This window comes from Carassius gibelio, chromosome A6 (assembly GCF_023724105.1).
Source record: "Carassius gibelio isolate Cgi1373 ecotype wild population from Czech Republic chromosome A6, carGib1.2-hapl.c, whole genome shotgun sequence".
NCBI lineage: Eukaryota > Metazoa > Chordata > Actinopteri > Cypriniformes > Cyprinidae > Carassius > Carassius gibelio.
Genome location: NC_068376.1, coordinates 20843289 through 20915377, shown reverse-complemented (window position 1 = coordinate 20915377; position 72089 = coordinate 20843289). Strand labels below are relative to the sequence as shown.

General features: G+C 36.6%; 4 protein-coding genes and 1 long non-coding RNA gene across 5 annotated transcripts in view; 3 read left to right on the top strand and 2 right to left on the bottom strand.

The window, feature by feature from the left end:
* The window catches only part of rgs8 (regulator of G protein signaling 8), a 21329-nt gene extending 6651 nt beyond the window's left edge, over positions 1-14678 (top strand). The window contains exons 5-6 of the mRNA XM_052599731.1: positions 12494-12660; positions 13808-14678. Of these exons, the coding sequence (XP_052455691.1) occupies positions 12494-12660; positions 13808-14002 (362 nt within the window). The 3' untranslated portion in view covers positions 14003-14678. The remainder of the gene's footprint in view (positions 1-12493; positions 12661-13807) is intronic.
* A 6596-nt stretch (positions 14679-21274) lies between these two features.
* On the bottom strand, positions 21275-31824 carry LOC128015683 (uncharacterized). Its single transcript, XR_008183986.1, has 3 exons — positions 31789-31824; positions 24347-24413; positions 21275-21689 (listed from the first exon to the last, which is right to left on the bottom strand). It is a non-coding gene; the product is annotated as an uncharacterized LOC128015683 (long non-coding RNA).
* On the top strand, positions 26070-28478 carry rgs16 (regulator of G protein signaling 16). Its single transcript, XM_052599730.1, has 5 exons — positions 26070-26349; positions 26546-26626; positions 26747-26808; positions 27321-27487; positions 27571-28478. Exons 1-5 carry the CDS (start codon positions 26276-26278, stop codon positions 27811-27813), a joined length of 627 nt encoding a protein of 208 aa, XP_052455690.1. The 5' UTR covers positions 26070-26275; the 3' UTR covers positions 27814-28478.
* Positions 31825-42103: 10279 nt separating the features above from the next.
* rgs5a (regulator of G protein signaling 5a) lies at positions 42104-51294 on the top strand. The gene is made up of 5 exons (XM_052599729.1): positions 42104-42267; positions 43534-43647; positions 46619-46680; positions 48020-48186; positions 49428-51294. Exons 1-5 carry the CDS (start codon positions 42224-42226, stop codon positions 49587-49589), a joined length of 549 nt encoding a protein of 182 aa, XP_052455689.1. The 5' UTR covers positions 42104-42223; the 3' UTR covers positions 49590-51294.
* A 5570-nt stretch (positions 51295-56864) lies between these two features.
* Positions 56865-60002, bottom strand: rgs4 (regulator of G protein signaling 4). Its single transcript, XM_052599728.1, has 5 exons — positions 59795-60002; positions 59431-59535; positions 59088-59149; positions 58022-58185; positions 56865-57937 (listed from the first exon to the last, which is right to left on the bottom strand). Exons 1-5 carry the CDS (start codon positions 59836-59838, stop codon positions 57689-57691), a joined length of 624 nt encoding a protein of 207 aa, XP_052455688.1. The 5' UTR covers positions 59839-60002; the 3' UTR covers positions 56865-57688.
* Between the last annotated feature and the right edge of the window lie 12087 nt (positions 60003-72089).

Here is a 72089-nt window from a genome sequence, read left to right as displayed (position 1 = left end):
TACTATATGCAGTGTTGGTCATCTTACTTTAAAAAAAGTAATTATTTACAGTTAGAAATTACTTCTCCCAAAATGTAATGAGTTAGTACCTCAATTACCACATTGTAAAAGTAATTAGTTACTTAGCAAAGTAACTGTAACGATATTTTTTATGTTCTATAACGTTATTTCACCCTATAACATCTTTAATGTATAAGATGTTTATATTAACTGATTGAAGAATAAAAACACTATAAGTATTTTAGAAAATGTTGTATTTATTTGAACTCAATAGATTGCAGCCTGCCATATGATATGCATAGAAATAAAAACATATAAACAATAAATATTGAAAATAAAATTCAAGCACAAAATTAAGACTAAAATTGGGTAAAAAGAAACAAAGGGAAGCCTGGCCATTAGTGCAAATCTCTGTAACTGTATATAAGGCCTAAAGTTACTGCACAATTAACAGAACACTATCCAACTCATGGTGCGTTCACAACAGACGTGAATAGAGCGTCTGGCATTAGTGATTTCAATGTTAAGTCCGAAAATTGGCGAAACATTTTTAAATTAACGCATATTTGAGTTTAAAACAACTACATTCTCACATGAAATATGTTTAAAACTACATTTTATGTCATGATAACAGTAATATTTAGAAAATTATCAGAATAAAAATGGTGGTTGAAAATGTTGCGTGAACTCAACTGGCAGTTCGAGAACGCCATTGTCGCTGACGCCGTCTGGTGTTTAGTATGGCAAGCCATTGTAGTCACAAATGCCTGCTCGGGTGTCTGATTTCACATTGACACGTCAAAAGCATGCGATTTTATAAATATAAAAATATAACCAAAAATAATAGGATAATAATAATATACAAATATCACGAGGAAAAGACGGTCAAAAAACGGAAAGATAGTCTGTACTGATTTTTCTCGGAAAAACACGACCGGCTGGAGGCGTGACGTGTGGGCGGAGCTAAAGAATCACGAGCGCCAGTAGGCTTTTGCGTTGAGAGCGTTTGAAAACTGTGACATTACCGTGAGGGAAAAACCATCATCCAAAACAAACAATGGCTTACAGTCAGATTCAGCCGTTTATTTATGATCCAGAATCAGATTCCGAGGCTGAAACTGAACGAGAGCAGCAGCAGCAACGACTCGCTCCGAGCGGGGCTCGAACATGGGTCTCCGGCATGGGAGGGGACGCACTAACAAGGAGGCAGAGATATTTTAAGCAGTTTTAGTCACCGCCTGCAGTTCCAACACACGATCGTGACCCTTTTCCGTTGGGATTGCATCATCCTTAAGAAATAAACGATACGCAAATCCGTCCTCAAACTGGGCCTTGTTTGTAAAACAAGCATCTTCGAAATGCAGGGAACAAACAAAAACACTTGCACAACTCCGTTGATGCTCTGTAAAAATAAACTCCATCCACTGGTCCCTTAATGCTGTTTTTTTGGTAATCTGTGCAGGGTTGTCTTTCCCTGGCAACCAAAAACCCACTTCTTTTGTGACATTTCGTGACGCTCTCGCTCTGATCAGTGAAATGTCTGTGCTGCTCAGCCTCACTGTACGGGAGCGCGCGCTCTTCCGGCAGAAGTGCCCTAGGACCCATATAAGGAAATCCCGCTCCATCTGACGTCTCACAGAGCCATACTCGAAAAAAACTTTCCGAAACTTGTGACAAACCGGAATGTACATTGTACAAGTTGTACAAATGTACAACTTAATTTTTGAAACTTTGTCCATGTTTACCCCCCCCCCCCCCTTTAAAGTGTAAAATGTTAACACCAGAATGGATGATGAGAACAACAAAGTTGGTGTTTAAAGTTAACACCCACGGATTAAATGGTCAGCACCAGTGTTGTGGGTAACGCGTTACTTTACTCTAATTACTTTTTTCCTGGAATGTGTAACTTAACGCGTTAGTTTCGTGCGTAAGTAATCAGTAACTTCGTTATTTTTTTTTAAGTAATCCGTTATTTTAAGGAAAGGAAAATCCCGACTGCAGCCTGCTTTTTGTCAGACAGTATGCCTAGGTCTACTGTGCCACCTGCGGATGTATCAGCGGAGCCGAAGCTCTGTGATCGTAAAGTCAATGGCTGTGATGCGTCTGTGCCCTGCGCCTGACCCTGTGTGTGTGGGTTTTTTTTTTTTTTTCGAACTCCCGGCTAGATGGCAGAGAGGACAGCGTTTGGTTTATGGAAGTACAAGTAGGCACATTATTTTCAATTTGTCAACGAAAGAGAAATCGACTGTCGGACAAACGTTTCGAAAATCTGTTTCTGCTACGTTTTAATCACTACTTTGAAGAGTAAATGTAAGAGGACTGTTTTACAGCGAATTTAGGCTTGTGACTGTGAGTGACACTTTAATAATAATTAGTTCGGCTATTAAGCGATTTGTCATTTGCCTGTGTGGCAGTGAAGGATTTATTTCGGTTTGTTATCATTTTTGTTTGACAGGCAGCTGTTAATTTCTGTTAGATCATTGGCTGGCTGGTTGTTCATCATTTCTAAATGGATTTAAATCTGCAAGCCCGTTTAAGGTTGTGTTTACAAGTAAGCATACTTGTACTTTGATAACTGCATTATTTAAAGTTAAAGAAAAATCAGGAGTTTTCTTGTGGTGCTCATAATATACAGTAGCCTAGGCTACCCGGGCTGGGTAAGTGCGAATTTTGATTAATAATATGTTCTGTGATAATAAATAAATAAAACGCCATGTGGAATAGCCTATTGCTGACTGTCTTTCCTGTTATTGTTATCCTGCAGTGTTAATTTAGTCGGATGACTGACGTTATTCATTGTCGTGAGTCACGACTTCTAGGTGCATTTAAAGGGGCCGGGGGCTGTGTCTGTCATGTGTGAGCCACTGCAAACGGCTTTTAATTTTTGGTAACACATGAGTACTCTAACGCGTTACTTTTATGAATAGGTAACGCTGTATCATAACTGATTACTTTTAATTGATGGTAACGTTGTAACTTAACTAACTACTTTCCAAAGTAACTATACCCAACACTGGTCAACACTGCACCAGTGTTCCGGTGAAAATATAAAAAAAAAATCTGTTTACATTTATTTATTTTATTGAAACGCTGTAAAAAAAAAAAAAAATTCCCTACACCAAAACGTCTTCACTTTCAATGTTTCAATTCAAATGTCAAAAATTTAAATAAAAAAAGAAATTAAAAATTTACATGCAAAGAACATGTTCTTATAAAACAATGAAACATCATAATGTCAAAGCGAATCTGTACAGACACACACAAAAAAACATTCTTATTTGGTTCATACGTACTCTTAACATCATAAGGCTCATAATGCTGACATTTATTGGGTTTAACAAACAGCATTTCATTCATTACCATAAATGCAGAATGCATGTTAATGCTCACTAATCAGAGTTTCCCAAAAATTTCGTAAGCCTAAGTTGTTCATAAAAACGATTGTATGACTGATCTTAATATTACGGTTTGTATCCCAAAAGCATCGTAACTAAAGTAGCACTTGAAAATCATTGTAGATCTATGGTTGCTCTGGAGTAATCGTTAAGCCCTAAGTGCATCGTAAGAATACAGAATTATGCAGTCACCTGCAGGACAATCAGCAGATTACACCTTTATCTTGATTCAAGTGCAATGTTATTAGAATATAAGGATTTGATTGTGCTTTATTGTACACTTTATATCTCTTTTTCTTTATTATTATTTTTTTATTATTAATTTATAAATTAATTAATTAAAAAGGGCAGAAAAAAATGTAAATACACATTAAAATTAAATGACTGAATAAAAAAGAATAAAAAGAATAAAATAAGTAATGTAGGAAATGCTTCAAAGACTGGGGGTGAAAATATGTCAATGACTTGCTTAAGTGCACAAAAACCAGCTACATTTACATTTAGCTGATGCTTTTATCCAAAGCGACTTACAATTGCTATATATGTCAGAGCTCGCACACCTCTGGAGCAACTAGGAGTTAAGTGTCTTGCTCAGGGACACATTGGTGTCTCACAGTGTATTCGAACCCGGGTCTCTCACACCAAAGGCATGGGTCTTATCCACTGCGCCAACACCACCCACACTATGTATTGGACCCGGAAATAACGTTTCACTCTCTCTCTCTATACTGTATGTAAATAAATACATTTAAATAAATGTATGCATTTATCAGACGCTTTTATCCAACATGACTTTTTTTACCGAACATAATATATAAGTATATTATTATCATGTATATACTTATATAAGTATAAGTATAGTATTGAACACTATAATATAATATTGTTTTGTTATTATATCCAAGTTGTCTGTCTGTAAAGCAGCATTAGGTTAACATCAATAAACGATAGTATACTACAATTAAGAGCCATCCTATAAGGTGACATTTCAGAACTTAATAAACATTACATTATTCATTTATCTGACGCTTTTATCCAAAGCGACTTACAATTGCCATACATGTCAGAGGTCAGAGGCTATCTGAGGGTTGGTGGGAGTGGGAGTCCAGGGGTGTAGCCTGACAGGGTAGAGCAGGCATGGTTTGATTATGGTTAAAGCCTCGCCGCAGAGAAGACGGGGCCATAGGGATACGGGTGGTGGCATAAGTAGAAGTACTGACTGGCTTGACAAGTGATGGCTTGAAAGTGGTAGGGGAAGTGGATATTTCTGGAGATTTAGAGGTTGGAGTATGGCAAGGTTCCCCCTCCTGAAGTTGGACTGGATCAGGAATGGGTGCTAGGACAGGCTCTGGGGGCTCTTGGATTGAATCTGTAGCAAACTTTGACAGACTCTGGGATGAAGCAGACTCGGGAGCTTGAGCCGACAATGGAGCGGGTTCAAGGGCAGACTCTTGATTTTCCACAGGACCTGCAGAACTGCCCTCTGGGGCCACTGGAATGGACTCTGGAATTGATTCGGGACTGCCCTCCGGGCATACTGGAACAGATTCTGGTTCTGGCTCTGGGACAAACTCAGAGACTGGCTTCAGGAATGACGTAGGCTCTGGAACAGACACTGGGACTGGTTTTGGAATGACCTTGGTCTGTTCCTGGACTTGCTCTGTGATAATCTTTGGTTGTTCCTGGACTGAGAATTGGTCTGAAGTAATTAGCACCAAATAAGAACTAAACGAGGGGGTGTGGTAATGTGAAACAAGGGGGCAGGAAGAAAGGAGCACATGGCCAACATAAACAAAGACAAAGCCATGTGGTCATACACAGAACAAACAGAGAAACACTAAACAAATACAAAATAGACACAGATGCCAGGGCAGAACCCTGACAATTAGCAGCAACACAAATCTGTCCCTGTAAAATTTAAAAACAATAATAATAATACACAATAATACATACTGAAAAGTGTTATTTTCAAATTAATTCAATGAAAACAGCACTCAAATCAAATATAAGGACACACAAGAAACAATTTACTTATATTGCCATTTCGATTTGAGCAGTTTTACTGTCGCTTGATTTGACAATATGACGTTGCAAAATACATACTGTATTATAAGTGAGGTAACGTAAACATTTTTTACAAATTTAATTTGTGAAAATGTTTTGGATTGTTTTGGCGCACACAGCATAAAACTATCGTCATAAGGTAATATTATAAAATACATATCGTAAATGAAAATAAAGTTTAGGGGTGTACAACAGATCAATATCACTATAAATAATAATTTTGATATAAAATACATATTTTAAATTATGTAACAATTAAAACGCTTCTAGTGTTACCCTGTTAAAAGTGACCTCCTCATCTGCACTGCATAGCAATTCAAATCTGTGAGAAACGGTTAACATTAGGCTTGTTTAGGCGTGCGCAGCAAATAAATATCGTCATATAGTAATATTATCTTATAAAATACATATCAGACATGTGGTAAAACACTTACTTTCTGTGTTTTCCTTGTTAAAACCAACTTCCCTCTATGCTTCGCATCGCAGATAAAAAGGAAATATCGCTCTGAGAAAAGTTGTAGGAGTGTACAGCACATAAGTTTCACTTTAAATCATGTTATAAAATACATATTTAAAATTAGATAAAAACACTTAACATACTTTCGGATTTTCTCATTTTGAAAAAAAAAAGTACTTTTCTGTTCTGCATTGAGAGTGAAAGGAAATGTCTTTGAGAAAGGTTTAGGTGCATACAGCAAATAAATACTGTTATAAAATGATATACTATTACAAAACACATTTTGTAAGTATGACTAAATATACTTTATATGCTTTTCGAACAAAGAAAATAGTGTCTGTAAGAGCTATTTCAGACGGGATAGGCTCACACATGAGCAAATGTCCCGGATGTGACTAATAAACTCTCAAGAGTGTTAATAAGGGTTTTACTCTCCGTTTTTACACCAGTAGGAGGTTGCCATCTACACCAGCTAGTGTTATTCATTTAAAATTCAATTCCACAACTTTAACTCTTTACTCTGAAAGTCCTTAACACTGGGATTTCAACACTGAAGATTTTACTGTGATGTATGGAGAGGGAAGGTGAATGAGGTAAATATAAATATCAGCAAACGTCAAATTTGACAAGTCACTAGACTTTAGTGGAGTCAGCAGTTCACTAAATAAGGTTTTAATCCTAATGTATCTCCTTTTTTTCAATACTGTTGTTTTTTCATCTGTGGTGAAGTGTGTTATTTTGATTTACGATCATACAAAGAGAGGCTACACAAAGGTCCTAAAGATGAGAAACAAACACACAACAAAAAAAGTCTTCCTGTGTCCAGTAAAGCAGGATACATGCTTTTTTTTTTTTTAAAGAAAAGATAAATAAATAAATAAAACAATGTCCACGCTAAAGGAGAACATTTTATTCCCTTGCCAGCAGGAGAACATTTTGCCTCTGTACTGCCTCTTGATTGTCCTTTCATTGAATTTCCTGAGAAACACTATTGTCTCATTAAGCTACCCTGCTGTTTATATGGACTTTAACTGTATCCAAGAAAAGTCTACCTTACACAAAAAGGATACAGCTGAGGCCCATTGGAAATACATGCCCGTGGCAACATTTCTGCAAAATGCATATATGCTGCATCTTGCTGTGAGTGGTGCTAAAAGCTTTTTCAGTTTTTATCTGGAATAGATTAATGTGAATCTGTCAATGTTTCATTACACTGGTTGTTGTACTATCACGTACTATCAAATAAAATGAGTGGCGCTAAAAGGCTAACGCTTCATTGTATTTGAAAATAATGTGCCATCTACTCTAGTGTTAACAAGAGCTAAAAACATGAGATAAAAATGCATTTGCTTAAAGTGTTAGTTCACCCAAAAATGAAAATTAGGCTGCATTTTACTCACATCTGAGGCTTCCTAGGTGTTTATGACGTTCTTATTTCAGATGAATCTAGTCTGAGTTATATAAAAAAAAAATAATATTTCATCTTTCAGTCTCTATCATTGCAGTCAACAGGTGTTGCATTGCTTCAGTCCAAAAGAAGTGAAGTAAAAAGCATTCCTTCCTTCCATAAAAAAAGTGGCCTCCTGTAGCGACTTGGTGCGTTTTTGTAAGAAAAATATCAGTATTCAAAATGTTATGGACTGCATTTATGTAGCGCTTTCAACAGACCACATGGCCATCCAAAGCGCTTTACAACTTGCCTCACATTCACCCATTCACACACTCATTCACACACCGACTGCGGTGTCAGCCATTCAAGGCACCATCCAGCTCGTCGGGAGCAGCTGGGGTAAGGTGTCTTGCTCAAGGACACCTCGACACTTGGTCAGGTGGAGCCGGGGATCGAACCACCAACCTTCCGGTTTGTAGACAACCTACATGAACCACTGCCGCCCCAGTTATAAATGTTATCAGGTATAAGGTATAAGGTCAGCGTTGCACATGCGCTGGTGAGTCTCATGAAAACGTCTCAAGGTTAGGTATGTAACCCTGGTTCCTTGAAGGAACGAGACGCTGTGTCAGGCGCTTTGGGGAACGTCCCTGACGAGACCGACTCTGAATATCCTGTGCAATCTGTCCAACGGAACGATTTGCCCAAGCTGCCCGACTTCCAAATCCCTGCCTAGTGTGTATCCGAAGAGCACAGCTAAGGCGAGAGAACAGAAGAGCCCGGAGTGGCTCGCATGTCAAGGTCATAAAATCTGACAAATGTAGAGGGCGTGGACCACCCCGCAGCGTTGCAGATGTCCAAGAGGGACACACCTGTTTAGTAGGCCTTAGAGGCCACCATACCCCGAGTAGAGTGAGCATTGGCTCCCAAAGGAAGGGGAAGACCAGAGAACTCATAGGAGATGTTGATAGCCTCGACTATCCAACGACTTAGTGTCTGCTTGTTGGCACTAGAACCCTTTTTAGGAGGGCCATAGCAAACAAGCAATTGGTCAGATTTTCTCCACAGGGCAGCTCTGCACTGGACACATACAATTTAGCTTCTCCTGGTCTGGCTCCCGAAAGGGAGGAGGACAGAAGGCCTGCTGTACGATAGGTTGTGGTGTAACAGAGGGAACCTTCCGAACATAACCCACTCGAGGGTATAAGAATGCTTTGGCCATACCAGGGGCAAAGTCTAGGTAAGTAGGGGCCACCAAAAGGGCCTGAAGATCTCCAACTCTCTTTAGTGAGGTGATTGCCAGTAACAGGGCAGTTTTAAGTGTCAGATGTCTATCTGAGATATCTTGTATTGGCTCGAATGGAGCTTTACAAAGAGCCTCTAACACCACAACCAAATCCCAGGGGGGAACACAGGATCGTACTGGAGGTCTCAGCCTCAGCGCACCGTGGAGGAAACGTGTAACTAGGGGGTGTCTACCCACTGACTGATCATTGAAAGGGACATGGTAAGCAGCTATGGCCGCCACGTACACCTTTAAGGTGGAGTGGGTTAACCCTGCAGAGAGCCTAGCTTGTAAAAACTCCAGAACTGTACCAACTGGGCAGTTAACAGGGTCAAGGTTGCGGTCTCTGCACCATGAATTGAAGAGTTTCCACTTCAAGGCGTACAGTTTCCTCATGGAGGGAGCTCTGGATTGGAGGAGGGTCTCAACAACCTCAGTTGAGAGACCCTCAGGGGCCACACCCTCAGGGGCCACACCCACAGTTTCCACAGCTCCAGGCGAGGGTGAATTATCATGCCCTGCGCCTGTGAGAGTAGGTCTGTCCTGATCGGTATCTCCCACGGAGAGCCGTTGAGGAGCGAGACTAGATCTGCGAACCATACTCAGCCCGGCCAGAACGGGGCTACTAATAACAGACGGACGCCATCCCGGCGTTCTCTCGCCAGAACTCCCGGGAGCAGAGCAATAGGGGGAAATGCGTACAGACGAAGCCTCGGCCAGGTCTGTACCAAAGCGTCCAGTCCCAGAGGAGCTGGATGAACTAGAGAGAACCAGAGGGGACATTGCGATGTCTCCTGAATTGCAAAGAGGTTCACCTGGGCTGTGCCAAACACTCTCCATATCTGCTTCACCACCTCGGGGTGAGGTTTCCATTCCCCGGGCCTCAGCCCCTGCCTCGACAGTATGTCTGCTCCTACATTCACTCTCCCAGGAATATACACTGCTCTCAGCGACAGGATTTTGCCCTGGGACCACAGAAGGATCTGGTGTGCAAGCTTGTACAAAGGGCGTGAACGCAGACCCCCTTGGTGATTGATATAAGAGAACACTGATGTGTTGTCGGTGCGCACCAACACATGGTGACCTCTCTCTGGGAGGAAATGTTTCAATGCTCGATAGGCTGCTAGCATCACTAGGCAATTGATGTGCCATGTCAGATGGCGACCACTCCACAGACCGCGGGCAGGGTGGCCACTCATGACCGCACCCCAACCGGCGAGGGTCTGTCGCTAGCGTTACACGGCAACAAAGAACTCCCAGCACCGGGCCCTGATTCAAGAACCAAGGTTTCTTTCACATGTCTAAGGCACGAAGGCATCACCGGATGACCTTGATAACTCGAAGTACTCTCGACCGATGTGAGGATCGACTCGATCCGAGCAGGAGACAGACGTGCCTGCATCGTGGTCGAATTCCACACTACGCCTAGATAGGTGGTTCTCTTAACTGAAGAAAGTACACTCTTCTTGGCGTTTAGTCTCAAACCCAGCTCCCCCATATGTGCGAGAACGTCATCTCGATGTTGAACCGCCATCTGCTCTGATTGAGCTAGAATCAACTAATCGTCATTATAATTTAGAATGCGGATGCCCTGCATACGGAGGGATAGCAGAGCCGTATCTACACATTTCATGAACGTGCGGGGTGAGAGTGCGAGGCCAAAGGGAAGTACTCGATATTGATAAGCTTTGCCCCCGAAAGCGAACCTCAGAAACTTCCTGTGTTGTGGAAGGATGGATATGTGGAAGTATATGTGGAAGTCTTTGAGATCTATTGTGACAAACCAGTCCTCGGATCTGATTTGAGCTACAACCTGCTTGACAGTGAGCATTTTGAACTTCAGTGGCATAACTGAGCGGTTCAGGTTACGTAAGTCTAAGATCAGACGCAACCCCCCATCCTTCTTTGTAACTATGAAATACCGGCTGCAAAACCTGGATTCCCTGTCACCTCGATGGCCTCTTTCCTTAATAGGGTATTACTTCTTGTTCCATAACCAGAGCCTGCCGGGGGCCGACTACTGTCGGTGTAACCCCATTGAACTTCGGCGGTGGATGACCGAACTGAATGCAGAAGCCTTTTTCTATTGTACGCAGGACCCAATGAGATACATTTGGCACTAGTTTCCATGCTGCTAAATAATCTACTGAGGGAATCAGTCTCTCGAGACTGACCTCTGGTGTAAGAGGCCCCCGAAGGGGCGGCGAGCATCCCAGCTCCGCTACACTCACGGGCGGAAATAACTGGGAGCAGCGCTCGCTCCCAATTGCGCGAGTGGCCTCTTTAGTGGCACGGAGGGAGAGATCAGCGGTCTTTCTAAGTTCTTCTACATCTTCAGACCTAATCCCCTCTCCCTCATCAATATCTCCCAGCAGGTCAGCTTGATAAGCTTGTAGGACTGCCATAGTATGAAGGCAAGCCCCAGCCTGACCTGCTGCCACATAACCTTTGCCCACAAGCGATGATGTAACTCGAAGAGGCTTAGTGGGCAATGTCAATTGCCATAATATAGTGAATCGGGGCCGAAGAGTCGGGTCGAATATGGGTGGTTCCACGATCTCGAAATTTCATCATGGAGATCGGGAAAATAAGGAAGGCTCCGACGTGGAGGTGGTTGCCTCAGCGCAGAAAGCGTTTATCTAGTTTGCTTCTCTGCGGCTTCGCTACAGATTGTTTTTTGGCAGGCCATTCAATTTTTAATTTATCTACTGTGCGCTTAACCACATCCAAAAGCTCCTCATACTGGGGCGACAGGGGTGGTGAATCCCCAGCAACCATCTCCACATCAACCTCCTCGGAGGAATAGAGGTGAAGAGTTGATCCCTCACCCTGGGGGTAAGAAACCGACGAGCGTGCTTCCGAACCCAGGGTTTGGGCGCCGGATCTGGCAGATGAGGAAGGAGATAAGGACTGGCCCGTCTCCATTACCTCTGACAGATCCACCTGCGAACCCCACGAGTACAGCAGCCATTCTGCCTCGGCAGAAGCGGGGCCAGCACCGCGGGTAATGCTGGTGAAGGCTCCCTCCTCAAAGAGGTTATGTGATGCAAATGTCAAAATATATTAGTTACCGTATTTTTTGGACTATAAGTCGCACCTGAGTATAAGTCGCATCAGTCCAAAAATACGTCATGATGAGGAAAAAACATATATAAGTCGCGCTGGACTATAAGTCGCATTCATTTAGAACCAAGAACCAAGAGAAAACATTAGCGTCTACAGCCACGAGAGGGCACTCTATGCTGCTCAGTGTAGGCTACAAGAGCACTGAGCAGCATAGAGCGCCCTCTCGCGGCTGGAGACGGTAATGTTTTCTCTTGATTCATCTCTCTTAGTTAATTTCTCTTGGTTAATGTCAAATTAATTTTGATAAATAAGTCGCACCTGACTATAAGTCGCAGGACCAGCCAAACTATGAAAAAAAGTGTGACTTATAGTCCGGAAAATACGGTATACATCATGCACTACTGCAAAATATTTTGAGGTCATAATACTGTATGTTCACGGAACCACACACACACACAAAAAAGTAAATAATCTGCCTTTTAATCATTATTTGTGTGAACATTTTTTTAAGTTGATGCTGCCACCAGTGTTCATTTCAACTGCAACCTGCAGCGATTTGCATTTATTGGTACTGTTTTGTAGTTTTGTCACAATGTACAGTACTGTAGAGGCACAGTTTTCCTGTGTTTCTGTAATCTCTCATTTGAAAGACGTCACAAATGTGACAAAGAAAGGAAGTGTTTTTGATGAATGAAAAAAAAACTAGCTTGGTGTCCTTAGGAAGCATTTCCTGTATCCAGTATGGCTTAGATGTGGCATATTAGACATGACAAAGACATATTGGTTTTAATATAGTAAGATGTTTATCCGTAATCTTATTCATCTTTATTTCACAGATGGTTTGGCAGCATTTAGAACCTTCCTCAAATCAGAGTTCAGTGATGAAAACATTGAGTTCTGGTTGGCTTGTGAGGACTATAAAAAGATCAAATCCCCTGCTAAGATGATGTCTAAGGCCAATAAGATCTACAAGGAATTTATTGAAGTTCATGCTCCCAGAGAGGTATGTTGACTGCTTCTGTAAAACCATAGCAACTACACCTGAACATATAGTACTCTTGTAGGTACTGTATGTCCATTTCTTCTTGCTTGAGAGGAATTTTTTTTTTCTTTTTTTCTTTTTTTTTTTTTTTTTTGAGTCACCAGAGGATTTGGTGTGTTTTCAGATTAATGTGATGTTTCCAGACATTACAGCAATTCATAACTTGAAAAATTGTGGTGTGTTTTCCAGAATTAATAAATAATAATAATAATAATAAAATCATGGATAAATAAGGTTGTAGCTAAACATTTTCCAAAAGAATCATTGTGATACATCACTGACCATCACTTTAGCATGGGCTAGTTTAGGGTCAAGATATAAATAAATAGTTTGATTCAGCAAGAACATATCAAATTGATGAAAAGTAAACAGTAATGACATTTATAAAAAATATAATAAATCCTTTATTTTTTATGTTATATATATGTATTTTTTACTTTCTGTTTAACAAATAATGATTTAAAACTGTTGACACAGATTCCACACAAATATAGCACAACTGTTTTCAACATTGATAATACATACAATGATTTCTGAAGGATGATGTGACACTGAAGACTGGATTTTAATGAAAATGTAGGTTGTCACTGCAAGAATAAATTACATTGTAAATTAAATATAAAACTTTTATTTTGAATTGTAATAACATTTCACAATATTGATGTTTTTACTTATGGTAGGGCTACAGTATTTACTATTAAAATCTAAATTTATTAATAAAGTTTTATGATATAAACTAAACTTTTTATAACTGTACTCTTTTGTTTTTATTTTATTTTTTATAATTGCTTATATAATGCACTTTCGAGTTTGAGTCCTGTGCTATAAAGACTTTTCCTTCCTCAGAGTTGTTTGTACTTTAGCACCGCCCACGCTCATTTGAGTTCTTCCCTGTCTTCAAACCTGAAGATCATCTTCTTTTTTAGCATGACCTTCAGATACTTTGTGATTCACTGTTTGTTATTTGGGAAGCAAAGGCCTGTCCTTAAGCATCCTGACTGTGTGGGTCACAGAAAATACAAAATTTGCCAAACAGTTGTTTTATCTAAAAAGTGATAGAGAGCAATTGTACAGAATTTTATATTAATTAACTCTTATATCTGTGAAGGTTAACATAGACCACAGGACCAGAGAGGAAACCAAACAGAGGCTTCTGGATCCAACTCCCAACAGTCTCAATGAAGTCCAAGCTAAAGTGTACAGCCTCATGGAGAAAGACTCCTATCATCGGTTTATAAGATCAAAGATCTATCAGGACTTACTGAACAGGACACAGATATACTGTCAGAGGAAATCTGTTTAAAAGTGAATGTCTATTTGCTTGCCTGGTTAGAGGATACTGAGGTAATAAGCAGACTTTAATTGTAATATATAGCACAGTCTGTGTGCTTACAAAATAATTAGATGAGAATAATTAAATAAAAAAGGTCAAAAGACGAACTAGTTCCTTGCATCTAAACTTTAACATGACCCTGTACTGTGCTTCTTTGCCCAGTTCTATTTGTAACATGTGGCTATATTCTTTCCCTTCAATTGTGATAGAATAGTTGATGTTTCTTCTGAATGCTGGCAAGCATGTAAATCAGTCTCTACATGGGTAATATGTAAGAGTAGAGTATGATAATTTATTTTTCCTATCTTCAATGTAACTTGTGTACACATTAGCACTGATATGATTCGATAAAAGAACTAAAGGCATGCCTGCTGTTACTGCATGCAGCCTCTGACTTCGCACATTTCTCATTGGTTCTTTTCCCTTAAAATCTTCAATCTAAAAATACTTCAATCCCACACACAAATGCACACTGAAAATATTTTTTTTTTTTTCCTCTGATGGGATATTTTTATTGTAACGTTCATGTTTATTTTGTTGTTTATTAATTTATTTAAGCTTATTCTTTCACTTGTTGATGCTCTGATGGTTTACAATGACATGTTCTTGTGATGATACTAGATCAAGTAAAGCATGTCACTTTGAACAGTGTTGGTTTGTGTTTTTTGGCTCAAAATATAGGCTAATATGTGTTGTCTGTATGAATATTTGTCAAGCTTCATTCCACGAGTTGTCTGGCAAATGTAATAATACAAATTAAATATACAAACTGATTTTAAATCACTTCACTATAATAAATATTTAGTTTTGTTTTGCTGTAATGTACAGTAGGTTCAAATGTTCAAAGTTAAATTTTTCACATTCACAATGGAACAAAGGTAAAAATGCTGTACTTGCTTTGAAGGAGATAAATAGAGAGCAAAATAAGTGTTATTTATTTTTTACGTTTATTTTCTATCATTGCTGTAAATAGTTTAATGCTAAAAATGTACCTCAAAATTAAAAAATTGCTGAAAATGTACTCACCTTCGGGTTATCCAAGATCCTCTGCAGTGAATGTGTGCAGTTAGAATAAGAGTCCAAACATCACAATAATCCACAAGTAATCCACACGACTCCAGTACACCAACTAATGTCTTGTGAAGTGAAAAACTGTGTTTGTCAGAAACAAATTCATCATAAAGGCATTTGAGCTGTAAACCATTGCTTCTGGACAAAATACGAGTCCATAATAGTTTTTCTCATTGATCTTAACAAAAACAGCAGAAGTGCTGAATAAAAATGCAGTTCACTCTCTGACAGCAGGTGGCGCTTTAGGAACAGTAGAAATACAGTCGTTACCATGGTTACCCCTCTATACAAAGCAGCACCAAGCAAGTGCAACACCTGCTTGCTCATCACAGAGGTCAAAGTACGTCAAATAATACAGGTGCATCTCAATAAATTTGAATGTTGTGAAAAAGTTCATTTATTTTAGTAATTTAACTCAAATTGTGATACGTGTGTATTAAATAAATTCAATGCACACTGACTGAAGTAGTTTAAGTCTTTGGTTCTTTTAATTGTGATGATTCTCTATGGGGTTCAGGTCTGGTGAGTTTGCTGGCCAGTCAAGCACACCAACACCATGGTCTTTAACCAACTTTTGGTTCTTTTGGCAGTCTAGGCAGGTGCCAAATCCTGCTGGAAAATGAAATCAGAATTTTCAAAGAGCTGGTCAGCAGAAGGAAGCATGAACTGCTCCAAAATGTCTTGGTAATGGGTGCAGTGGCTTAACACTGGACTTCAAGAAACTTGGGCTATGAGCTTCTCCACACTTCCTCCAGACTCAAGGACCTTGGTATCCAAATGAAATACAAAACTTGCTCTCGGGAACAGTCCAGTTCTTCTTATCTTTAGCCCAGTTAAGACACCTCTGACTTTGTCTGTGGTTCAGCAAATTCCTTGACACATCTGTGTGTGGTGGCTCTTGATTCCTTGACCCCAGCTTCAGTCCATTCCTTGTGAAGTTCACTCAAATTCTTGAATCGATTTTGCTTGACAATCCTCATAAGGCTGGTTGTGCATCTTTTTCTACCACACTTTTTCCTTCCACTCAACTTTCTGTTTACATGCTTGGATACAGCACTCTGTTAACAGCCAGCTTCTTTGGCATTGAATGTTTGTGGCTTACCCTCCTTGTGAAGGGTGTCAATAGCCGCGTTTCCACTGTCAGGCTAAAATCGGGCGTTGTAGTGCGTGCCAGCGCCATTCGGGTTTCCACTTTTCAATTCAATTCAATTCAAGTTTATTTGTATAGTTCTTTTTACAATACAAATCATTACAAAGCAACTTTACAGACAATTACGTTTCTTCAATATTTAGTAGTAGCTTATAAGTAGTGACTGTCAGTTTATATGCGTATGACAGGATTTTCAGAAAAATTAATACAAGATGCAGTCACACTTGTAGCAATATTTGTTAGTTCTGTTTGTTGATTCAGGGTTAGCATCATCTGAGGTCCTCTTAGGGGTCAGCATCATCTCTTCTCCAGTGTTCTGGATCCAGACTGGAGCTTGTGTAAATCCTAGTTACCCCGTGGCAAAACATAGAAACAAATAGAGACATTATTAGCATAGCTGCTATTCCAACAAAGTAAAATTAATTAGTTTAACCCAAGCTAAAGAATAAGAATGCACATTTGATCAGATGCAACTGCATTCGCAATTTAAGAGATACATTATTCGAATTCTTGCCTCATCGGGGCTTCCTCGGGGCCAATGGCCAGGGTTTTTTGGCCTGAAGAAAACCTTGGGCCAAAGCGGGCCAGCTGGGGCTAGAGGAGAGGTTATGAACAAAGGCAGAGTTTCACCGTGTCTGGAGAGCATCTGCATCGCAGATCATAACAGAAAGATAAAAGCAATAACACCAGCATTAAATTTTTTTTTAAATAACTTGAGCTCAAAACTCACTTTCAGTCAGCAGCGAGTGTTTGAAATAACGCAATCCAATCCGATGTGGATTATAATCACCATAAAAAGCAGAAATATTTATAAGCGATGCAAAAGACTGCACGCTAGGTATTAACGTTACAGTAGTAAACATGATAAATGTGACCGCTTGAAGAAATCAGACGTCAGCTTCTTATTCTCTGTCACAATCTTGTATTCATTTAGTAAGATATTTTATCTGTCATAAGTCTTGTCTCGAGAGTTTAGCTCCACATAGCCTATGTCATAAAAAGATAATAATGTTTTTTGTTCAGAAACAGACTCGACTGAATAAGCGGGCTATTTTCATAACGCATCAGCGTTAAAATTAAATAAATAAAATAGAAATACATTTATTTCTGACAAATTTTCAAACCTGATAAATTAATTCATTATTCTCAATGTATCACTTATAGCAAAACAGATGTTTTTGAATTTGAATATTTAACAAAGCCACAAACAAAAGGCCACTGTTATCATGTTCGTTTTGTGATCGCGCATGTTCCAGTGACTTATTTCTTATTAGTTTTCTGATAACTTTTCTTTGTTGGTGAAATTATGAGGTTGCGTGACGTTGTTCCTGAGAGGCATGTAAAGGGCGGGTTTGAAGTGAAGCGCAGGGGAGCTTCAGGCTCGACGGTGGAAACGCTGCACTATGCCTCGGTGCTACTGGCCCGTATACACGAGTTTCACAATTTTAGTTGAATTACTGAAATTAACGTTTCCATAGCATTCTAATTTATTGACATGCGCCTGTAGTATATTTACATGTTTTCAAACAGCTGTTCAGATTCTTTTTGTTAGTTTTGGTGTTTATCATTTTTAAATGAAATTTAAATTTAAATTGTATGCATTTTGCAGATGCTTTTATTCAAAGAGACTTACAGTGCATTGAGGCTATCTATCATGTGTTCCCGGGGAATCGAAGCCACAACCTTGCACTTTATAAGGCAATGCTCTACTAATTGAGCTAGAGGAACACAAACATATAACAACAAATAGTTAAATATGCCATACCTTCATTTAAACATTCGTTTCCACTTATACATTGTCCTTTGAAAATCTGCTTAGGACCAAAATGATAGGGCCAGCCATGACTCCAGAATAATTATGTACAAATGACCACAGACAGACTGCAAATGTTATAAAATCTCTTCAGCACACAGATGTGATGCCCTTGGCTCATTTGTTTTTTTTTTTCCCAGGACTATAGCCCAGTTGGAATAATTAGATCTTCCACCTCTTCAGATCAGTGGTCCCTGAACACAGTTTAAGACAGAGGGAACATCTGCCAGCCTGGGGCAAAGTCCTCCCTGGAGGCATTGCAAATAGATTCACGAGTCACAGACAGATGCTTCCCTTTCAAATCTATGTTATCATGAGAGGATGAGGGGACCATTCAGTTGGGACTTCAGGTTAATTACAGTCTCTTCTCTTTGGATAAAAATTCCAGAGTTCAAAGTTCCAAAATGAACTTTCTAAACATCACCCTTACAGCTGAATGCATTCAGTGGTGCTTATGTGTAAAGTGATGTTGGTACAGCCAAGTAAGGTTTATAATAAACAAAAAGAACTAAAAGGTTACAAACACCCAAACGGTGACTCTTATTCTGACACGTCAACACCAGTTTAGTTTTACTCCTTCCGGTTTCCGTTTCAGGCTTGGGTCAGCAGTCCGTCTCTCTCTCGCTTGCTTCCGACCCTCCTGGCGTTTTATACTCTCTCCACGCCAATTACTAGAACAAGAAACAGGTGATGATAAATTTTGCCCAAACCACTCACTTACCGCTCGTCTCCTGATTCTCTCTCCCGCTGCAGACTTCGCTAAACCACGCCCCCCACCCCGCCACATACCCCCACCGCCCGACTCAGGCCGGGGAGCCATCCGAAAAGAAATAGCGGCTGTCTTATCAATTTGGGGACGCACCTGCCCATGCCCGCTCCCCTCAGCGACCTCAGGACAGCCCTCAAATGCTGCATATGCCGCTGCCAATGATTACTAAATATAATGATATCATCCAGGTATATGCAGCATGGGGCCGCAGAATCCTATCCATGAGGCGCTGAAAGGTAGCTGGGGCCCCGAACAAGCCAAACGGAAGGGTAACAAATTGGTTTAATCCAAACGGCGTTGTGAAAGCTGTCTTTTAAAAATAAAAATGAGCCGTGCCTAGCCAATCAAGCAACTCGTCAACCCACGGCATTGGATATGCGTCGAATTTTGACACAGCATTCACCTTGCGGTAATCTACACAGAACCGGACTGAGCCGTCCGTTTTCGGAACTAAAACTATCGGGTTCGCCCAGTTACTATTAGATTCTTCTATTACCCCCATGTCAAGCATAGCACCTAATTCAGCCTGAACTACCTTTTTCTTGTGCTCAGGTAAACGAAACAGCTGGCTGCGAACTACCACGCCCGGCTTGGCCTCGATATGGTGCTGAATCAGGTTAGTACGGTCCGGTAGGGGCGAGAAGATGTCGGCAAACTCTGCCTGCAATTTCGTTAAATCAGTGAGTTGGGATGGCGAGAGGTGATCTCCCCCTGGAGCCAGGGCGAGGGATTGTGGTTTGATATTCGCCTCTGGCCCGAGATCATCCTCTCCGCCAATCACCGTTGCCAACATCACTGATTCCGCCTCATTCCATTTTTTATGGAGGTTGAGGTGGTAGATCTGACGGGACCCGTTCCTATCGGACCGTATTACCTCATAATCGAGATCTCTCAAACGGTCCCTGCCACTTAGCCATTAATTTAGAGCTCGACGTTGGGAGTAATACAAGTACTTTCTCTCCCACTGCAAATTTGCATAACCTAGCTCCCCTGTTATACAGCTGGCTCTGGTGGTCCTGGGCTTGTAACAAATTCTCCATTGATAGCCGCCCCAATGTGTGGAGTTTTGTTCGTGACATAAACGCCGTGCCCTGATTGGTGAGGATTTCTTTTGAAAACCCCACCCGGGAGATAAGACAAAACAGGGCATCCGCAACACTTTTAGCGGAAATGTTGCGTAGGGCCACGGCTTCAGGATATCGTGTTGCATAATCAACTATGACTAATGCAAAGCTATGTCCTCGTGCCGATCGCTCTAATGGCCCGATGAGGTCCATACCAATTCTCTCGAAGGGGTCCTGCATTAAGGGAAGAGGGCGCAACGGCGCTTTTGGGGCGGCCGGTGGGTTTACCAACTGACATTCCGGACAAGACGCACACCACCTGCGCACGTTGTCATGATTGCCGGCCAAAAGAAACGGGCCATGAGGCGATTTAGTGTTGCTGCCTGTCCCAAATGGCCCGCCATAGGATTAGAATGAGGCGCATGGAAAAGCATTTCCCTGCGGCCCTTTGGAATTAACAATTGGGTTGTTTTCAATTTTGTCCGAGCGTCTTGGGTCACTCGATACAACCGGTCTTTTAAAATGACAAAATACGGATAGGAGAGGGGGGGGCAGGTTGGAGAGACCGGCCATCGATGGTGCGGACCTGTTGAAATGCATGTTTTAGTGTCTCATCCTGAGACTGCTCCAGAGAAAAGTCATTACGCTCCGAGAGAATCAGTCTCCCGATTTCGTTCGGTTCCCCTGAAGCAGAACCCAGCGGTCCTGGCTCAGATTCCCCCACCTGTACCCGCGCGGTTTCCTTCCGCGCCTTATTTCCCCAAGAGGCATCCGCACATAATGACCCCAATAAAACCGTAAACGCGGGCCAATTCGTTCCCAAGATTATCGGATGCCGGAGGTGGGGACTAACCGCCACCTCCACACTATGCTTTTGTCCCCGGAATTGAATTATAATTGGGACAACCGGATACTCCACCACATCCCCGTGTACGCACCGCACCTTAACCACGCGGCTTGTATCCAACGCCCCCGGTTGAATCAGGCTTTGATGGATTGAGGTTTGGTTACATCCTGAATCCACCAAGGCCAGATATGTACCCCCCTTGATACTCACTGGTATTTGGTACTCACCAGCCTGTGGGACTAGCCACTGGATGACGGCCCTCTTTAGGTCGTCGAAGACCAGGAGGTTCGCCACAGGAAGTTGTTGGGCGGCCACCTGGGCCTCTCCGGAGAGCAGGGGAATGAGGCGCACCGGCCACTGCTCTCGGGGCCACCCGCAGGCCTACGCCGACTTTTCAAATAGCTCCAGGAAGGCCTCCGGATCGTCCTGGGGCCCCATCTTGTGCAGCGGTAGATGCAGGAGCGCAGCGGGTGGCCCAGCGGCCTCGGCGCGAACCTCCCGATCGATCCAGCACCGGAACCTCTCGCGGTCCTCCTGCTGGGCCTGGACAATGGCCTGGAAACGCCTCTCCTGATCAGTCCTCAGGTCCAGCAGGGCCTGGTGTTGTTGAGGGTGGCGATGATATCCGCAAGCGGCGTGGAGGCCGGACTTTTTATGGTGGCGGCGACGGTCCTACTTCCTCCCGGGTTTCGGCACCAGTGTAGCAAAGTTCGTGGGATGGAAGGAAGAGGACAAAGGGGTCGGCTGGACTGCTGACAGGTTTATTATAAACAAAAATAACTAAAAGGTTACAAACACCCAAACGGTGACTCTTATTCTGACACGTCAACACTAGTTTCGTTTTACTCCTTCCGGTTTCCATTTCCAGCTTGGGTCAGCAGTCCGTCTCTCTCTCGCTTGCTTCCGACTCTCCTGGCATTTGATACTCTCTCCACGCCAATTACTAGAACAAGAAACAGGCGATGATCATTTTTGCCTTAAACCACTCACTTACCGCTCGTCTCCTGATTCTCTCTCCCGCTGCAGACTTTGCTAAACCACGCCCACCCCCCCCCCCCCTGCCACAATAGCCCTAAACAAAAACAGTAGTCTGATAACTTTCAGTTTGCCAAATAAATATGATTTACATATTACTATAAAAAATTTAATCCTCAAAATGTGGGTGTTGATATTAACAAGCTGTTGGTATTGGCAATGCAACTTCGATGATATTTAGTAAAAACATATTATTTAAATATTAATAATGTATGATTACAAATGTTAATGTTAGGGTTAATCATGATTAATCACAAGAAACCTGTTAAAAAAGTAATAATAATAATAATAGAAATAAATATATATATATATATATATATATATATATATATATATATAATTATTATTATTATTATTATTTTTTTAACTTATTTTGACACCATTATTGGTGATGATGTTTGGGAATAAAATGTGTCAATGGTTGTTTTCGCTATGAGCAAACAGTTATTCATTTTTGAGTTGTTAATTAAAATAATGTAAATGTCCATGCTTAGTATCAGAATTCTGACTAAGATCATTTGCAATTTTATAAACAAATAATTACATTTAACTCACATGTAAAATTGGCACTGGAGAACAGAAGTCAAAGTGGAGTGAATGATGTGGACTTTGTATAATAAATTATTCTCCAATGTGATGTTTAAATCGAGACCAACAGCTGACATTTTCTGCTAACGTCATATCCTGAGTATTACAGTTTCATTACTAAACTGTTCAAATACTAAGTGTGCTTTAAGCATTTTGTGAATCTTAGCCAATACTCAAGGTTTTCAAAACAGTAATGCCAGGAATCATTACCGGCCTGGCCTTTACCAATAAAAAGCTGATGTAGGTGGATTCCCGGACAAAATCCCCACTCACTGAGTCTCAGGGCTAATTCATAGCTCTTCAGGAGCATTAGAGCTGACAGCAACCTCAAGCGAGAGATTTGCACAGTGCTGTGAGAGAGTGATGTTTTTCCCTCGTGCTGCCCGAAAACTAATCATAGCATAACAAGCAAGCTAGAAATATTAGTGGGCTTTTATTCAATGTTCTTCTGGGTGATCATAATATCCATTAATGGCAAATACATTTTCAACATTGCATAACATTTAAAACATTCAAAAACATATTCCTATTTTGTCATAAAAATTTACAATAATCACGAGAGGGTTAAAAATACTGCAAGGCAATTACTGGAATTTTTTAATTGCTTTGTTTTCAAGGAGCTCAAAGCATATTGTGTTTGATTTGAGCTGAGGATTGAAGAATGAAGATCCCTTTTACATTTTTCCAAAAGAATGCTCTAATGTCACAGTTTAATGATTACATTAATAATACATGATTGATATATCCTTATAAACTAATTTACATTATTATTATTATTTTTTTTTTTTAAAAACAGTATCAGAATATTCAAAGCAACTTACATTGCATTCAAAAGGTGAATTTTGTCATTTCAATTATTGCCTGGGAATTGAACTCGATCATGGCTATATTTATGCATAATGATATACATGTTGAGGTTTTGGAATATTTAAAAAACTCTTTTTAAAACTTTCAAAATCAAACAATAGACAAAAACTCAATTTAACTAAATTGAATACAGAACATATAAAATCTGATTCAAAGAAGCTATAATAATATCTCAGTGAGACTAAAATAACACTGTCTCATACTCCCTTGCTCCTAAAAAAACTGTTTGGATTTCAAGTCATCTCCATTTTTAGCTATTATAACAACACATTGCATACCTCAGGTTTAAATGGTGAGCCAAGTTTTGCCATCAATGCCTCTAGAATATTTAGAATATTTTAGAATGTCTTTAGAAGATTCTCTTCATATTTTCACACTGTTCTGTATATAAACATTATTTCTGAAACACAACCAGGACAAACCTTTGTGTAAATTGTTTGTAAAATCGATCTGTAGTTATCACACAAAATGTAGTGCAACAATTGACATGAGGACAAATTTATGAAGGATTTACATAACTTGTGCTTCATAGATTGACCCATTGAAACTATAGAATATTTGTTTTGCCTGTTAAAGCCCATTCATATTTAGCATTTATGGGGGTGGGGGGTTGTTTACTTTAATAAATAATACTACTTTAAGAAATGTGAAGTAAAATGCCATATAATATGATAATGCATGATGGAAAAATACAAACTAGGACTAAAAATATGCAACATCCCAGCAAACAAGAATCCTTTGTTCAAGGATGAATCATTCTTATCATGATAGTTCTGTCATTTGGAGGACACAGAATTTATGGTCTGAAAAAGAAGTCTTACAAATGTGGAAAAAAAAATTTGTTTGCAGCTGCCATTATAGCCTACTTTCCCAGTGTGTTTTATATAACCTCTTATCATGTTAAAATAAATAGAATGGTTCTTTCCATCCTGAGACAGTTTCAGAAATCAAAAAGAAAGATTCATCATGTGATGAATGTACTTTGATCGTTGTGTGGTGTGGAGAATTATCTTCATTAACATTAAAAGGTTAGCGGTGTCCTGAGGTAAGGCTGATTGACTGTGTTTCCTCTTATTTCCTGTTCTCATGGTGCAGCAGTGGGATACTCACTATCATCTCTATGAAGAGACCCAGCATCTCTGTGGTGGTGTAATCACCCTCATGCGAGGCATATTTTCTATAAAAAAAGAAAAAAGAAAAAAAGAAGCTGTGAACAAGCAGCTTATTTTCCCCTCTGCATGTCTTCCACATCTCTGAAAAATTGCTTCAAGGTATTGGGGTGAATGTGAATGACATCTATCAGAGCAGACACCAAGATCTCAAGGCCAACTGGTGGTGGAAGTTCCCTTGTCCTCATACAACCTGATGTTTGGTCTTTCATATCCCGAGTGTCATGTTGGGTGAAAGAAAGATCTTTGTGTCTACTGACATCATAAGTTATTGATCCGAGGTGGGATTTACTGCATCTTTCTGGGATGTTAAACCTATTCAAATGTTCCTCGTTCTGTGCACAGCTTGAACAAGTTAGGTACAGCTGTCCTGATTCGACTTGTGGATCAATGAAGCGAGACGTTTGACTTCACTGGACTTATGATGAAAGGGAAGGAAAGGAAATGTTCTCTGTTATGTAACTGTGTCACATCACAACATGTCTATTGTGCAAACTAAATACAAATTGTGCCTATAATAAGAGTAGTGATAATAATAATAATGTAATAATTGGTGCTGTCAAATGACTAATCTAAAAACATAATATGAACAACAAAATAATGATGTATATTTTGTTTTATTATCCTTATTCTTTTTAGTTTAACTAGTGCTGTCAAACGATTAATTGTGATTAATTAAAAGCTTTTGTTTACATAATATATGTGTGTACTGTGTATATTTACTATTTATATAATACACAAACATACATGTATATATAAAAAAATATACATGTATGTACAGTATATATGAATATATGAATTAATTAATTAATTAGTTATATCATCAATATCATGCATTAAGGTATTTTGGCTTATGACTGCGAGTTTAATCAGTAAGTTCTGTAATAATAATCTGTAGCATAACAAAAGTAACACATGACTGTCATGCCCATGTTTAGTGAAGTTCAAGCTGGAGGCAGAGGTCAGTTTTTATTTATTTATGTATTTGTTGTTGTTTTTTATAGTTTTTTTTATTTTGATTCACAGGTAATACTAATGTAAATTAAATTATTTTTCTTTGTTTGTTGTGTAAGTTCCTTGTTGAAAGCTCATACTGTATATATATATATATATATATATATATATATATATATATATATATATATATATATATATATATATATATATATATATATATATATATATATAAACACACATATTACATTAAAAATATTCATTTTGCTATAGTATTTAGTCAAAATGTGATTTTAAACTGCATGATAAAGAAACAAAAAAGATTTAAATAAAGAAACAAAAAACATTTCCTTTGTTTTTGGCAAAAGAAGACAGAATTCAATGAATGTGCAAATCCAACTCGGCATAAATTGTCGAATATTGCTTGTATTTATTTATTTATTTATTTATTTATTTATTATTTACAATATGAAAACCTTCAAGGTTGCTAAGAAAAACTGAGATACTGTAGGTAACCACCAAGATCATCTGCAGGAAAAGACATTTCTGGCAAATCACGAACTGTGCTACTCATCATTTGACCAACATCCCTGCAAGATTCAGAGTTGTTGTTATTTATGCTTTTCAAATAATTGTTTTTCTTGAACACTGTGTGAGCAGTGTAAAAGGCCACTTAAAAGACCTGAATTTGGGCACTTACAATAACCACGCTTGTGAACATCACCATCTCTGTGGACTTTCCTGACTTTTCACATGCACATAAAATGCACAATACACAGTACATTAGCTGAGATAGAACTGGATCCTGATTGGCTGAGAGGAAAGATGACGCTCCGCTTCCTGCTCTATATAAACTCCCTGTTCCCTGACTGCAGACACACTGCTGATAAATTTAACCTAGAGATCACACTGCACAATGGATATTTACTTCCCTTCTGGCTTTCCAATGTGTAGAGGAATAACAAGACTGTCAAACAATTGCCTGGAAAGGTATGATCCTGATATTGACATTTGAATGGGTTCCATGTGCTTTTTGTACTAATAATTTATGCATGTCAAATCATTTGAACCTCTACTATTTTATATAATACCAGTAAGAGTTTTTTAAAATCTTGTTACAAAGAACTGTGCATATTACAAAAGTGTACATATGCTGTGTATTAAATAAATGCTTTTCTAATATCAGGGCCAAAAGATTAAAGGCATGCGTTGGTGGATTTCTGCAGAGACAAGACTTGAGCAGCCTATGTAAATATAGAAAACCAAGGTAAATATACAGTTATTGAATGCACTGGCTTTTGTCTATTTCAGAATGCGTGACTTTTTGCATGATAAAGCATTTTTAGTTTTCTATGGTTTCTCCTCTGACTGGTGGACATCTTTGCAGGTTGACCTTGGAGGAATGTCTGATGTGGAAAGAGTCTTTTGAGAAGCTTCTGTCCAGCAAACGTAAGTTTACACTCAAAATTGACTCAGAAATTGCTAGTAAATTCCACAAATAATTACAAAAAAAGTAAATTGATACATTGTAAATGTGAAATTTTGAAGCAAGAGACTGAAATAGAAATGTACTCCAATAATCTTGAAAAATATATTTTGTATAGCAAATCTGCCTCATTAATGAAAAATTGGGAGAAACAATTCCCTTCCATTGGAAGTAAATTTCCCAACTAAGAAATGACAAGTACATTGAATTAAATGTGACATTTTGAGGTAGAAAGACTGAAATAGTATTTTCTTTTAAAACATACTCCAGTAAGTTTTAATTTACATGTACAATTTCGATATATAGCATGAAACAAATTTCCACGAGACTATGGATTGAATCCAGATGCTAGAAATAGGACTGCAGTGCACAGATGTGTCTGTCCTGCTGTCTGATCTGTGTGGGGGGCTTTAATCCGATGAGACACGTTGCACAACTAATCTCTTCTCTAACCCCATTTTTCTCTCTCTATCAGATGGACTATATGCCTTCAAAGCTTTCCTGGTGTCGGAGTTTAGTGAAGAAAACATTGCCTTCTACCTGGCCTGTGAGGACTACAAAAGCACAAAGTCTGCAACTAAGATGCCATCCAAAGCCAAGAGGATCTACGAGGAGTTTATCGGAAATGAAGCTACTAGAGAGGTAAATACACAAATTAATCACCATATCCCGTGGCTCTGATCCTAAACTGTGGATGTTTGAACTCACTTCCCGTTTGCTTTCAGGTTAACATTGACTATGAGACTCGAGACATCACTCAAGCCAACTTGAAAAGCCCTACTGCATCCTGCTTCGATATGGCCCAGTACCGCATCTATATTCTCATGGAAAAGGATTGTTACCCACGATTCCTGCGCTCCAATGAATACCGAAATCTAGTCAACCAGCTTACAATGAAGAGCGCTAAGGCAAGGAGCAAAAAGGCAATTGCAGCCAGACCACCATGTGAAGAAGACGAACCAAAATGAACAACGTTGGTGCATTTCGGTTCTGCGAGAGATGGAAGCTCGGGCAAGAAGTGGAAAGCATTGGTACAGATCCTAAAAAGGCTGCTTGAGGTGGTCGGAGTGCCATGAGATGAAGAAAACTGCATAACAGAATCAGAAACACTGCATTCCCAGACCCCGTTAATATTGTCCGTGAGAGGGAACAGCAGATCTTCTGGTGGAGAGAGATGCATCTGTACAAACACCTGTACTCAACACAAAGGAGATGCAGACTTTACTGAAGTATGCATGGGCCAAAAAGCACATAGCATACTTTTTAGAGAGCAAATGATGTATTTTGTTTATAAGTTTATAAAAATTTGTTTTTAAAAATGTTGGTGACAAGTGTTTGAATATTTAATGCATTATATATAACCCGGTACCTTGGAAAAATGGTGGTATCTTATTAAAATAAATAAATGAATTAATAATAATAAAAAAAAGACAATCTGCCTGGACTGCTTTAAGAATGTTAAAAGTTGTGTGCTAGCATTTATTTAATTTTATTATTATTATTATTATTATTATTATTATTGTTATTATTATTATTATTATTATTGATGTTGTTGTTGTTGTTTTATAAATGTTTTTGTTATCTAAATTTTGAATTAAAGTTATTACAATTTTGCATTAAAGTAATAATGTGCTTTCACGTCTTCTGTGTCGTTTTTTTAGACTTACAGGACAAACTGAAAAAAAAATCTGTTATGGTTATAGATACATATTAGATGGGATACTGTTGTTATTTTCTCATTTTTATTAATTAATGTTATTTTTTGCTTTTTATATTTATCTGCATAGCTTTTATTCATTTTTTTATTTCAGTTTTAGTTTTCGTTAAGCACATCAGGTTAAACTAAATTAATGAGAAATGTTGCCTCATCAACCTCCTGAGATGTATGCATTTTTATTTTGTTTCAGTTAACGTTTATTTTAAGCAACAAAATATTTTTTTTTCTTTTCTCAATTTTAGCTTTAGTTACTTACTGATTTGTTTTTATTAAAGTATGTATGTAGCTGTTTTTATTTAATGCGAACAGAATGAAAATATAAGGCCCCAGAGCCCAGATTTATCACAGGCGCTTCACTACGAGGTAAACAGGCTTGTTATGCACATGACTGGCCAGACTGAGCTTGTGTTTCATATTTAACCATCAATGCCCACGAGCCACAAACAGCCTCAAGTGTAGGTTTACACAGTTGCCAAGGCAACCGTTTGGACCCGGTTGCGAAAGCTGTCCACATGATTCTCTCAGCTCAAGATTAAGCCACATCATTCCTGATGACAGTAATGAGAAAGCTCATCATCCAGTTAGAAAATCAAATACTGCGGGTCAGAAAGAGGAAATACATGTGTTAACGTCTTTGTACAAGCAACTGTAAAGATTTGTTAGCTTTTGTATTTGTTTACACATCTAAAGGAAGGTTTTGTGAGACCCATTGATTGATTTCTAAATCATGTCGTTGTTGCTTTCACACTAAACCATGCATTAAACTATACTGCATCGCCTAGACAATAAACGCATATATATTATCATTAATGCACAAAAGCAATCACAATTTGTCCACAGAATATGATTTTACTGAATATTTTAATTTCATCAGCCAAATGGGGGCTACAAGATAGTCCAGTAGATATAAAGAAAATAGTCAACACAACATTTGAACCGAGTTGGGCTGATCCTTCAGATGGATGGTCCTGTTGATTAAAGAGGGGAGACATGTACCTGAGTGTTGCGCTCTAGCAGTAATTTGATCTCAGACTTTGATTATAAAAAGATTAATGCGCTAAAATGTTATGCAAGAGTGTAGCAACAGTGGGCTAGTGGGGTATACATTCCAACACAAACACCCATAAAAATAAATAAATTTTCACGGAAAAACACGACCGACTGGAGGCGTGACGTGTGGGCGGAGCTAAAGAATCACGCGCGCCAGTAGGCTTTTGCGCTGAGAGAGTCTGGAAGCTGTGACTTTACCCAGAGCCGTTGAAAAACATATTTAACGGCTCTGACATTACCTTGAGGAAAAAAACATCATCCAAAACAAACCATGGCTAACAGTCAGATTCAGCATATATTTATGTTCCAGAATCAGATCCCGAGGCTGAAACTGAACGAGAGCAGCAGCAGCAACGACTCGCTCCGAGCGGAGCTCGAACCCGGGTCTCCGATGGGAGGCGGACGCACTAACAAGGAGGCAGAGATATTTGAAGCAGTTTTACTCACCGCCTGTGGTTCCAACACACGATCGTGACCCTTTTTCATTGGGATTGCATCATCCTTAAGAAATAAACGATACGCAAATCCGTCATCAAACTGGGCTTTGTTTGTAAAACAAGCATCTTCGAAATGCAGGGAACAAACAAAAACACTTGCACAACTCCGTTGATGCTCTGTAAAAATAAACTCCATCCACTGGTCCCTTAATACTGTTTTTTCTTTGGTAATCTGTGCAGGGTTGTCTTGCCCTGGCAACCAAAAACACTCCTTTTGTGACATTTCGCGACGCTCTCGCTCTGATCAGTGAATGTCTGTTGTGCTCTCAGTGCTCTGCTATACGGGAGCGCGTGCTCTTCCGGGAGAAGTGCCCTTAGGACCCATATAAGGAAATTCCGCTCCATCTACATCACACAGAGCCATACTCGAAAAAAAACTTTACGAAACTTGTGACAAACCGGAAGGAGTATTTTTGGAACAGAAATACTCCTTCAAACGTAAAACTTAATTTGTTAAACTTTGTCCATGTTTAGCATGGGAATCCAACTCTCTAACAGTGTAAAAAACTCAGTATGCATGAAATAGCATTTCACCCCCCCTTTAATGTTTCTTCAATTTCAGCATAGTAACCATAATAATAAAAAATTCACTTCATTTAAATTTAATTGTGTGAATTATTTTATGCTTTATTACTTTATTTATTTTAATAATTATTTTATATTTTATAATTTATTTACTATCAGGGTTATTTTCGTTAACTAATACAATGAACAAACACTTTCATTACTCGAAATAAAAGAAATATTAACTAAATTAAATGTATATATTTTTATTATATACATACATATATATATATATATATATATATATATATATATTTTTTTTTTTTTTTTTTTTTTTTTTTTTTTTTTTTTTTTTTTCAGGTAGTAACTTTTTAACATTTTTATTATGTCTAATTTTTGTTTAATTTAAAATAGCTAAAACTTAATAAAATGTATATAGACATATTTTATTAATAAACTTTTTTTTAAAATAACTAAAAATTATTTAGTTTTACTAAAATGACTACAACTTTAGGTAAAAAATTTAATGAACTAATTTATCTTAATCTAATATAATATAATTTAAAATATTAACAAACACACACACACACACACACACACACACACACTTATATAACTGTGTATATATACCTACACATATATAAAACAATAAAACTAAATGAGTAAATGCACACATAAGGTTAATGCATTCATATAGCGATTTCCTCCATTGACTTTGACAGCTGCACTTCATCATTTCTGTCCTTTGCAAACATTGCTGAACGTGTGATAGTCTGATCTACAAACGTAAGAGCAAAGAATTCATTCTGAATGACTGCATGTGTATTTAATTCAGTCCGTAAACATAGCACCTTGTTGTTCGTCAGAAGTGAGAGCCAGCGTTAGCAAGCCCATTCACAGACTTAAAGTGCATCCGACCTCAAAGCAAATTTTATCATGTTTGTTAGCCCACGTCTTCAGAAATCTTCAATAAAACAACGCGCGTGGTGAGTCAGACAGCAGCATCAAGGTCAGTGCATGCATCTCTCCCACAGCCTGATGCAGCGAGGGACAATATACTTCGCCTTGATGAAGCTTTTCTCACATATTTATCAATATATGCATTGCATGCCAACATGAAAAACTCTAAAGTTAGCATTTGGCTTAAAATATATTTTAAATGTATTTGTACTTACAAGAAGTGGAGGAATTTGAATCCACTTGCTTTCCTGATTGTAATTATTTATGAAACATTGCCTCCTAGTGGGCGATAAGCATTAACACACCAACAGAATTATTCCGTCAAATCCACTGCATAAACACAGATCCAGAATACTTTTCTGAGCCCTTTTCCTCATTCTGGATATCAACAGTTCTTGAAGGGTGCTCCCTTCAAAGGGCTCAAAAAATCACTCTGGATCCCTCACATCCAAGCCATCTGCTTTCTGAGCTCCAAACAGAGCACCAAACACCAGGACTTGCAGGCACAGAAAAGTTTCTTCCCCCAGGGAATCGACCTCATGAACAGTTAAATGGTTTCCCCTACTGTTCCATAAGAAGATGAGTGATACCACTTTTGTTGTATTTTCTAATGTGACAGCTGTAGCTTGTATTATTGTAACATCTTTAATTCACCAACAAGTCAGATTTGAAACATGTATCTGGCATTGTCCGCTACTGAAAGAACTGAAGTTCTAAACTGAAAGAAAACCATAAACTGTTCTGTTAATCCAGAATTAAACCAAATGTTCTCACCACATTTTAGAAAGATCTTGTGTGTTTCAACAATGATTATGTAGACACTAAGAGTGTGTGCGTGTGTGTGCCTATAATGTGCCTGCACATTAAAGTTACAAGTGTAAAGTGTGGATTTTTGAACGAAGGATTTTGAAAATGTACATTTTTTTCATGTGAAAATAGTACCAAAGGGAGAAAAATATATATTGTAAAGTCAATTAAATATATTTATATATATAATATGTGTGTCAGCAGAGGGCAGCATCTTCCAAAGAAAGACAAAAGTGCCATAGCACCACAATAATCTAATAATAATTAGGGGGCACTCGTGAGCCAACATGCCTTGAACACAACAACAGCTGCTGAAGATATGCAAACCTTAATATTTGGTCAGAATTTTTTTTTATTAATTAATTAATTAATTTTTTAGACCTTTACTTGTTTCTGTTCCATAATCACACCTGAAATATAAACTGACAGTGTAAAAAATGTATTGAACATGCCTTTGACACTCACTATGAACCTTGTCAAAGGAATACAATCACTATATTGATACCTCCTCAGATGACCCTTTGTGAGCAGAATATAGAGGGACACTGTGAACACACGCTGAGAAACACATTCCCTTGGTGCTGTTAAAGATGAGAAGCTATTCCAGGAAGATGTTACATGTCAGGCAATGTTCGTCCCATTATGATGCTTGTGTTTATGACAAAGATGCTCAGCCACTGGATCTGGGTCATTTGTTCTGGCTATTCTGTCTAGTCAACATCATCAAAAATACTTAGTGAGTATTTGATGTTTAATAAACTCTATATTTATGACCTGGCACTCGCAAATTTCACTTTTTTTTTATTATTTTAGTTGATTTATATTATAATCAAACTAATATGTAAGGGTCAGCCCTCTGTTGATTTGCACTCCAAGCGTGGGAAAAGGCTCACTGCTGTTCCCCTGTGAAAAGAAAAAACTGTTCTGTCCACTGACCTTGTTCCTCAGAGCTTTGGAGCTTCTGTCTCCTGTGAATTAGAGATTTTACAGTCAGTCCTGTGCATCAGCTGCCACTTTTCATTTCTGTTATGTCATCTTTGGGTCCTTACTGTTTTCATGGGAATGATATATATATACACACACACACACACACACACACACACACACACACACACACACATACATATATACATAAGGACTTCTAAACCATTTTTTACATTTTCTTTGGGCTTTGGATTTCTTTATTTCCAAAAATTGTTTAGCAGGGGAATTCCTTCCTTGGAACCCTGCTGCACTCCCCAGTATGGGACAGTGATGTCCTGATGCCCCTAACAGGCTTTAAAAAAAAAAAAAAAACCTGCTGGTCCACCAGCATTAAAAATCATAGCATACTGATCTTTTCGGCAGAGTATGATATAGTGACAGCGGGGGGAAATAAATGAAATATTACATCGGTACCTATCCATAACTTTGTGTAAAAATATATTTCATACTCCCTTGGAAATTGTTCCCAAAAGAGGGGAAAAGGGACAAAAATTTGGTACGGTACACAGATGCATTCAAGATGTTGGGAGCCTTTTAAACCCAGAGGGGTGCAGTTCTGTCTGCCATTTACAACCTTAAGTATAGCACGTAGTATTTATGACCTCACCTTTGTTCTTACCTGAAAAAAAAAAAAAACATTTAGCTTACCATGGCACAACTCACAACACACCATATTTGAGTTGAAAGCATGCTGATCTGTTCGTCAAAACTGATGCAGAAACTTTTGACGACAAGGAATGTTCAACCTGTTTTGGCCTCAGGCAGCATAATTGAGAACACATGCTGTTTGAAAAACAACGGCTTTAAAGACATGCTTCATCATTATAATGGTAGCATGAAATACTTGAGTTTCAAGCAGAACTGTATAAGCAGAAGGTGTAATCTCAGGTATGTGGGAGAAATCACATCTTAGACTCATATTTATGCTTTAGGCTGCATGATTAGAATTGAAATCAAAAGTCAAAAAAGCATATTATTTGTCTAGCATTGCCAGCTGTAGTTTTGCCATTTTCATTTAAAGCAATAGTTCACCCAAAATTATACTGATGGAAGTTTACTCTCAGGCCACCCTAGATGAGTTTCTTTCTTCCTCGAAACAGATTTGGAGAAATTAAGCATCGCATCACTTGCTCACCAGTGGATCCTCTGCAGTGACTGGGTGCCGTCAGAATGAGTCCAAACAGCTGATAAAAATGTCACAATAATCCACAAGTATTCAACACTTCAAAACGCTTTTCCAGATAAAACTGAAGTCCTCTTTCCATAATATTATTTCCTCCAATAAAACAGTTTTAAAACAGTTAAAACCTGTCAGAAATATGTACAGATCAAGCACTGTTTACAAGCTAGAACAGCCCAAAACTGTTTTAAACAAACATGTCAGTGGATTTGGATATGAGAGAACAAAGATTTTTTTTTTTTTTCGTGTGTTTTTTCACTTTACAGGGTGTTAATACATAGACTGTAGATTGTTGTTATTTGTGGATTATTGGGTTGTTTTATCAGCTGTTTGGTTCGGGGGGCTCTTCTAGACATTATTCATAGATCATATGTGATCACCAAAATGCAAATAAAAGTGACTGGCTAAAAGTAGTCTATTCCCCATTTCCTTCCAATTTCAGCCAAAGATCGTAGATTAGAAAGGTCCATAGGGTGGGATATATTTATGGTTCCCACAGTGAGGTTATTACGCAAATATAAGCCTTCCATTTGCTGGCTATCACTTGAGGATCTAAGAAGTGCTAAAACAGACAGCACAGATTTTCCATGATGGATAAGCTTCAGCATCAAGTTTGGTTTGGCATCTCTTTATCATGCAAATTGAAGACTTTGGCTTGCATAGTCACATTATCAGAAGGATTTGCTGTCTGCATCAACTGCATTGTCAAAAGTGCAGAAGTCTTACATTTAAACATGCACTGAGTAGTTTTTTATCTTTATATTCTCATACTGTACATGCATAAATAAATTATATTTTTAAAATGTTTAAAACATATTTTAAAAGATATAATAGCAATATCACAACTCAGTGAGAAATTTCATAATAAGCACTACACTAAATAAATTAAGTATTGTATTTCATGCATATTGTTTTTGTCTTTCTCGGTAAAGGACTGGCAACATTTGTATGAACACTGAGTTTCAGTCTGACTTTGTAATTTATGCAGCTTTTCTCAGTTGTAAGTAATTTGTTTCTCTAAGGAGGGGAATGAGTTTAAGGCCACATTATTTGTCCTTTTTCCACTCAATATGCCGTTATGTAATGGCTCATATTAATTCAAAGCAAATATATTATGCACAGGACTCATTCCTTATTAAGCCAGGGTCCTCCGGAAAAGCCTTTGCAAATAAACGATTTAATGTAATCAATTTATGCCGCTGTGGGAACATTGCTTTAATTTCCTCTCAAGTGCTGGTGTGCTGGGTGAAGAAAAACTCTCAGCCTGTGCATTGCACCATGTCAAGTTTATAATGATGGAAGCTGCCATAAAGATCACAGCAAAGCTGTTTGGATGGTTTGCATGTGATGACCCTTTGAGCTGTCTGTCGAAGCATGTTCTGTTTTCCATCCTAAATGCAAACCAGAACATGTTTTTCAAAAGGACTAGTTTGACACTTTTCATAAGATTTCCCACTGATTTCCAGTCCTTCTCCAGCTCTGATGTGGCTCACTAGTACAGAGCCTGAAAGATCTGCTCATATCAGCCATGCAATATCTGACACCCGCCTGTGTTTTTGACCCTGATGTTTTCCAGGTACAATCAGCACCGATGATCTCGGCTGGCCAAGTGCACTCATTACTCCTGCACAGCATGACAGATGTGGCTTCATTACTTGGCTTTGTTTTGCAGCATCCTGTCGGCGGACATTTATATCAAAGTGTATAAGCTTAATAGGGGTCAATTCACTAAACAGATGCACCACTTTTGCCTCTGAGCAATATTTATGCTTTCATAACTTTTCAGTATATATGAAAATTAGACTGAGAGATCGCACCTTCTATTCACAGTACTGTGTCTAGAGATGACTGTGTGCATTTTCGAATGATCGTGTCAGCTATAACTCATCAAATGATAATCAAATGGTAAAAGAGCATTATAACCGCCATATATCTGCCACAGTGAGGTTATTGGGCAAACATTTGCTGGCTATCAACTTGATCGAAGAAACTCTAAACCAGACATGATGGATTAGCTTCAACGTCATGTTGGGTTTGGCATGTCTTTATCATATACCATGTTGTGAACAATATCAGAAGATCTTGGCATCATTTTCATAAAAAATGCATAAGAAAAATAAATAAATAAGCTCTACTGTTCAAAAAGAGGTCAGTAAGCTTTTAAATGTTTTTGAAACAGTCTCTTATGCTCACCAGGACTGAACTAATTAGATCAAAAATACAGAATAATTATTGTATATTATTGTTGCTAAATTGATAGAAACTGATAATCAATTAATTTATTAAATGGTTTATTGATGGATTTACTTTTCTTTTTTTTCTTCTTTTTTTTTACATGGAGCAGGTCAGACACTTGTTTTTATGCTTTTTTTTTATTATTATTATTTTTAATATATATATAGGTTATTGTCCACTTCCACTTTTGTAATAAATGACATGGTTGTGTCATTATTTGATTTTCAGAATTTCTTCAGTGAATGCTGAATAAACAATGCAACTGGGATCCATCTGATTAAGTATACAGAGCCGCAGGTGTTACACACACTTAGGAACAATACAAGGTTCAGAAAACTTTCACATATTTTAACACTGGTACATAAGTGTTCAGAATGAATAGTATCTTATCGTATTCTGTGCCTTTGTGACTGCAACTTATTTGCAATAAGCCAGCCCCTAGAACAATGATATGAATTTATCAGTTCCTTCCGTTGTGTGATTTTGAAGGAAATTACTTGCCAAAGCATTAGCTGCAAGTGTAAACAAACAGTTTGGACTGAGACAAAAATCTGCGATTACGTTATAATAGTGTTTGCTGAAAATCCTGCCGTGACATCATAGAAAAGCTTTGCTTTCTTTCCTGTCTGGCAAGCATGTCTATTATAGGTTAAAATTGTTTAATTTAGCTGAAGTCAAGAGTAATTGTTGTACACATGCCCAATCATTGGACATAAATGGTATCCAAACTTGATACACAGCAAGTTGAGTTTCTGATATGAGCAGGGAGCGAGCCTTTATATGGAATTTTGATCAGTACAATGATTACCCCAAAAAAGATCAATTTATTTTATAGTAAATATGTCAGATATCTCTGAACAACCAAAATAGCTAATCGAGTCACTCTATACTTGTATTCATGCGACGAACAACCGTATAAGTCCAAAAAAACAAAAATTGAGATAACCATGTGACTTCAATGTATGTGTGCCACTTTGTATACAGAATCACTTTGGGGGGTGTTCGCGCGACCAAAACTCTGAATTTAAAATTTTAAAATAGTCTCACGCGGAAAAACCGTTTATGTCCAGTAACGAAAAATGGAGACGCCGGTTGCTTTCATGTTCGCTGCAGACATTAATAGACAAAACGTCGGCAAAAAAAGGAGAGCGAACATGAATGAATGGAAGGACAGGGCAAGGAAGTCTCTGAGGGATGCTGGGAAACCATATGTGGGGATATGTGTGTGAAGGAAGAATCATTATTGAATTTCTTGTTGAATCATGATTTCAGCTACTGATCCATGGTGTGTCCACACAAAAGGGAGCCACAGCCTCTACGAGGGATGGAAGCATTGGCTGATCACCAAACAGAGGAAGAATCAACCACCTCCAGCTCCCTTGTTCTCCACCACGTATGCTCGTGCTTACGAGAACCCTCTGCCCATCAAGAAGGAGAAGCACCGTGACCTTATGAAAATGCTAGCCTACATGCCAGCGGAGGCCCAAGCATTTTATGGGACATTAGAATGTGAAGAGTAGCCTGGTATGTGTAGGTCATGTGCAGGGAAAGGTGGGATATATTGTGTATATTGTGTGAAATTAATCATAAAAGTAGTTGTAGCTTATCTTGTATGCCTTATCTTATGTTGTATAATAGGAATATATAGGTATTTATTTTATTTTATTTAGAACCAAAAAAAGGAAGACGTATATGGTAAACTAGCATATAGAACCAGCATGGAATGAAGATGATGTATGTCTCTATTGTAAATATGTATTGTTTACCATTATTACTGTTTATTGTTTGTATTTATTGTTTATTGTATGTACGGTTTGTTTGTACTGACGTTTATTTTCTGTACTATAAGTAGGCCTATGTATTGTTCATTGTTCGTACCGTATTGTCCGCGTTTTTGTTCTGTGATTTACGTTGGCAAAAAATAAAAAAAATTGAAAGAAAGAAATGCTTAATATTTTCTTTAAGGTTCTGTTACTGTATTAAAACTAAGATAAAGGAATCAAATCTCCAGTGGTTTAAATTGATATGATTAATTGGACTTATACTGTTATTCCACATTAACTGGACATATACTGTTCTTCCACATTCCAGAAATGTAAATTACTCTAACTTTTTATTTTTAAGATTGATACTAAAAAATCCTGTCTCATTAGAATTGGGAAGCTTTTGTTGTCTATCTTCAAGTAAAAAAAAAAAAAAGTAATATAATATTCAGTCCAAATTAAAAAAAAATTTATTATTCAAAAATTGAAAATATGGACTTATATGGTTCTTCGTCTCAAGCCCTCACTTAATGCACTTATACTTTATAATATAGAAGCATGTTTCTGCCAAGTAATAAAAAAGGACATTGTAACTTTTTATTAAATACAGTGGCAAGCAGCGATTACGGGGCAAAGCACTAAAAAAGCAAGCATCAGACCAACTGCAGAAATTAGTAATTTAAGCCATTTTAGGGTGATTTTAGTCAAAACGGCTGAAAAATCTTTAATACAACCTCTAGTTGTTTTTGTTTTATTGGCTTATCACGTTTGACCAATGGGTGGCGCTGTTATCAAATCTATGTGGTGTGTTCTGTGTTAGTTGACAACGGTACACACAAAGTTTGAACGGGTCACTGGCAGTGTGAACGGGGCTGAAGAGTTTTGTGATTTTTGCCCAAACCATTCAGAAGTTATATGCATTATGCATTTTTCATATCTCCTGACCACTAGGTGACACTGCGCTGAAACACTGCAGGTAGCCTCGAGTAATTCTTGTTATATCACACACCAAGTCTGGTCTCAATATGTCAAATCGTTGCAGAGATAGGGCCTCACATAAATTTTTGCGTGCTTTTCGTAGAATCCGTTTGCATGTTATTCGAGAACGGTTAGACAAATGAACTTGAATTCCATTGAATTCAACGCTATCTCAAGGCCAATTCGTACGTATTTTATAAGGTGGCTTATTCGTACGAATTTGTACGACCTCACTCGTACGATTTTATACGATTTGTCTAAACCCCAGTGACGGTAAGGTTTAGGGGCGGGGTTAGGTGTAGGTCATTCGTACAAGTTCATACGAATTGTGCAACTCGTAAAATACGTATGATTTGGCAACAATCGTATGAATTTGTACGAGTGTGGTCGTACGAATTTGTATGAATAAGCCACCTTGTGAAAAATGGACGAATTGCCGTGAGATCGGGTTGTTGAATTCCATACATTTTTTCCAGCATGGTCTGAAGATGATCTGAGCTACTTTTGGTGAAAATCAGACAATCTGTCTAGGATGAGCTCGAAAAATTAGTTTTTTCAAACTATTAAAAAACAAACAAAAAAAAAAAAACTTAACCTTACAATTTTTACATTTTGAAGTTCATCTGACTCGGCATGAGCCAAAGATTCAGATGAGAGAATTTTCCTTCTGTGCTTTACAGTTCAAAAGTTATTAGCATAAACATGGGTGAAAAGTGGTGGTGCTAGAGAGTTTGAGTTAGAGACTCTAAATTTGCTGTGGTTAATGTTGAGACTGTCCTCTATCAGTGTGCCAAATTTTACAACTTTCCCGGAAGAGTTTCTATGAACTGCCATAGACTAAATAACAGAAGAAGAAATGGAGGAAGAAGAAGAAAAAGAACGCCAATGGATATGACAGATGCCATCGCACCTTCAGTGCTTGGCCCCAATAATCCCTTTTTTAGACTGATATATTTTAGTGCAGATAAAAATGTGAAAAAAAATCCAGTATATATGTGCAAATATACATTTAAATGATAACATGGAAATACTGTTTTAACTTTCTTCTCTGTGACAAGCAAGTAAGCTGCTCACTGCAGAGCAAATGGGGGGAGATGATGTGTAGCTCCCCCTCACAAGATTTCCAGCGAAGAGGGGTGAATGTAATATGTGCCTAATGCATGGAGCCAATATTATTATTTCAGTCTTTTTTAATGGAAGTTCCCTAAACCGGAAGTGCCACCCATAATTCAAGACGCAGTAGACTTGTCAAGAATAAGGTGGATAATAATATCACAAGTTCTGCAATGAAAGTGGCTTTACTTAAGCATACAAACCCTTCGCCTACCAGCTGCTCTGTGTTTATCCAATCCATGAACATTACCATCAGCCATGTTTACATTATTTAGCAAAGCATAAATGAATAATAGCATTTATTCCACACTAAATATATCTGGAAACAAAGAGAAAACATTTAAACATTGCTGTAGCGTGACACTCCTATTCTCACACTTTGTTTATATTTCATAAGAATAGATTGTGTGCGGATGTTGTGAAAGTTACATGCAGGCCATATGCTAGCCAAAAAAAAAATAAATGAATTGGGCCTCTGTTTTATTGATGAACCATTTATTGTAGCATGATAAAATTGCTGTATGGTTTAATTCTGATGAAAACAACATTCTTAAGTTTACCTTAAATGCTGTAAGTCAGGTGGTTTGTACACATAAAAAATAAAAAGACATTTACATTGTAAGTTTACACAAATGCAGTGCCATTCTGGTGAAATGCAATTATGAAATTTATTAAATTATAGTTGGACGCAGTTGATTTATTTATGACAAAATTCCCCCTATAAATCCTACCTAAATCTTACTGTTGCAGCTCATATTGGTTCTCTGTTATGTATGTATGTATATATATATATATATATATATATATGTGTGTGTGTGTGTGTGTGTGTGTGTGTGTGTGTGTGTGTGTGTGTGTGTGTGTGTGTGTGTGTGTGTGTGTGTTTGTATTCTCAAGCTACCTTTGATTGGGATTGGTTTTCTTTTTTCAGCCACCTTAATTGTACTGTGCAATATTCTAGCAGATCCGTGTTAATTGAGAGTTTGTTTAGTTGTCTAAATTTTCAACTAAAATGTACTGTCCAAATTTTCCATTATCATTCCTCAGAAAGAACATTAAAATAAATATATACTTTAATGACTCTGGGGGATGTACTATACACATAAAGCATATGCATAATTATTTCGACTTATTTTTATTAGTTAAATGCAAATAATGAAAATACTGCATTTCAGAAAAGACCTTCAAAAAATCCAGTGGAAAGCAAATTATGATACAGTTTTTAAAATATAGTTTGCTAATATATTTTCAAAAATGTATGTGTTTAAATCTTAAAACAGCTTTTTGTGTTTCTAGTAATAATGGTTCAATTGTCTGTTGATAAGCATAGATATTTATCTAATGTACTCATGTTTCAGTGTTTTGGCAAGTTTAAAATTTCCTCTCTTGTGTTGATTATCTCCAGAGCTCTCTAAGCTCCGATTGTAATTGCAAGCCAAGACTTGATTGGCTCTTGAGTTGTTGGCTTTGGGCCAGCAGACTTTCTCCATATAATAGCGGGAAGCAGGACGACAGCTTCTAAAAGAGAGAGCAGACAACAACTCATATGGTGGTGGAATAACTCTGAAAACCTAAAGTGAACAGAATCAGAAAATGTGTAAAGGATTAGCTGCCCTTCCCCAGACATGCCTGGAAAGGTAAGATATTTAAAACATGGATAGCACCATGGATTAACTTAAAATTCACTCCATGCTACATTAACTACGTAAGACGGTTGGCAGGCTCCTTTGGGAAACAGTGCTTGTGTATTTCGCAATATCTGTGTCTTCTGGAGCAGCTGGGAATTCTCTAAATAAAACAAAAAGTCTGTATGGTGCTTTGTATGAGGTTTAGGTAGTGAGTATTGATCACTGTATATATGAAAATGTTATTCATTATTTTGCCTCAGAGTCTTTTGTTTAAATAATTTCAATTATTTAATATACATTTTTAAGTATTGTACATGTGGTTTTGTGCTTTGTATTGTATTGTACATTTTAAGTAAATCATATTTTCCACAGATACTTTTTTTTTTCTTCTTCTTCCTAGTTTTGTTTCTGAAAACATCAAAGTTCCCCAATGTAACCAAAAACCAAGACACCCTCAACTTTTGTTTTATTGTGACTAGTGGCCCATATACTCTGATCAAACAGTTTGTGCTATTGACTCATTCATTGTGTAAACATATGTTTATCAATGTTCTTGGCTTTACTCTTAATGCCTGGCCCGGGGCCTGGAGTAATTCTGAAAAGTCTATCAGAAAGACAGTTTTAAGATGGCAACATGAGGCGGTTTATAATGTTGCATGAGATAACTGAGCCATAAAATTATCATTTTAACAAATGTGCTTTTTAAGCTGTGAAATGTTTGCACTGATGTCAGTGTTTTAGATCTGTGGCAGCAAGATGATCATGAAACCTCAACAAATCACCAAGTTTGTTGACGTCACTTCATCCACAGTCATCTGCGAGGATTATGTAAAAAAAAAAGGGATATTGCATCTGTTTTAAAATCTACAGAGAGTGTGAAAAAGTCCTGAAAAGGTGTGAATGGAACACCTTCAACACGTGTTGTTTTATTGTGTCATCTGTCATACTGTAGTAATTACTGTACTGATGACAGCTGTACAGGTCAATAATAAGCAGTGAAGAAAAGGTTTCTATAGCTGACGTGCAAGAGGACAAAAACTACATGGAAAAATCATTCTCTGAAAAACAATATGTGTACTTTGAGAGAAAAAAAAAATAGATGAATATCTTAGATGCTACAATAGATGTAGAATATTTTATAATCTGTTGACAGGTATGGAAATGTCCTTAACATCTGTTTTGAAATTCAATTCAGACATCACACAAATCATTTATTAGTGTATGATAAACGCGCTAATGGAGATCTGTGTGGATTTGTGTTTGTGCTGTCTTCAGGGCTAAGGAGATCAAGACTAAATTGGGAATTCTGCTTCAGAAGCCAGAGAATTCCATCGACCTTATTATCCCCTACCAAGAAAAGCCTGAGAAGAAACCAGAGAAGCTTCAGAAGTGAGTTCCTGTTGGCTCTGTTCACTTTCCCTCTAATGTTTTATCTTCCTCTCTCTTTTTCTTGTCCTTGCTGATGGAGACTGCAGCTCTTCAGTCTCCTCACATGCCTCACATACTCATTTAAGACCAAAAGGTCTGTGTATACAAGGAGAAATTATAATAATACAAATTTTAATAAAGCTGAAATGACCTTTCGAAATATTGTGTTTGCACTTAAAAGTGGAAATTTCAGGATGATTGTTCTATGTTTTCAGGTGGAAATCATCCACTTAAAATGGGGGAAGTCAATAACCATGATGTTTAAGCGTGGAAATCATTTCAGGGGGTTGGGGGGGGGGGGTGTTCAGGTGGAAATGATCCACTATGTAGTTTAAAAGAGGAAATCAGACATCAGAAATCAGTTTTATGTTTTTAAACAGTCATCCTCAGATGTTTTGTATCACAAAAAGAGCATCTTAATGTTGTTTCCCAAGCACATTTGACATGTCCAGCCTTCTTCAGGGTGTATTAGTATAGTCCCTGCAATATATTTGATCTTTTTTAGAGTTGCTGCTGTTTTACTCACAAATAGAAATCTGTGTTTTTTTTTTTTTTTTTTTTTTTTTTTTTTTTTTTATAAATGTAATGTATGTATATATATATATATATATATATATATATATATATATATATATATATATATACATACATACATATACACACACACACACACACAAACACATGAAACAAAAAAAAAACTAAAAAAGTGATGTTTTGCCTTTATATTAGCCAATATTTAATATCAGTGGCTTATAATAATAGTGATATTAATAATAGTAACCATAATGCCATATTTCTAAATGGGGTGGTGTTGTGTGGATTGAAATGCTTGTATATTTATGTTGTGTGTCAAATTCAAATGGATCAAGTGCTGGTTAACACTTCAATCGTTTGTAAGCACTGTGCCGGAGTCCCCAGTCCAGTCCAGATGTTCTCTCTTGCACTGCACGGTTGAATAAGATAACACACGTTTTTGGTGATTCTTTCCCATGCACTCCAGTAAAGCAGAGGTGATTAAAAGATACCTGCAACTATGGTTTTAACCAGTGCAAAGATATTGCATCACAACTTTTTAAGAACAAGATGAATGATATGAGTGGGCGGGTGGTGTTTTGATGATAGGCCCACCGGGAAAGTTTGGGAGCTGCCATCAGCCAATCAATCGGAGCCTATTGTTAATTTCCTCCACAACCAGTCAGGGCCACCTTCATTTCTCGGGCCCTGGGGCATCAGGAACACTTAGTTCTTATGTTAATCTGGCCCCGTTGGTGGCTAACTATTTTTAAGTATTGTACTGTAGAAAATGATGAGGTTTGAACTTGGAAAGCTACAGCAAAGTAGCAAAGTTCAACGTGAATTCATAAAAAAAAAAAAAGCATGAGAATAGAGCACACTAACTACCTATTCATCTATTAATGCCCATAATTATACAGATTATCAGACGTAGCTAAAAGGTGGAGGTGTGGAGAAAAGGGCTGAACAGTAAAGAGCAAGGGAGTCAGAAAGAAAAAAAAACTGAGGAAGGCCATGTAAGTACATCCTGTAATGGAAAACCGTGTCTGTTTAGAATGAAAATTGTGTCCAAATTGACCGTAAAAACATTTGCAGAGCACTTCTGCTCCCTTTTACTTATGTAATGCCTTATGTAAGTGTTGTTAATGGGGTTGTATTTTTCAAGCAAAAAAAAAAAAAAAAAAAAAGCACTAAACTAAATATCCTAATCACATGATGAGACACGTGTCTAGAAAATACATCAGTAATCAAGATAGGCTGAAAGACTTGTTTAAGAGCTGGATCAGGCACGTGCACACAAAGACATCAAAGCAGGCTTGAGCACCTGTCCTTTTTCTTCCTCGAGAGAAGTTGCCCTTTTTTCTGGGGATTTTTTTTTATATATATATATAAATTACTATATGTGTTACGTATGTGTGCATGTATGTTTTTCTGTTTGCGCACAGCTTTCCCTATCAAACATATAAAAAAATCTTAATATCAGGTCGGCTCGGGAACTGTTCCGATGCCTTTTGCGTCCCCGTGCAGCGCAGCAGTGTAGCACACACTGATCTGCACATCACATCACAGACAGACAGCTAGCCGCAGAAGTGAAGCCCTCCTTCCCTTTGCAAATCAGATATTAAGTCATTTAAAATGTGCTTATTTGCATACATTTGACACAAGGCATTGGAGATGAATAGGATAAACAAAATAACTAAAGCATATCACCACAAAACTTCCCCAGTTTTTAGTTAATGACTTATATTAATGAGTCTTTTCCCTTGAAATGTTTAAATATGCAGATAGCTTTTTTTGGGTAAATTTAGAAGAAATCTTCATAAGCAAACAGACGAGGTGTAATAGGCTTTAAACAAACACCTTAATGTGTGTTTTGGAAATTTCCTTTCCATCCGAGTGAAAGAAGACATGGAAGCAAAATACACCAACATCTCAAAATTGAACAGTTCCTGAAGTGCCCTGTGTGTGTGTGTGTGTGTGTGCATGGTACAGTAAGTGTAATTATAACAACGTGAACAAATTTGTTTGTAGACATCTGTTGAAAAATTAAACAACATGAAACAAATGGGTGAGTGTGAGGGAACTGAAATAAATTAAATTGAGTTGTGTTAATATATTTACCATTTTGTTTAGAAAATAAAGGGTGAAATAAATATGAAATATTTATAAAAAAAATACAATTTGGAATAAGTAACGGATTACAGTTCATAAAAATAGAACCCAGCACTGTATATATTGCTAATAATGCCCTTTTCATTCTGCGTAAGTACCATAATCCTCAATTACATTTAATTTTACATGTAATGTAAATTATTATACTATTGTATTACAATATTACAAAATTGACTGTGTTTGGAAACTTGATGGCCATCTACAAAGAGGAAGATACTAAGGGAAGAAATCTGCTTGTTTTGTTCAGACCCACACCTGAAGAAGCAGCCCAGTGGCGTGAGACCCTTGAGAAGCTCCTTTCCAACAGCTGTAAGTATGATGTTTATCTTAATGGCCATTTGTTTGCCTTTTACTTCCTAAAAGTTCTTTCAGGCATGACCAATCAATGGAAGGTTTAGTTTATCAGTTGAGTATGTAAAACACATTTTAAAAATGTGTTTATTTCTGTCACTTTACAACCTCTGGAAATCTATGAAGTTGCACTGATGTAGTTGATTTGGTATGCGTTAATAGCTTGTGCTCGAATGGACATATTAACCTCACATCTACAAGAATGTTCAGTTTAGAACCATAAAAAGAAGATTCTCTCTGAGTTACAAACACACATTTCACATAAATCACTAGACACTAGACTTCTAGTGTTTTCATGTGGAACTAATTATAATTATTTATTGTTTTTCCTACTGAAGAGGTCATCATGAGGTTATATTTTATTTCAAATGCATACATTTCAAAGAATAATGCACACACGTAATTCTTTGAACATTGAAATTAAAGCTGCACTACATATCTTTGACCTCCCTATAGCCACCTTTGGTTGAAACAAAAATTGCAAGGTTGTCACTGCTCTTCTCCATGGGATGAGTCTGATTGCAGGAAGAAATTCCTATAAGATGAATATTTAAAACATCAGCGAGTGGGATACAGTATGTGCTGCTACAGAAACCTGATCTTATTTTTTACACGCAGAGACGAATGAGGTCAACCTGAAATAGCCCACCAAATCGAACTTGACTGCTCAAAATATAAATTGTCATTGTTGGCTTAAGGCTCATTTACAAAAAGGACAATGTCAATAATGAGTCCATAACAGCAGAATCCACACCACAACTATAATGATAAGTGCACAGAAAAATAATATTGCTGGAATCATTTTCAGAACGACTTTGTTCAGCAGATGAATGATAAAATCATTGACTGCCAATAGGAATCCATACAACTTTAAGGAGTTTGAGCATTTAAAGTGGCAGACATGTAGCACATGCTGACAAGAAACGGACTGTTATCATCCAGTGGTGTAAACTTTAATACAGTAATCATTATGGTTACCGTACCTGGTGTAATTAGTAATCAGTCCATACCATATTATATATATATATATATATATATATATACTACGGTATGGACTTACTAGGTGAATCATGTACTGTACATGAATACCACATGCTGTTAAACATCATGTACTCTTGAGGGATTGCATTAAGGGCTGTGTGCCCTCGGCGTGCATGGCAGTAATGTTTGGATAAGGATGTTAAGAGCTGGTGTAACCGGGGTCTCCGGTGGCAGCTTGTCGCCAACACATTAGCACAAAAAGAACACACAGAGCTGTACTCACTCTAATAGTGTTTCCACATTTTTATTTCCATAGACGGCCTGGCCACCTTCAAGAGCTTCCTCAGATCTGAGTTCAGCGAAGAAAATATTGAGTTCTGGGAGGCTTGCGAGGATTTCAAAAAGACCAAGTCCCCTCTGAAAATGGCCATCAAAGCAAATAAGATTTATGAGGACTTCATTCAGACTGGTGGTCCCAAAGAGGTTTGTTTGGTTTGTCATTGTTTTTTTTTTGTTTTTGTTTTTGTGCTAATCACAGTCAGATTTACAGTTCAGATAAAAAAACTACAATGCTTCAGAGGTAAAAGGAAGCAGTTCTCCATCAGACCCATTATTCATATCCTGTGAAAATATGTTTCATATCAGTTGTTTAGATCACTGACTGTACTGTATAAATGCTGAGGCCAATGTCCTCCCCCTAAATGTCCCCGAGGAGCTATAAAAACTTGAAAGTGCCAGTAAGCTACCGCTCCTTCAATTTATTTTTTTAGGTCAGCATAAGTTCGTGTTCTGCATCTGAAATATATCATTTAGGATATTGTTTTATCTATATGATTGTGGGTAACTCATATTTGATCTTTAAGAATCTTAAACTGGATATAAGGTATTAGCACGCTCTACTTAATGTAGAATTGTTCTTACAGACAAAAAGGTTGTAGGTTCTAACCCTGTTGCCCTTATTTGTTTAAAGGTAAAAAAAAAAAAAAAAAAAAAATTGGTAAATGATTGTGTTATGTAAAAAAAAAAAAAATGTATCAGGATGTTTGCACATCCGTGTGCTGAGGTTTAAAGTACCTGTTATGTAACTAATTTTGATAAATGTAACAATAGCCATTTGTTTCTAAGTGACCGTAATGATTTTTTAAATCAATGAAATGCAAGCAGTCTCATTGCCATTTTATATATAACTTTTTTCTAATTCTGTGATCCGCATCAATATTTTGTACTGACATTTTTTTAGTTCTGTTCTTTCAGTATTATGATAAGCCACTTTGATTGTGCATATTACAATACAACAAAACAAAATCTAAATACATTTAAATATAAAACAGTGATACAAAAAATAAATGGGTGAGACAAATTCAAAACAAATTGAAAAAGTTGTGTTTGCAAAAAATGAAATAGTTAACAAGTCAAAGACTTTTAAGACATTTATCTATATCAGATTATGTAAGGAAACTAATAGGGTCAACATGATGGTCAAAAAAAAAAAAAAAAAGAATACAATTCTCGAATCCAGCCTATATTCATTAAAACAGCAGGGAATCGGTCAAATTGTCTGAATTCGTTCCAGAAGACAGACTGCTCCACAGCCCTCCTAGAGTGCTGAGACACTGTTAAAGTTGAAAATAATCTGTTTCTTACTCACTATTTTTATGCAGTTTGAAGTATTTTGTGACTGACTTTTACACACTTCCTCCTTATCACCAAAACCATGTTTTTAGGTGAACATTGACCACTTCACCAAAGATGTGACTCTTAGGAACCTGGTGGATCTTTCTCCCTCCACCTTCGAGCTGGCTCAGAGCCGGATCTACACCCTGATGGAGAAAGACTCCTTCGGCCGGTTCCTGCGGTCTGAGCAGTACCAGGAGCTCCTCAAGTAAACTGACATGTCCAGCTGCAGGGGGACTCAGCTCTTTGGTCACAAATTCAAATCATTATCCTCAAACTAAAAGTCATAAATATACATTTCTGACACACTTCTAAAACTCATTAAACAATACCACGGTGGTTATTTGGTAAAACACCAGGCACAGTTGCAATGTCTCCCTGCAGCTGACTGAACTGGCCCACTGCTAATAAGAACATCTTAACATAAATTGTTCAAATTAATATGATTCCTGCCCAGTGCTGTGAATGTCAAGCACTTCAATAAGAGAAGTTGATTAGGGCTTAAGATACAGTATGCATTGCTCCTTATAAAAGTGTGAGTTGTCATTGGAAATCATTTAATTTGTACAAGTGCAAAATGCAAAGGATTTAAAGAGCCTCTTAAAATCTTGTATATATAATGTCCTATTAATCGGAGTCACACTCTGATCCCTGTAGACTAAATAAAGACTAAAACTGATCCCCGCTTGTAATGTATGGCTTTTCGGAAAGTGCAGAAGTGGTTTATGTACTTCTGATGAGGACGTTCTGACCCAAGCATCTAAGCAGCATGTTCATCAAGGGGAAGAGGCTGGGAAATGGGAAACGGGAGAGTGTGGGCTTTTTCTTGGAAATGTCTGTGTTGACTTTAAAATGTTCAAATGGTAAACCAATGAAAATCATTGTGAAACAACCCACTTAGTACTAATAGCTTCACTATAAGTCATAGCTATAAAAAAAAGAGTGTGACATGTTAAGATTCACTCAAGTCTATGGGAACTTGTTGTTTGGGTTACCGTTGTTGGAAGTAGCTAAGATGAGAATATCAAGTAGGAGGGAATCTCTATAAAGCACTGGGCACATAATCTTTTATTCTAAAGGAAATGTTTCTTTCCATGCCACTTTAAAAGCAGAACACATTTAGATGAAGTCATGGAAACCCGAAACATCCAAGTACAACCCCCCTATATATGTATATGTATATATATATATATATATATATATATATATATATATATATATATATATATATACACACACACACACACACAAACACACACACACACTGTAATACCTATAAACTATTATACTCTAAACAAGAATGATTACTGCAAAATGTTATTGAAGTTATCATCGCCCTTAGCATGTGCAGACAGTCGTGAGTTGTAAGTCAAGTTGTTCCAGACAGAACGGCATATCAAACATATGTAACCCACAAGTGTGATATTCAGTGTCCTTTTGCATGTTTTTATTTTACGTGTGTTTCACAGACACATCTACTCTTGCATGTTTCTTAATTATACTGTGTGTAGCTAAATCTAATAACATTCATATTATGAGCAGTGGTAGGTGCCTCCAGAAGTCCTTACTGATGCCCCAAAAACAAATTATTAGTTCACTGCAGGACAGATTTAGTTTAATATGGCCATCAATAACTGGGCATCACCATCTAAATTCAAGATAAATTGAATTCATTCCACAAGAACTTTAAGAGCAGCAACAGCTCTTTTAGTTCATTAAAAAATATACATATTTTTAGGTTTTTTTATTTTTTTTTTTTGGCTAGAGAAAATAAGGGAATTATCAAAGTCGTCAGTAAGGACTGACAGAGTACCTTCTTATACCAGAAATCTGCACAAAAAAAAAAAAACTATATGCATGTATGTTTGTAGTTGATCATATAAAATCCTTAATCACATTAAAGTTCTGAAGATTTTATTTTATTTATTTTTTCGATGTACATATCAGCCTTTTGCAAATGACTTTAATCTATTATCCTTAAGATTGCTTGTCTGTTTGTTTGATCTTCAAGGTAAAATATGACTAATATGGTAAAAATATGAGGCCTAAATTTGTCAATTTCTTTACCGAGCAAGGCTCGTAAATCAACAAAAGTGAATCAGACACTTAAAAGTAAAGCTTTGTTTTCCTCCTCTCTGTATTATAATTGTTCGGAATCATCATGGAATTACTCAGCGTTGTTTAATGGTACTCCATTTTGGCAAGCATGGAATTTCAGTAATATCTGTATTCCCAAGAGAATGTTGTAAAAATGTCAAATTTAAATAATAATGCAACTGCTTCCTGACTTCCTGTATGGCAAGCTCTCTCATCCATTTCATTTAGCCACTCAACCAGAGTGTTTTATTCACACATCCGTGATAAGATGAGTAGATATATGTGTGAAGAATAGAAAGATATAACAAGAAAGACAGAGGAAGAGAGAGGTGGAAAATTGAGATGAAGCAGATGGGCGATGGGAGGTTGCCAAAATAAACAATGTCAGACGCAAACGTGTTCACACTGATTACCACTCTCATTCCTAGAAATAAGCCTAGACTTGTGACTGCTTGTGTACTGGTGGAACCGTAAGACATTTCTTGAGTTGCATCAAAAAGGCACCCTTTTCATGAATGCCAAACAAAAGAGCACCTTCATTTTGCTTTGTCCAGGCTGTAGGTCAGGATCATCAAAACTGCTCTTTATTAAATTGTTTTTGTTCTGCTGCTTTTATCAAAGACATACAAGAACACAACTAATTTAATTTAAACAGCAAATGCACACATCCAATTAATCTCTGCTTAAACCAGGTTAAACCCTTTTGAACATTCTATTATAAGATGACTCATTACTCTTTCACTGTCACTTCTCTGATTAATAAAACATTCATTAAAATTAATAATGATAAAAGAAACTTTACTGCTTATACTGATTACAAAGTTTTACACAGCTGTAGTGGATGAATCAGTCAAATGAACTAAGAACATTTTCTTCAGAAAATGTCCAGACACTTTCATCTTCATCTTCTTATTGTAAAATGTTTTGTTTGAAACGTGTGTTTGTGCTACGCCTCTTTAAAGTAAAAAATGACACAGGTTTTGAAATTTTGTTATAATGCAAATAAATTAATAAAATAAAAAATGTCTTTTTATGGCTGTGCTCATTCGACACAATGGTGGTGGTGTTACCTCAATGCTGAAACTATGACCAACAGTTAATTTCTTTCCATACCAGGAAATAGTATTAATATTCAAAACAATATTAAATCTTATCCAGGTATTAACACTAGACTTATGACAGCTCAAGCTGAAGCTATAACAACGCACAAGAGTGTATAGTGTGTGTGTGTAGAACAGGATACTAATCATGCCCTTATGGCACAATAATGCTGTGCCTGCTATTTACGCATGCACACAAATGGAAACAAATGTGGCTCGGACACACTAAAACAAAACCAGAAACCGGGTAATGACTGTGCGGGGCTCAGATGGAAGGAGAGATAATGCTCTCTAAATACTCACTTCATAAGGTCATTTGTGTAGTAAAACCAGACCGCTCTCTTTAAAGAGACAGCTGCGAATTGGCTGTGTTTTTGATGACTACCAAGGTGAATGTAAATTCTAGCAAATCTAAATACTGTACTGTTAAGATTTGCTTATAAAACTCTTTTTTATTTTTTTATAACAAGCACCCAAAAATACCAAAACAATGTTATTATATTGATACAGTTATGTCCTTAATGCATTTCATACACAAAAAAGTACAAAGTTGTCTCTAAGGTAAAAAAAAAAAAAAGAAAAAAACTTCTTTGCACCTTACCCATAAATGCTATATATTAATAACTTAAAGCTACATATAAGTACTTTAAAGAAACTGTACGTTTTTTTTTTTTTTTACTTTGAAATATTAGTTTTAAAATCATTCTCATGGTTCACTGACATATTTTATTTTATTTTTTTTTTTTAATAAAATTTTATTTTATTTTATTTTTCTGAAATCACATACTTCCCCACAATATAGTATGTAAAAAAAGAGTATGTGAGGCTGTATGTCCGAATTCATAGTATTTTGAAAAACAGTATGCGGCAAATACCTGGAGGACCTACTGTTCTACTTTATGCATGATTCTGAAGTATGCATACGATGGACACTTTACTGTCCAATGAAGCCAAGAGGAGAATTTATCAAATAGCAGTGAAGCACAACGTACACCTGCAGGTCATCTGACAGTAGCAACATGGCGGATGTAGTACGTTCGAATTCAAATATATATTACTTTCCATTTAAAAGGTAGATTGCTTTACGGCAACAACAAATGCAGTAATTTTGACAGTGGTATATTTACACCAGTGAATTCCACTTACTTAATTGTAGGAGGCTCCAAAGTCGCAGAGATACAATATTCAGCTTGAAAGTATATACTTATATGCTATTATATAAGGGGATGGAGCAATTTTTAGGGAAGCCTGTTTCTGCCAGAATTTAACAAAATTAATAAAAAATAAGGTAATAGCGACCTTCTGTCTCACAATTTAGACTTTTTTCTTGCAATTCGGACTTTTTTGTTATACACCCAGAATAACAATATATGACTGCAAATTCACAGCTTGCAATTCCGAGTTTACATTTCACAAGTTTATATTACACAATTAAGATAAAAAGTCGCAACAGCTTACGACTTCAATGAAATACCCTTGGGAATCACTAGACTGGCACTTGCCTAAACTACTAGAGGTGTTCAGTCAATCCCCAGTGTTTCCTGATAAATAGATTTTCAGATGGAGAATACAAATATTGCCTGTTCTTCTTTGGTTCAAGCAAGTGCATTGCTTTTTCTGTGTGTGTCTGCCATTTCAAAATCTGCCCAGTTCAATAACAGTGATCAAACAGACACTCCAGCACCTGAAGCACCAGAGCAGAGTGTAATTACATCAATCCCTGTGCTGGACCATAATGAGCAGCCTGCTGTCCTGCAGCAAGATCCTGCCACGAAACAGAGAACACAGGACTGAGAACAGAGAGAGAGATAAATCGCTCAAGAAAAACACCCCATTCTCTGCTTTACCGGACACTTATTTGCGCCTCTGTAACTATGGGCAAAGGCAAAGCATGTCATGTCAGTGTAGTCGAGGATCGCTGAGAAGTCACACATTTCTTTTGGGAATCTAAAACATCTCTTCAGATGGTTATTTGATTGTTTTTGTAGGTTGTTTTTAGCAAATGTGAGTGAGAACATTATAGGACTTGAGAAACTTCGTTAAACTTTGTTACCTATTTTATTCAAAGCTGGATTGTCAAAAACTGTGGCGATAATGGCAACATTATTATTAGAATTCACATTCTAAATTAATTCATTTTAATTTTAAATAATAATAATAATAATAATTCAAACATAAAAAAAGAAATTGTTTATTATAATCGTTATAAATATCAAATAAGTATGTATATGCAATTATTATGTGGATTTTTATAATTGAGTTTCATGGTTTTCATTTTTGTTCGAAATAATTAAATCAATGGTTTTTCAACAATTCATCAAATTGTTTGAAGTTGGACACTAATTCAACACAAGATCCAGTCCACTTAAAAATACCACAATATATAGTTGACAGGCAGGAAGATGGAGGATGCCTATACTAAAACAAATTGTTTTCCATGAGTGAGGGGAAAAAATAGATTTGTTTTGAAGCATGTGCAAAGTGGGCTCAGTGGCTGTGACAGTCACAACAGAGAGTCATTTCTGAAACATCCCTTCAGCATTATAGCTGTTACATATACATTGTATGGTTATTAAAAACAGGGAAAGGTTTGTTTTTCCAATAAAAAGTGTTCAAAAAATGGTTTATCATTTACTGAAGCTGTTATTTAGTTGTTATTATATTTATTTTACAGTTACAATTTACCTATGCTTATTGTCTGAATATCTATAAGCTCCTATTTTATTCCCTGTATATATATATATATATATATATATATATATATAAAATATCCTGAGGCTGAAGGTGGGGGTTAAAGCTCCCTTTTCTGCCTTTAATTTGAATTGATTTTCAGTAAAGCGTTTCTTTTCACATTGCTACATCAATCATATTTTCAATCATCTTACACTTTGGAAATCTTTTCCTTTGTACCCTAAAGCTCTGTGTGAGATGTACAGCAATACTTTACATAAATCATTTTCACTCATTACTCCATTTGTCTTTATGTTTTCATTTGTAATACGCTTTGAGGTGTCACCTCATTTGATTATATCCCTCGATTTTCAGTTTCGCACTTAAAAAGGGAGGCACGGAAGTCATCAGAACAGAATGTTCCCATCCCATCCATGAATGTTCCCATCTTGCAAAGAACCCATTCCAGCTCAGCCTCTTTGCACACTTTTTACTTCATAATATCTCTCTGCATTGTTAAAAAATAAAAAAAGGAGAGAGATGAGATGACAATATATTCCATATATTCAAAAAGAGTATTAACTGTTCTCTCACAATATTTCAAACATCTTCAAACACTCCTAATTAAAACCATGTGCCTTCATGTGAGCTAGGTCACACTGACTTTCTCCAAGACAATCTTTTAATAGTTCTTTAAAAGGTTAGTTTTAAACCATTCTTTATTAGTGTACCTTAGGAAGGAGAAATATTGAGCAAATGTATTCTGGTGTAACTACGGATAGGATACTTGATGAATGTATCAATATAAATAGTTAATAAGTAATATTACTGAAGCAGACAGTTACAGAGTCTTGCTACATAGTTTTCTAATGGTATCTGTAATGTTAGGACTATCTGAGAAATACCCATGAGATATCTTAAAGTTTCTGAGTTATCTGAACTTCCTGTACTCATTTACGCAATGTCCTAAACATCCACATACAACGTGCAATCCTCAATTACGTCACACCACAAGCTGGGTGCTCATTATCCTGTTTTTTTAGAGATAATGATTATTGACATGAAAAAATGGTGGAAGAAACTTTCAAGATTCTGCTTTCAGAAACGAGATATAGAGACAGCAACCAAATGCATTTCTTAATTTGAATACTAAATACAAAAAAAAAAAAAAAAAAAAAAAATAAAAATATATATATATATATATATATATATATATATATATATATATATATATATATATATATATATATATATATATATATATATATATTTTTTTTTTTTTTTTTTTTTTTTTTTTTTTTTTTTTAAACTATTTTCTTTGTTAATGCCAATTTTATTTTATTTAGTTACTTACATGTTTGCTATGACTTATTTTCTGAAGATATATGAATGGCTGACTACCCAGTTTTGAATAGTGTCAAGAAGTTCTCTCTCTTTGTCAATAAAAAATAAAAAAATAAAAAATACCCATATAATAAAAAAAATACCCACTATATATATATCTCGGTAAACAAAATCTTAAAAATTAATGTTCAATTGCATGTTGTTTTAAAATGTCAAATTGACAGTTGTCTGTTAGATCTATAAGTAGTTTGGAAACCAAAATGATGGAGACGTTAATACAATTGTAACTTTATTATGTCATTTTATTAATAAATATGAAAAAAATAAATATGGAACCAGTAAACAAATATGTAAACAACTCACATTTGGCCATTTATTCTAACGGGAGCATTTGTGATTTGATATGTAAAGTCTGCCTTACAGCCAAGACAAAGGTTCAGTACACAACGCATCCTAAATCATTGGCAGTGACAGGTAATACATCGCACATCCACATTTATCACATTCTCTTGTCATTTTGTGGATTTTGAAAAACGGCCAGAAATTACAAGGACATGCTGGAAATTTCACATTTGAAGTAGAAAGAACGTACTTCACCTTTAAAAATAAAAGAGCTTATTCATAAACATATGTAAATATATGTACAGTATTACAGAGCATTACAAGAGTAAAGAGAATACAATTGGATATTATTAGTGTTGTTAATGGTCCTATTCTCATCAGAGCTTAAAAAAAAAAATCTTTAAAAAAGAAAAACATTTTCTGTCTGTAACAGTCATTTAGATATTTTGTTTCCCCAATGCCAATTCAATGGAATTTCAAGGTTGAGGAGTATTTCTGTTGTCGGTGAAAACATTGCATGCACAAAACCCGCTTAGATCATGCTCTACCAATGAAACTACACACTTTTAATGTTGATGCTGCAAAGCTAAAAGTGTTACAATTACAATAACTGAACCTAATGATTTGTAGTTTGACTCTGAAGTTACAACTCCACCATTTTACACTTAAACGTGAACAAGCTTTAAACAGCCAAAATGAGTGGAAGTCACATTATGCCAAAGTTCATGATATACTTTGATCATCTGAGATGGTTCAGGTTAGGCATAACAAGGCAAGCACTGACTGTAGTCAGAAACGTGCCGCTTTCCTTTCTTTTCCAAACTACAGGGTTTGTTGTCCAGCAGTGGTTGAGACAGTTCTAAGAACAGTTTGGATTTCAGGAAGCGCCTGTATGAGTCCTTTTCCATTAGGGTGAAGATTTTGCTCTGAGCCTCCTCAAAACAGGATGAGTCACATCTTTCCAGATTCTTTCTAGTGAGTTCTCTGGTGGCTGAATCCAAATTCACCTAAAAAAAAAAAAATTTGATTTATGAGTACATATGGGAGTGTGATAAGGGAATAGACCTATTACAGTCAAGCAGCACTCTCACCTCTCTAGGGGAATCGACTTCAACGTATCGCTCAAATAAGTTTTTAGCTTTCACATTCATCTTGTCCACTGATGCCTTCTTGAAATCCTCACAGGCTTCCCAGAATTCGATGTTCTCTTGACTGTACTCGGACTGTAAATAGGAAGTGAATGCCTTCAGACCATCTGAAAGGAAAGAATTTCAGTAAGACTGAGTACAAAAAAAGTACATTTTTTTTTTAATTGCATTATATATTATAGCAATATAACATAATGTAAAAATGACTGCCAGAAGCAGCATAATTTAAGAATCACTGAGATACTACTGTAGTTTCTGTTGTTAATATTTTGAAATCAAATTTATTTTTTTATATATTCTGATTTCATGCTCGTTTTAGTTTAAGTTTTGGTCGTTTTTATGTTTTTGTCATTTGCATTGTTTTTTTTGTTGTTTTTAAATGTCCTTTAGATTTTTTTTTTTTTCAGTTTTAGCTTTAATTATTTTAGTTTTAGAAAACTAGCTTAAATAAAAAATCTAATTTTTTTATATTTATTAAAGTAAACATTTATTTCATTTCAAGTATTTTAGGTGACTATAATAAAACTGGTCCGAAGATATTCAAATCTCCATCAGAAGCCATTATTTTTAGGAAGCGGATGCTGAGGAGGTTTTGGAATGAAGAGGTCAGGACTTTGAGTCTGGGGGGATTCTCTAAAGACTGTCCTAGTGGTTGATGACCCCTGTAGTCCTGCAGAGCAGAACACTTAAGCTCTTCAGGGGCCACCAGTGCAGTCTGCGGACACGTAGCACACACTCTGGGGCATGAGAAAAATATGGTCATGGCCTGTCAAACTGACAGAAACATATTCTCCTTTAACAGAGACATTAATGTGGCCAAGGGCTCTTTGACAGCAAACACAAGGCCGAATAAAACAAGGGTCAGTGTAGACGTCTTAGGCTTTCTTATTAAATCATTACTATGCTGCAGTCTGTTCATCATTAACACATGCTGGTTTCTAAGATTTGATCAAGATGGTTGATTTTTTATTATTTTTTTATTGAATAACCAAATAATATTGACTCTTACCTTCATTTTCAATCAGGTTGTTAAATGATAATTTCCATTTCTCAATTTCAGCAATAGGGACTCTAGAATCAAAGGAATTAATATAAAACAAAATATAAATGTTAATGTAAATAAGATCAGATTAGCTTCAGTAATGGTTAAAAACTGTCCTATAATATATATATATATATATATATATATATATATATATATATATATATATATATATATATATATATATATATATATATATATATATATATATATATATATATATATATATATATATATATATATATATATATATATATATTATAATATGATATAATATAATATAAAGTAAACCCTATTGGTCCAACCTTACCTGTTCACCACAGTGACCTTCTCCTTCTCCTTCAGAGTCTTCTGATCTTGAGGTTGTTCTGGCTTTTGAAGCAGGAAGCCAATCTTATGCTTTATGTCTTTGGCACTTTTGGAGAAAACATAATTAAATGAATCTTGTAGCTTTAGAAAATCAGTCATGCAAACAATTCTGAACTTTACAGAATTTTTCAAAGTAGTTTATTTTCTAATAATAATAAAAAATAAAATAAAATAAAAATGTCCATTACTCCAAGTAAATTGTTATATCTCGACACCCAAACAACTACTTTGCTCTTAGTCCAGTTCAGAGTATACGGAGTATGAAATCATATATTGCTAATAACTTCCAGTGAGGTAGTTCATACCTTTTCAAGCATGTAGCTGGGAGGGCAGCGAGCCCTTTACACATGGTGCTGGTGCGTAAAACAAATCCAACGCTAGGGAAAAAGAGTCTTGAGTGTCACAACACAGGTCCTCACAATCTCAATGCAGTCTCCTCCTACAGCTGGCCTTTTATTCAGCCCCAGCCCTCACAACACAAGAGCCAGCCAATCACAGCAGAGGCACAAACAAAGCAGACACAAAACCAAGGTAATTTCCAAAGATTATTAAAGGAAAGAAGTCACATTATGAACACGTGACAGAGTTTGAGTGGTGTACTTTCTCTGCACGTTTTACATGCTTTCTGTGCTTTTGTGACGTGCATGTGTGCAATAAATAATAAAATAAAATCGAGCTTGGTACTTGTCAGGTATGATTTATTGCATAAAGCCAAAATTCCTCATTCAATTCCTTATAAAATGTATAGCGGTTAACTATAATTTATATAGCTATAAATGTACTTAGCCTCATATAATGCATGCAATTTTTTTTTTTTTTTTTTTTGTGCATTCTTTAGATTTTTATTTTTCTTTATAATCTTCAGTCTAAATAATTTCACCTGCAAATGTCACGTTTTTCATGTCAGAAAATGTCATAATATTGCCTTTGAACAGTTTGAACAAACAATCATGGCACAAATTCTTTGACTGACCTCCATGACACCATGCAGCCCCTAAGGTCAAAAAAGCAACATTCTCTGAGTTGTCAAATATTTGTGGTCTCCATGCTTGGATTATTTTGCTCGTACCCCTAATGCCCTGAAGAAATGAATCTGTGGCAAGAAATAAATGTTTCACATTAGGACTGCTACAAAAGCAACTGAACATTTTGTTCTGTCCAAATAATAAATCTCAGCTTAACCTTAAAGAAATACTTCCTTTATGTCAAGGCCCCTTTATTATTTTGAACTGATCAACTAAATCAAGGCACAAACCTCCTCAATGGAAAAAATAGATATTACTACAATCTAAATGGAAAAGGCAAAAGGCCAGTTCTGTAATGTTCTGGAGACAGGAACAGACTCCTAATCCCCGGCTGTAAAGTAATAGCTGTCATTACCCTGATTAACATATCAGATCATGTCAGGTCTATATTTAACAGAGTGTAGAATCATAAATTACCCTCTAACAAAGGAAATGCATTTCATGTTGAATTTATGGGAGCATGGAAATCCTGCTCGCAATAATTGCGTGAAAGAAAGACACTGCAATTTAGTAAGATCAAAAGCATTTCACAACTACATATTTTAGAATACTTCTTTATGAAAAACGCAGAGAGATGACACTAGACTCAAGAATCAGTTTGCATCAGAAAGTATGAAAGTATAAGTGATTCAGTCACATTTCATCTTACTCCTCACATGCTAACTTCATCCACAAAACTTGTTTAAAAACACGTCTCTTCTCACCCTATCCATTTCAATCTGTTGACACATCCATGCAAAGTATTGAACCAATCCTATCAATAGTGCTGGTTAGTCAGATGCCTGGAGAGATCTTAAGACAAACTTCTGACATCAGAACCAAAAAAACAAAGCACGGCATGCATAAAAGGTACGTACAAATGAACAATAGTTTAAACCAGGGCAGAGAGAGAATGTGATAACTAAACTCAAACGAGGTCAAATCCAGGGGAAAAGTCACCTCCACCTTGTATCAGCCCACACTTTTCTTCTTATCATAAGTTACCTGGTCCCAGATGTGGGGATGTGACTCAAAGCATGTGCGTCTTTCAGCTCCGTTAAGCTTTAACTAGATATTGGAAACTTCAGAGGATTTTAGCTGATTACACATTCAGTGCAGACTCCTGCAGATAAATGATTACTAGATTGCCAGATTAATTTGTAAACGGAAACATAAATCACTTTCATATAGCGAACCACAAAAGAAGCAACATTTCAACAGCTAAAACTAAATAAAAAATCTTATTTATTTATGTATTTATCTATTTATAAGTTTCAACAGTTCATACAACATTTCATACATTTAAACCATTATAAAAATAAAAAAAAATTCATATATAAATTAATATATATATATATACACAATTATTCACACATAATTATATTGTTTATTCAGTTCATAGCATATGGCCATTAGGTGGAGTTTTGACATCTCCTTCTAACTGCCTGCCAAAAAAATCAGACTGAATTTTTATTTTTTTATTTATTTTTTTATTATTATTAGCATGTTGGAAAAGAGCTAATGTTACATACCTCTTGAGGCTGCATATGCAGATGTTTAAAAGCTGGATATGTGCCTAGTACAGAATGTGCAAGAGCAAAACTACAAAACAGGGCAATTTCAGAAAATTGTCATCTGATGGTAACATTCACAGCGGCGTACAGGCTGATTATGCAGACTTTTTTGAGACTGTATCCCTGACTTCTGTCTTTTCTCCTGCATTTAATCCTTGTTGTGACTATGATTGTTACTTTAATAATTCAGGCTCAATAGAAATATATATACAGCTGTGTTCAAAATTATTCAACCCCCTAGAGACTGCAGTACTTTACAAATACAAGCTTTTCTTAAGATCCAGGATAACATAAAATTTTTTATCTATAACAGTTCACTGGCATATTAAAAGTGATATTGTCAATATATAATGTAATACTTTTGAGTTATAAGATTTTTTAATAATACTGCTGTCATAATTATTCAACATTGCTGTTTTTAAATCACTTATTTACATGGTGGGGAATAAAGCAGTCTCAAAACACAATTAAGCTTTTAGAAACTCTATTAAAAACAAATGTCAACAGAGATCTCACAAAAGCTAAAGAGAATAAATATCGTAGTACTTTAGAAAGCCTAAGGCTATATGAAGATTTCCAAGACATTGAAAATTCCTAGAGACACAGCTCTCAGCCTTATCCCTTAGCTTAAAGTGTGTTTTACCAGAAAATCTTTGAGGTTGTGGAAGAAAAAGCCCAATATCATAAAATGTTTAATCAGAGCAACTGAGAAAATCTGCAATGTTAAGCTAAAGACTTGCTAGATGACCCGATGAAAGGAGGAAAACCATTTCAAAGCAGTGTGTGAGAAGATCACTAGACAAGTATTGCCTTTATGTTGAGGCATCTTGTAGAATACCACTCTTGATCAAGAAGAACAAAGGACAACTTGAACTTGATAAAATACATTTGTGTAGACTTGTGGAGCTCTGGAGGAATGTTTTATGGAGTGATGTGACCAAACTGGAACTTTTTGGACCCATGGATCAGCGGTATGTCTGCTGCAAAAAAGGCAAAGTTCATAAGCAGAGGAACACCATCTCCATCCTCAAACTTGGAGGTGGATCAGTCCTGTTATGGGGTTTCTTTACTGTAGAAAGAAGTGTAAATCATGACTGTATGAAGGACATCATGGATTCTTTAAAGTGTCAGGCCATTATGACAAGAATTGTGATGCCTTTGGTGCAAAGACTGAAGCTGATGATCAATGGACTTTCCTGCAGGCCAGTCATACCAAAGTACACATCCAAATCTACTACTTCTTGGTTCAGGGATCAGTCACAGAATGTACTTGAGTGACCTGTTCAGTCTCCAGGCTTAATTCTCATTTCAAATATCTGGTTGAATTTGAAGAAAGCAGTGGCAATGTGAAAACCAAAGATTATCAGTGATCTGAAAGCTTTTTCAGGTGTGGAATGGGCCAAAACTGTAGTAGAGAGGTGACAGAAGCTTCTAAACACTTACAGACAGCGTTTATTGGAGATTTTAAAGAATAAACGAAGGGGGTTGAATAATTTTGAACATGAATGTTTAGAGCCAATTTAAATTTTATCATGATTCATCAATGTTCCATTCTCAGAATCACTCAAAAGTGTATTAACAAACTTTCTCTAATACTTTACTGATGCCTTTGTTAAATTGATTTCTTAAAATGTTATCCTCCACAGCAAATTGTCTTGCAAGTCAAGAATAATTTTGAACACAACTGTATATATAGCTAAGAAGAGCTGTAAAATCATTGTTTTGACACTCAGTTTAGGGTTTATGATGCTTTCTTGGCAAAAAAATGTAAAAGAGACATTCACTTCCATTGTAACAGCCTCATGTAACCCAGACTTTTGCTTTTCCCAATAATTTTCTAAATATAATCAAGATAATATATACTATGCCACAAGTGCTTAACACGTACCAAAACCAGAAAATTAATTGAAACAAAGAACCACTGAACACTTATTGTGTGCAATGTTTACACTCAATTTGAAGTGCTGTAGGTTTGGACAGGATTCAACCCGTGGCTCATTTCCCATGAACAAACTCCTTCAAGCTCAATATGTCATACATCAACTCATAACCCTTCTGAGTTCATAGTTCATTTTATGCAGATTGGGCGTGTTGATCAAAGAACCAGTCTCCAGATGAGAAACAAGCCTGTGAGGTGAGATCACCCCTCTTGGCTCCACAGTCCTTAATGTCACTCTGTATCTCAGTATCAAATCATGGGTAAAAAAAAAAAAAAAATGGTTCACTGTCATATCAAATCAAATCAGTTCCAGCTGCTACGTTTACACAGGAAATTGAGTCATGGTGGCCTTATATTGTCCAGGTCATTTTTCACCATAAAACATTCATAAAAAGAGGAAACAGGACTGTGATTCATCAGGGTCAACGATACAAATCACCAATAATAATAATAATAGTAATAGTTGGTACAGTAAAAAAAAAAAGAAAAAAAAAAAAAAACACACACACAAAAAAAAGATTTGTTCACTTGCTCCATTCCAAAATATAGTGAACATTCAAAAAGGTAGACATCTTATTTATGTCACAATCTAATTAAAATAATTTGAAATAATAACACTGTGCAATACGATTCCAGAGACAAGCAAAACATGACACAATCGATCAAATATCCCAGCCAATCAGAAGAGTGGGTGGGCGTACTCTCTCTGCAAACATGCTGCACTTGGACAAGAACATAATTGATTAAACAATTTAACAAATTTAAACAAATTAAACAATTATTAAAAACACACTGAGTGAGAGAATCTTTGTCATAGAACAGACGTTTTGCTCATATTCAAACATTTAAGCATTCTTGTTTCCTTTAATTTATTTCCAGTATCTTTCAATGTGGTAAAATGATATTTTAAGTCACATTAGAACCTTTTGACATGAAACGAAGCATCTAATCAGTACCTGAGATTATCTTAGTCTTAGTTTGTATGATGTTGTTCCAGCCAAGACATCCCAGAATTAGAAACTATTTTCACGTATCTCATGTTTAAAACTGTCTAACATTGTCTTTTATTCATGCTTTGGGGATGGTTCGGACAATCTAGCAACACATGATGTACTGTACAGCATTTGTATAAGGCTTCGTGATATCAGTGGATATCAGTGGATTTTTTTTTTTTTTTGTCCACAAAACTTCGCCAATATTTTGAAAATGTTCCTGAACATTTAGAAGTCACCTGTCTAGGCAGAAAAGCACTTTTTTTTTTTTTTGCTGCAGTTCAGCTGTGTTCCCAGTTCCCACCTTTCACTTGAATCACATTATCCTTTGTAATGGTAGAGTTAATCCATCAGCAATGCTTTTCCACACTACCCTCAGTACACATTTATGGTTGAATGAGAGGCAGGTGCTATTCGGGATTTTAGTCTTATCGGCCCCAGATAAACTGGGAGAGAGAAAAACACAGTGCTCAACACTCAATCAAAGTCTGACTGAACAAGCTCAGTAAAATGCTGCCATGGCCAGACATCATAACAGTCTTTTTAGTCAAAAAAATTTAATTGTGCAGTCTCAAATGTACTGGCTTCTCAGATTTTTCTGTATTTACAAAGTGTATCCAAGTCACATCTTTCCTATCACTTATCATTCTTTTCTCACACTGTGAGCTTAGTTACAGTATATGACAAACATCACTTTTTGAAAACAGAAACTATTAATACAACACATATTTTTAGTCATCATTGTTCAAAACTCACATAACAGACTTTCTACCTGGAACACTAAAGGTGAATTTTTAAAGATATCTTGGCCCCTGTTTTATTACAATGAAAATAAATGAGGTACTTGGACTGAGGACAATGAATCAGTTCAGTGATTCGGTTCTCGAGTGACTCACTGATCGGGTTGTAAAACAATCTTCCATAATTGGAATGGAATATTGTCAGCGAATAAGGACTTGGAATATAGAACTTGAGTCATAGAGAATAATTGTATTATATTCATGATGCTTTATGGTGATTTGGTGTGCTTTTTGAAGCTTGACGACCTCATTCACAAAGAACAAACACCACATTATTCAAAATGTATTTTCTGTTTCATGCAAGAAAGTTTGGAATGACATGAGGCTGAGTAAATGACAGTTTATTTTTCAATACACTATTCCTTTAAAGACAGACACATCTTAAGCATACAGCACAGCTGGCAAAAAAAAAAATCCCATCTGAGCACATCCGAGTCCAAAGTTCAACTGTTGGTTATCTGCTGTATTTCAAAGACTGATGCTGTAACTCAAGAACGAAGATAAATGTGTTATAAAACAGGTGCCACTAAGCTTTCTCTATATAGCTCCCAGGACTGTGATGTTTATGGCCATTTACAGCCCTGTTTCTGGGTGGAAAATGGATTGTAATATGAAGGGTGACCTGTATTTATTTTCATTTTCTTTTTAAATATTGTCCTAATATTAATATACATGTTTTCTGGTTGAAATTCTGAGTCAAGCTGTTACCATAAGTTGTTTAATACAGTTGATGTGAATAGATTGTGTAGTGTACTATTCCAGTAAGCATATAATCAGATGACAATCAAACAAACCCCTTTGTCCCCCAATTGTCTGAGAGAGTGAGAAAGAGTTTGACCCATGTTAATGTGGCCGTGTCTGTTAGCGGTAACATAAATAAACGTGGGAGCTACGTGCCAGGCAGCACAAAGAGAAGTGGATATTTGGCCAGATGGCATTTAAGGGCTCATTGGTCCTTTCATCACAGACTTGGACTGTTTATGCATGCATGTTTGTGTTTGAAAACCTGTGCACTGAAAGACTGAAGAGATTGTTTCCTTCAATCAGAATATCTTCAGCACACTTTAAAGCACTGAGATTGAATAAGGTTACGACAGATTGGGTCTTCGTCACTGCTTGTTGCTGATTAAGCCTGTTGACAGACTGAACTTCAACCCCAGTGTTACGAAATCATAGGACACATGGTTTCCCCGCTGATTGTCTCATCAACGAATTGCACTGTATGAGAAAGTCAAATTTGATTTGAACGCTTTGGATTAATGTTTTCGCTGTGAAATCAAGTCTGACAAGATAACGGAATTGCTTTGAAAAAGTCAATTTCTATTGGTTGTGAGGTGTGAATTCATTTATTGGTTTGATATTAACAGTCTCTCTGTTTTGTGGCATGTATTTTAGTGTATCATCTTTCTGGCCCCTGGCAGTTGCTCCTTCCATTTCATAGCAATGTAGTCCTTTTTGGTTACGTCTCATCTGCGCTGTTAGCCAAGTGAACTAAAATGGCCATAAATGCATCAGATAGTGAATGAAATAATCTTTTATACTAGTCCATTATTTAAGCCGGTGTCATCCTGAAACTTGTAGGAAATACAATAATCTAAAAGTTAGTTTAAGCCATCTTTAAAGTGATGTGCAGTTGTATAATATGGTGCCTTTATTGATCCAATCAGCCTTCAAGTGTTGAAAAGCTGTGTGTTTTAGTTAATCTGGTTATATTGATTTTTTTTTTAACAATTTGTGTTATGCAATTGTCATTTTCAATATATTTAAGTAGAAACATTTTATATATGTAAATAACCGTGACATCTATTATACGTATACATAAAATATTTCATAGCACAAAAAGTGTATTCTGAATATGTAAATAGGTATACAGGAACTGTATCCAAGATAAATAAAAAAAAAAAAAAAAAAACGTGGACAACCTTCAAGTCAAGTGTACTTTCGGTAACACTTTAGAATAAGGTTCCATTAGTTAATGTTAGTTAACTACTTTCGTTGACATGAACTAAGCAAGAACAATCCTTCTACAGCATTTATAAGTCTTAGTTCATGTTAATTTCAACATTTACTAATGCATTATTTAAATCAAAAGTTGTGCTTGTTAACATTAGTTAATGCACTGTGAATTACCATGAACTAACAATGAATAACTGTATTTTCATTAACTAACATTAACGAAGATGAATAAATACAGTAATTAATGTATTATTCATTGTTTGTTCATGTTAATTAATACATTAACTAACATTAACTAATGGAACCTTATTCTAAAGTGTTACCGTACTTTCTATAGTGTACACTTCAAAACAGAAAATAGCATAAGCAATTATGAAAACTGAGCTATGAAGCTATACCGATCGTGTTGTAAAGAAACTCTGAAAGACAATAGTGTCATTATTTAGCTCAAGTCAGTTCAATAACGGTGTGAAGGTAATCAATCAGCTCCAGTACAGGTAGTTCTACAATAGGCAGCAATGTTGTTATCCAGCTTGAGTTAGTTAAATGTTGCTTCAGTTCTGTTCAAAACCAGTGTCGATGCTGCAAAAGACAATACTGCCATCGCCAAGTTTAATTCAGTTTAACATTTGTTCTCATTTGATGGTGTCAGTAAATGCGGTCATATCAATAAAGTTAAGTGTCAGACGGCAACAGTGGCAAGGAACTCAAACTCCATCAGGTGACAGAAATGGAGAAAAAAAAAACTGGGAGAAACCAGGCTCAGTCGGGCCTAATTGAATTGGGCCTAATCAGTTCTCCTCTGGACTAATATTGATCGAGGTATGTCTCACCAGCGTTAAAGGGTTAGTCCACCCAAAAATGAAAATTAAGCCATAAATTACTCACCCAGAAGTCATCTTAGGTGTATATGACTTTCTTCTTTCAGACGAATCCAGTTGGAGTTATTTCAAATATTGTCTTTGATCTTTCAAGCTGTTTGATGTCACTCGGCGGGTGTTGCACTGCATCGGTACATGAGATATTTAATAAAAAAGCGCATCTATTTAAAAAAAGTATCTCACATGGCTCGCAACTGGTGTAAATAAATCAGATATATGTGATGCAAATGAAAAGATATTTTGTGCTGCATGTATTTCAGGCTTTCATTCTAAATGTCTTTTCCACCCGATAACTTCTAGTCTTTCACAGGCAATTTATTCTTCAAGCATGTTTATTATAAAACAAGAGCACTGCAGCTACTGTACGTGTCATATGTTCCATATGGAACACAATTATTTGACACAGGGAGCACTGGATTCCTGACCCTCAGTGGAGGTCTTCGGGGGATCTGCAGTCCAACAATCAAGCCTAATCTGTGGGAGAGGGACTGGAAAAAGCTTGCACACTTACATCATGAAATCAGTGGATGACGCCACTGCTACTATCACCCTGTAAATGTCAAAAAGACATTCGTAGCCTCGGGTTATCGGCCAGAGTTTTTTAAGCAAACAAGGTTTTGTGGCACAGATGTGTCATGGATTACGTCAAAAAAAAAAAAAAAACACGCAAGATTGGTGCACATCCTTTCAAGAAACCAAAGATGAGCCTCGTTAACCAATTTAGGGCCTGGTGGCGAAGATTTCTGAGACAAAACAGAGGAAGAGAGTAAAGCTGAATAAAGATTTGACATGGGTTGGGTGCATCCCTACTGTTTAAAATTATGGTTTAAAGGCAGATTGAATGAATTAATGTGTTGTTGTTTTTTACATAAATATTTACCTCAGCTGATACTGCTAATAATTTAGGTGAGCCATGAGAGAACTTGCCACGACTCCAACCTTGTCATGATTTAGATTGCTAGTGTTTGTTTCTGCACCATAAGTGTTTGTGTAAATAGAGATGAGACACCAACATAGAGAGTTTAACATTACGCTCCTTTGAAAGGGCATCATTCCAAGAAATTTTGCTGTATTGTAGAAACTGTCATTACATCAGTGTAAAAATATTTTCATCCATTTAACTTTAATCCATTTAAACTTGTTATTTATACTACATTTTTACGAGATTTCAGTTTCAGCCCAATTTTAACCCAATCAGTTCTACTATTTTAAGACGCTTTTAAAAGTGCAACGAACCACTTAATTGCTAAGAGTGCTTTGTTGTGCCACCTTTTATGACATATTCCATTCACTTGAGTGCTATCTTACAGTGTCTATGTGATTACGCTTCAGTCTTTCAGGATGTAAATGAAATTAAATAGCAAGACAACAGTGACGCTTAGTGGTTAAGCAGGCAAATGCAGCCTTTCGGTCCAGAGATTCTAGATTAACTAACCCAAACACAGCAGTAAATCTTGAAGACTGTTTAAATGTTTGTCCTTGCCTACAAAAAAGCATCTGGTTTATTAAGGCCATGTTGATAAAGCATGTCATTGCTTTGAATGGCCTACTTCTCTGCTCCAATGAAACCAAGCAATCAGCTAGTGACCAATAGCGATTAAATTTTATATCAAGGTCAATATGTCAAAATTTGACGGCTAAATTTTTTTTAATAGGCCAAATTAGCCTTGATATGTCCAACCATAGATTAATGATCATTATTGTGGTGTTTGACAGCCTTGTTATAAAATAATAAAGAAGAAACCACATTTGCCTTGAGCTTGCCCTTTTACAAATTTACAGAGAAGCTTTCAGCATGCAGAACGAACACAGAAAGCATGACAGCCAGACAGTGGCCTCAAAACTGACTATTATCAGTGATTAATTACATCAAATACTTTGACATAACCTTGGTAACTGATCTAATCGATTACCATCTGACGTACTTATTGTAATGTAGGTTAATGGCACAAAGAGCAAAAGAGCAAAATATTTTTCTTTTTTACAGTCTTATCACTAACAAGTTATCAGATGACAATATTTATTTGTTCCTTTCGGCCATCATTGCCAGACGGGATTGATAAATAAAAATAAATAAATGTATTTTACAAATGTGCACTATAAAATTTTAGTTGTAATACAGTTATCTATATAGAGGGCAGAGGTATAAGTACACAACTCCATTACTGCTGGTCAAATATTACTCTGTTACAAGGGAAAGTTGTAAAGACAGATTTTACTTAAATAAAAGTACAGAAGTTCTCCTTATTATTGAATCATTGAATTATTTGGGGAAACACAATTATGATTATTATTGTTGAAGGGGTTCATGTTCAGATTAAGGATGTTTAAGGAATTAAACTTAAGAGTCAGCTTATTTTACCACTGACCCCCTGGACAGCTAGTTCCTTGGCCACAGATTTTCACTGATATTGTAAAGTGGCACAGTTGTTTTGTGATCACAGAGCATGATCTTCCATAACAGATCCAAATTTTAGATCTTTTCCAAAAACTGCACATAATTGCATAAAATTTTCAGCTTCAGTTGGGGCCATTTAGATTTTTACATCAGGTTTCACTCCGCAGTGGAATCACCCTCTGCTGCAACTCCTTCAAGATCCCCTTGCTGAATTTTTATTTTTTTTTAGTCTCACTTGTTGCCTTTTTCTCCATCATCATCTAGTATACCATCCATCCCACCTTACATAGATCATTCTCCCAATAATATCTCTCTTTCCTTCAACACATACCAATATTTCACACAAAATGCCTTTCATTCTCCTCTGGAGAGTCAAAAAAAAAATATATTAATTTTTTTCAAATCTTAATTTAATACAGTTTTGTATTTGCAAGCTACTTAATAACTTTAATGTACTACCTCACAAAAACAAATATTAGTATTTCCGTGAAAGAGGGAGATAAAAGGCATGATGTCAGTCTCTTTTATTAAATAAACAGTGAAAATAACACTGTACCATCAGGAAATGTACTGTTATGAGTCAGTAGTTTCTGCCTACACATCTCCCCAATGGTTAATTTATAACATCAACTTTTTCCCTCTGCCCAAAGCAGTCAAACATTTTAAAAGTAGAGCGATTCCTCCTTTAAAGCCTATAGTCATGTTCAAGGTTTGAGATGGCTGAAAGGTATTTCTTTCTTAATGTGATGGTTCTTATCTGGGAATTATAGTTTATGACTTGCTTTCCTGAAACCTCAGCCAATATAAACACTGCAGTTCTAGTTTCTGGATACACCCCTCTCCAACGCTGAGCAAGGAGACCTCTAAGGAACATTTTGTAGTGCTTCAGGTCAAATACTTATTTTTCTGTTTAGATAAGGTATACTTTCTGCCAGGGATATTTCCAACATTTATTATCACTGTTAAATGCATATTATACGCATTAACATAATCCACTGTATGCTTCTAATGCTGCAGCTTTTTATATTCAGCAATTTAAAAAACTAAGGATCACTT

Coding starts and splice junctions, on each gene's coding strand:
- rgs16 (XM_052599730.1), top strand. CDS start 26,276: ATGGATATTTACTTCCCTTCTGGCTTTCCAATGTGTAGAGGAATAACA. Junction 26,809..27,320: donor GAAGCTTCTGTCCAGCAAAC/GTAAGTTTACAC, acceptor TCTCTCTATCAG/ATGGACTATATGCCTTCAAA. Junction 27,488..27,570: donor GAAATGAAGCTACTAGAGAG/GTAAATACACAA, acceptor GTTTGCTTTCAG/GTTAACATTGACTATGAGAC.
- rgs5a (XM_052599729.1), top strand. CDS start 42,224: ATGTGTAAAGGATTAGCTGCCCTTCCCCAGACATGCCTGGAAAG. Junction 43,648..46,618: donor AAACCAGAGAAGCTTCAGAA/GTGAGTTCCTGT, acceptor TGTTTTGTTCAG/ACCCACACCTGAAGAAGCAG. Junction 46,681..48,019: donor GAAGCTCCTTTCCAACAGCT/GTAAGTATGATG, acceptor TTATTTCCATAG/ACGGCCTGGCCACCTTCAAG.
- rgs4 (XM_052599728.1), bottom strand. CDS start 59,838: ATGTGTAAAGGGCTCGCTGCCCTCCCAGCTACATGCTTGAAAAG. Junction 59,536..59,794: donor CCAGCTACATGCTTGAAAAG/GTATGAACTACC, acceptor TTTCTCCAAAAG/TGCCAAAGACATAAAGCATA. Junction 57,938..58,021: donor AAGTCGATTCCCCTAGAGAG/GTGAGAGTGCTG, acceptor TTTTTTTTTTAG/GTGAATTTGGATTCAGCCAC.